This window comes from Salmo salar, chromosome ssa16 (genome assembly GCF_905237065.1).
Source record: "Salmo salar chromosome ssa16, Ssal_v3.1, whole genome shotgun sequence".
In the NCBI taxonomy this organism is placed as follows: Eukaryota; Metazoa; Chordata; class Actinopteri; order Salmoniformes; family Salmonidae; genus Salmo; species Salmo salar.
This window is the reverse complement of record NC_059457.1, coordinates 78,320,277-78,392,071: the sequence shown is the minus strand read 5'-3', so window position 1 is coordinate 78,392,071 and position 71,795 is coordinate 78,320,277. Positions and strand designations below refer to the sequence as shown.

General features: G+C 43.3%; 5 protein-coding genes across 7 annotated transcripts; 3 read left to right on the top strand and 2 right to left on the bottom strand.

The window, feature by feature from the left end:
- The first annotated feature begins 14,558 nt into the window (after positions 1-14,558).
- On the top strand, positions 14,559-20,086 carry cybb (cytochrome b-245, beta polypeptide). The gene is given in 13 exon segments (NM_001145419.1): positions 14,559-14,603; positions 14,700-14,792; positions 15,428-15,538; positions 15,643-15,727; positions 15,866-16,014; positions 16,829-17,010; positions 17,238-17,370; positions 17,460-17,552; positions 17,781-18,034; positions 18,437-18,599; positions 19,065-19,211; positions 19,688-19,812; positions 19,969-20,086. Coding segments are annotated over 13 exon segments (1,698 nt in total).
- Positions 20,087-21,081: 995 nt separating this feature from the next.
- Positions 21,082-24,002, bottom strand: dylt3 (Dynein light chain Tctex-type 3). Of its 2 annotated transcripts, none has more exons than XM_045696643.1 (5): positions 23,838-24,002; positions 23,460-23,501; positions 23,020-23,143; positions 22,771-22,848; positions 21,082-22,432 (listed from the first exon to the last, which is right to left on the bottom strand). In XM_045696643.1, the coding sequence occupies exons 1-5, from the start codon at positions 23,859-23,861 to the stop codon at positions 22,422-22,424; spliced, it is 279 nt and encodes a 92-aa protein (XP_045552599.1). In that variant the 5' UTR covers positions 23,862-24,002; the 3' UTR covers positions 21,082-22,421.
- Positions 24,003-24,107: 105 nt separating this feature from the next.
- LOC106574645 (X-linked retinitis pigmentosa GTPase regulator) lies at positions 24,108-36,800 on the bottom strand. 2 transcript variants are annotated; one of them, XM_014150638.2, is made up of 17 exons: positions 36,559-36,800; positions 35,276-35,401; positions 34,940-35,032; positions 34,448-34,510; positions 32,905-33,063; positions 32,554-32,703; positions 32,199-32,357; positions 31,733-31,888; positions 31,413-31,537; positions 30,168-30,365; positions 29,422-29,608; positions 29,071-29,183; positions 28,905-28,964; positions 25,355-25,528; positions 25,221-25,269; positions 24,963-25,124; positions 24,108-24,832 (listed from the first exon to the last, which is right to left on the bottom strand). In XM_014150638.2, exons 1-17 carry the CDS (start codon positions 36,587-36,589, stop codon positions 24,678-24,680), a joined length of 2,160 nt encoding a protein of 719 aa, XP_014006113.2. In that variant the 5' UTR covers positions 36,590-36,800; the 3' UTR covers positions 24,108-24,677. The 2 variants fall into 2 exon arrangements, with proteins under 2 accessions (XP_014006113.2, XP_014006112.2); XM_014150637.2 differs by having other exon boundaries at positions 24,963-25,087.
- A 1,037-nt stretch (positions 36,801-37,837) lies between these two features.
- Positions 37,838-67,236, top strand: LOC106574647 (tetraspanin-7). The gene is made up of 8 exons (XM_014150640.2): positions 37,838-38,119; positions 60,461-60,649; positions 61,388-61,462; positions 61,712-61,807; positions 62,026-62,181; positions 62,258-62,341; positions 63,482-63,563; positions 65,399-67,236. Exons 1-7 carry the CDS (start codon positions 38,039-38,041, stop codon positions 63,548-63,550), a joined length of 750 nt encoding a protein of 249 aa, XP_014006115.1. The 5' UTR covers positions 37,838-38,038; the 3' UTR covers positions 63,551-63,563; positions 65,399-67,236.
- Positions 67,237-68,046: 810 nt separating this feature from the next.
- LOC106592668 (mid1-interacting protein 1-B) lies at positions 68,047-69,852 on the top strand. Its single transcript, XM_014184007.2, has 2 exons — positions 68,047-68,368; positions 68,572-69,852. The coding sequence occupies exon 2, from the start codon at positions 68,899-68,901 to the stop codon at positions 69,370-69,372; it is 474 nt and encodes a 157-aa protein (XP_014039482.1). The 5' UTR covers positions 68,047-68,368; positions 68,572-68,898; the 3' UTR covers positions 69,373-69,852.
- The last annotated feature ends 1,943 nt before the right edge of the window (positions 69,853-71,795 follow it).

Here is a 71,795-nt window from a genome sequence, read left to right as displayed (position 1 = left end):
TCGTTACTGGTCAAAGCTCCCAGAGCTCCCAGAGAAGACTACATTAAGTACATTAAAGTACATTAAGTACTATTCCAGGTTCCACCACCTGTGTTATTGGTAATATTTGCACTGTGGTATGGTCATCTTGGTATGGTCATCTTGGTATGGTCATCTTGGTATGGTCACAGTGGTATGGTCATCTTGGTACGGTCACTGTGGTATTGTCATCTTGGTATTGTCACTGTGGTATTGTCATCTTGGTATGGTCACTGTGGTATGGTCATCTTTATATGGTCACTGTGGTATTGTCACTGTGGTATGGTCATCTTGGTATGGTCATCTTGGTATGGTCACTGTGGTATGGTCACTGTGGTATGGTCATCTTGGTATGGTCATCTTGGTATGGTCATCTTGGTATGGTCATCTTGGTATGGTCACATTGGTATTGTCACTGTGGTATGGTCATCGTGGTATGGTCATCTTGGTATGGTCATCCTGGTATGGTCACATTGGTATGGTCATCGTGGTATGGTCACTGTGGTATGGTCACTGTGGTATGGTCATCTTGGTATGGTCACTGTGGTATGGTCACTGTGGTATGGTCATCTTGGTATGGTCATCTTGGTATGGTCATCGTGGTATGGTCATCTTGGTATGGTCATCTTGGTATGGTCACATTGGTATGGTCACATTGGTATGGTCACATTGGTATGGTCACAGTGGTATGGTCATCCTGGTATGGTCACATTGGTATGGTCATCTTGGTATGGTCACATTGGTATGGTCACATTGGTATGGTCACATTGGTATGGTCATCTTGGTATGGTCATCGTGGTATGGTCATCTTGGTATGGTCATCTTGGTATGGTCATCTTGGTATGGTCATCTTGGTATGGCCACTGTGGTATGGTCATCCTGGTATGGTCACAGTGGTATGGTCATCTTGGTATGGTCATCGTGGTATGGTCATCTTGGTATGGTCATCTTGGTATGGTCATCTTGGTATGGTCACATTGGTATGGTCATCCTGGTATGGTCACAGTGGTATGGTCATCTTGGTATGGTCATCGTGGTATGGTCATCTTGGTATGGTCATCTTGGTATGGTCACTGTGGTATGGTCATCGTGGTATGGTCATCGTGGTATGGTCATCTTGGTATGGTCATCTTGGTATGGTCATCCTGGTATGGTCATCTTGGTATGGTCATCGTGGTATGGTCATCTTGGTATGGTCATCTTGGTATGGTCACATTGGTATGGTCATCTTGGTATGGTCATCTTGGTACGGTCACTGTGGTATGGTCATCCTGGTATGGTCATCTTGGTATGGTCATCTTGGTATGGTCATCGTGGTATGGTCATCTTGGTATGGTCATCTTGGTATGGTCATCTTGGTATGGTCACATTGGTATGGTCATATTGGTATGGTCACTGTGGTATGGTCATCCTGGTATGGTCATCTTGGTATGGTCATCGTGGTATGGTCATCTTGGTATGGTCATCTTGGTATGGTCATCTTGGTATGGTCATCTTGGTATGGTCACATTGGTATGGTCATCTTGGTATGGTCACTGTGGTATGGTCATATTGGTATGGTCACTGTGGTATGGTCATCCTGGTATGGTCATCTTGGTATGGTCATCGTGGTATGGTCATCTTGGTATGGTCACATTGGTATGGTCACTGTGGTATGGTCATCTTGGTATGGTCACTGTGGTATGGTCACTGTGGTATGGTCATCTTGGTATGGTCACATTGGTATGGTCATCTTGGTATGGTCACTGTGGTATGGTCATATTGGTATGGTCACTGTGGTATGGTCATCCTGGTATGGTCATCTTGGTATGGTCATCTTGGTATGGTCATCGTGGTATGGTCATCTTGGTATGGTCATCCTGGTATGGTCACTGTGGTATGGTCACCTTGGTATGGTCATCTTGGTATGGTCATATTGGTATGGTCATCTTGGTATGGTCATCGTGGTATGGTCATATTGGTATGGTCATCTTGGTATGGTCATCTTGGTATGGTCACATTGGTATGGTCATCCTGGTATGGTCATCCTGGTATGGTCATCTTGGTATGGTCATATTGGTATGGTCATCTTGGTATGGTCATATTGGTATGGTCATCTTGGTATGGTCATCTTGGTATGGTCATCCTGGTATGGTCATCATGGTATGGTCATCTTGGTATGGTCATCGTGGTATGGTCACCGTGGTACGGTCATCGTGGTATCAATCAATCAATCAAATGTATTTATAAAGCCCTTCTTACATCAGCTGAGTTCTGTACAGAAACCCAGCCTAAAACCCCAAACAGCAAGCAATGCAGATGTAGAAGCATGGTGGCTAGGAAAAACTCCATAGAAAGGCCAGAACCTAGGAAGAAACCTAGAGAGGAACCAGGCTATGAGGGGTGGCCAGTCCTCTTCTGGCTGTGCCGGGTGGAGATTATAACAGAACATGGCAAAGATGTTCAAATGATGACCAGCAGGGTCAAATAACAATAGTCACAGTGGTTGTCGAGGGTGCAACAGGTCATCACCTCAGGAGTAAATGTCAGTTTGCTTTTCATAGCCGATCATTCAGAGTATCTTATAGCTCCTGCTGTCTCTAGAGAGTTGAAAACAGCAGATCTGGGACAGGTAGCACGTCCGGTGAACAAGTCAGAGTTCCATAGCCACAGGCAGAACAGTTGAAACTGGAGCAGCAACACGGTCAGGTGGACTGGGGACAGCAAGGAGTCATCAGGCCAGGTAGTCCTGAGGCATGATCCTGGGGCGCAGGTCCTCCGAGAGAGAGATAGCAAGAAAGACAGAAAGAAAGAAAGAAAGAAAGAAAGAAAGAAAGAAAGAAAGAAAGAGAGAGAGAATTAGAGAGAACATACTTAAATTCACACAGGACACCGGATAAGACAGGAGAAATACTCCAGATACAACAGACTGACCCTAGCCCCCCGACACATAAACTACTGTAGCATAAATACTGGAGGCTGAGACAGGAGGGGTCGGGAGACACTGTGGCCCCGTCCGACGATACCCCCGGACAGGGCCAAACAGGCAGTATATAACCCCACCCACACAGCACAGCCCAAAAACTTCAACCACCAACTTACCATCCTGAGACAAGGCCGAGTATAGCCCACAAAGATCTCTGCCACGGCACAACCCAAGGGGGGGCGCCAACCCGGACAGGAAGATCACATTAGTGACTCAACCTACTCAAGTGACGCACCCCTCCTAGGGACGGCATGGAAGAGCACCAGTAAGCCAGTGACTCAGCCCCTGTAACAGGCTTAGAGGCAGAGAATTCCAGCGGAGAGAGAGGAACCGGCCAGGCAGAGACAGCAAGGGCGGTTCATTGCTCTAGTGCCTTTCCGTTCACCTTCAGACTTAAAGGTTAAGACCAAGTCTGCGTCTCTCACATGGGTATGCAGACCATTCCATAAAAATGGAGCTCTATAAGAGAAAGCCCTGCCTCCAGCTGTTTGCTTAGAAATTCTAGGGCCAGTAAGGAGGCCTGCGTCTTGTGACCGTAGCGTACGTGTAGGTATGTGCGACAGAACCAAATCGGAAAGATAAGTCATCGTGGTATGGTGTATGTGGTACAGTCACCATTGTCAGGTCATCGTGGTATGGTCTACGTGTAATTCGTTGAGGTTACGAGGACTCTTCCATACAATGTTTTTCCTACTCCTTTTCGCTTGCTAACTATTGTCTAAATGTGATGTCTAATGGCTAAATGACTAAAAACACAAAGTGAGCCCGTATTCAACTGGAGAACACTATTATCCAGAGCATGAGAGCACTTTGCAGGAAATCGCTTCATGTTGCTCTTTACACTTTCCCTGTATATACATCACCGCTGGGTTTTGGTTGGTTGGTTGGTCCTCAGAGGCTTCACCAATGAGCCCCAGAGCAGCTCCTGTGTGTCATCATCGTCATGTGCCGTCATCAGAGAGCAAGGCAAGACAACAACCATTACACTACAACCAACCAGTAGAAAAGCAGGAATTAACTAAGAGCCTTTGCTCAATAGTATTAGCAGACGATACATTGTGGCAAACATTGTTGAGGAGAAAAACAGTGATTTGAAATGCTGAGCTCACCTCTATGCACAGTGCAGCAACACAGAACACTACCTGAGAATTGTCAGAGCCAATCAACACCCTGGACATAGAATCTCCACAATAAATTCTAGATAGGCACTGCACCACACTATTTAGCCTGCATTAACTGTACTCAGCTCCATGATTAAACCCTCGCTGTCCCTGGGTAGGTGTCCTGGAACATACTCCAGTCTTAAAAGGTCTAGATCATCTTGGCTGGCTGGCTGGCTGGCTGGCTGGCAGGCAGGCTGGCAGGCAGGCAGGCAGGCAGGCAGGCAGGCAGGCAGGCAGGCAGGCAGGCAGGCAGGCAGGCAGGCAGGCAGGCAGGCAGGCAGGCAGGCAGGCAGGCAGAGAGAGATTGTGTAATTTGTATCATTTTCTAGACTGGTTCTGGGAGTAGCAGTGATCTTTATACAGTGGTTCCTCAAATACCCTTTTCAGAGGGGCTCCTCGAGGAACCTTTTTCAAACTGGAAAGGTTTCCCTTGTGTGGCAATTCCTTTCTAAGAGTGTAGCATATGTGATGATTGCACAGTACTGGTGCAATCATCACATTTGATATAATCCTAACCTGTCTTGTATTGCTCTGTGGCACTGTGTGATAGGCCAGTGACCCAGTACTAGTGGATGCACAACAGAAACACAATTGTTGAGTGTAATGAGCCAACATTAAAATAGAAAGTTCTGACAAGCAAAACTTGACCAGAGGTTAGGGAGGCACCGGAGTGGGACTTGATCAAGGCTCATGGGTACTGAGAGCAGTCCATGGGGTTATGAAGAGGCACAGGGGGGAAATACAACATAACAGAGAACAGAACGCAGGCTTTAGACTGGAGAAGGGTACCATTTGGGATGGAGCCAGAGGCAGCCTTTTAGCCATGCCAGGCTGATTTCTGGGTTGATGATTGCAGTCTGTAGAGTGGCTTCAGGTGAATTGGTTTGGAGCTATCGACAGATCAGCAAAAGTGGAGGGCCAAGTCCCCTGTAATGGTGATTGCAGAGTAGCCTCAGGAGGAATGGCTAGTTCAGAGAAACCGGAGGTAGACAGTGGTAAAGGACATGCCTGGTGCCACTGTCCAGTTTCCTGTCATGTGTAGAGGCCCGGAGGTGCTGAAGGGATAACTTCAGGGTGTGTTTCTCTGGACAGCGGGTACTACTAATACTAATGAGTCGTCAGGATAATAGTCATCATGTCCTAGAATGTTGCAGGGGCTCCGTGCAGTCAAAAAGGCAGAACCCGGTTTTAATAAATACCACCGGGGAAAAAAATCAAGGCATTTTCTCCCTAGAATGTGGAGACATACCAGGTCACAGAGAGTCATGTATTGAGCATCTTCTAAACACTCAATCACACCATGGATGCACTGTACTGTACAAACATCCAAGTTAACATAACATTTGAAAGGAGATAATATATATATATGAGACAATATGAGAAGAAACACTCAATATGTCTTCTAATCATGCATGCAGAGATGAGTTTCCCCCCGTGTTTATGAATTTTTAACATGCCAAGGAGTCCATTACATTCCAGTGCATCAAAGACATCAGCCAGTCATTAGTGACTGGACATGAAATATTTACAGGCCCTGTTCTGTCAGTCAGCTAATATACATTAGCAGGATCTTTCTTAGGAGCTGACCAGAGTTAATATTCATGACAATGAGGAACGTCAACATAACAAGGAAGGAGAGTTATGCGTCAAGTCAACTTTATTACTCTACCTCCATAAAATAAATTAAGAGCCAGATAATTCTGCACCAAACATTAATGAAATTGTAACTGTATAACTTTACTAGGGGAACATTAGGTCCAGTCATTTAGATTACATTTACATGTCAGCTTTTAGTGTTTAAGATCAAGGTTACAGCGTAGGTTGAATAAAGCTCCTCTTCAATCATTACAGCTTGTATGCAGAATGTAATGAATACTCAGGGAGAAAAAGGTGTAGATTCACGAGCCGAGCGCGGCAGGTGTTAATTTCGCCTTCATAGAAGGCAAGAATCGTGGTCACAGGCAGGCAATGGTCATACACAAGTAGGCAAACAGGCAGGTGAATCAAAATAAGGAGCTGATGAGACCAGGTGAGAAACGAACACAGGTGAAATCAATGAACAAAAATGAAAGACAGGGCTACGTTCCAGAACACAAAGAAACAGGGCTACGTTCCAGAACACAAAGAAACAGGGCTACGTTCAAGAACACAACGAAACAGGGCTACGTTCAAGAACACAACGAAACAGGGCTATGTTCCAGAACACAACGAAACAGAAGATAAGGTTGACTAAGAAAAGAAAATACAGAACCTTACACAGAATTAACATGTGATTACTGTGCACATGATTGATTTCAACACCCTTGGGATGTAATCTCTCATACCAGACTGATGTCAGCTCTCAAAAATAGCCTTATCTTTTTGACTGGGTATTGAGTTAAACTGAGGCAAATTAAAAACAAGGGTGACCTTTTACTGGGTGTCAGGAGCCAATAAGGACTTGGAACCACAGAGCTGTTGCATTAATATAGATTAGAGCTGCAACACATTCATGCATGACCACCTGATCACTTCAAAGGCTGTAGTCTCTGCTGTAGTCTCTACTCTGGCTTTGGTCATACAGGGAGTGTGTCTGAAATGGCACCCTATTCCCTGTAATGCTTTTGACTAGAGGCATGTGGGCCTTCATAGTGCACTATAAAGGAGATTAGGGGGCCATTTGGGACACAACCAGGGATTCAAACAGCATTAATGACACAGAGAAGAACCAGAGTTTTGTTACGGTAGGTGACCCGTGCTACATGTAATGTAATGTTGGTGATGTGCTGCTTTACCTCTGTCTATATGCACGCTGACATCCTGTATGACCGCTTTACCTCTGTCTACATGACGTCCTGTATGACCGCTTTACCTCTGTCTACATGACGTCCTGTATGACCGCTTTACCTCTGTCTACATGACGTCCTGTATGACCGCTTTACCTCTGTCTACATGACGTCCTGTATGACCGCTTTACCTCTGTCTACATGACGTCCTGTATGACATAATAAATCCCAGGGCTCTGGTCAAATGAAGTGCACTACATAGGGAATAGGATGCCATTTGGGACACATGCTGTGTGTCTCATGGAAGGCCCTGTCACTGAGCCCCGTGAGGCCCCAGGATGATGTCCATCACACGCTGGAATGTTGTAGGGGCAGCAGGTAGCCTAGTGGTTAAGAGCCTTGGGCCAGTAACTGAAAGGTCGCTGGTTTGAATCCCTGAGCCGAAGAGGTGAAACATGTGCCCTTGAGCAAGGGACTTAACCCTAATTGCTCCTGTAAGTTGCTCTTGATAAGAGGGTTTACATGTTTTAGGATCTGTGATGTTCACTCCTAATGAAGCTGAGAGCTGTAATCATAATACAGATCCTGGGTCAGTCAGTAAGGGTATCTCCAGGGTGGGGGTCTCCTTCCCCAGCTCCCCACTGGAATTGGTTTCATTGGATTAGCTGTGCTTATGCAGTAGGTTACACCAACACTACTGTATACCAGAACAACCCAGCTTTATCAGGACTATAGCTTGACCCAGACCTGAGCCTTGTAAAAATTGTCTACGTTTTCAACTACAGTCCTATTTCTCAATGACCCAGATGTTTTTAGTCAGATTCAGGAGGCACAGTCATAGAAATCTGGAAACACTGGACAGTTATTTTAGGGTATATAAAACTCCAATCTAATATCTTTACTGGTAAGCAGTAAGGCCAGAGAAGCAGTGAGTCACCGTAGTTCAATTAGTTGGCTGGCTCATTCACATCAAAGGTCATCCTGTGGCCAGGGAACTACAGTAACCTACATGCAGAGTTGACATTTGATATAGTTATTTTAAGAACTTTGAATTTAACAATCATTTTGGGAATTTCCCCGGCAAGCCATGACCCATCTCAGTATGACATGGAAATTACATTTTAAGTGCTTGTTAATCACTTATTTTTACTCTCACCATGACCAAGTTACCTAGTAAAACACATGGATATAAAAGCACTGTAGGCTTATACCAATGGAAAGAAATCAGTCACATGTGGGTACATTACATCACATAGTGTGAGATTTTTTTGGAGAAATGATTGAGACATTTCCAGGACTTTCTTCTCATAAATATCCCCCTGACCCTTCCCATATTCTGTGGCTCATATCTTAAGATGGCGCTAGGAAACGTTAAATAACTCATTGAATTCAGTGCAACTGTGCCCACGCCTTGCCCCAACATGGCTACATATTGAAAACCAGCTGATTAGCATGCCTTCTACAATATCTCTGGTACTCCTCATCACCTTGATCAAAACAGCCGGGTTACTACAGCAGGACCCCACTTATGACCAATCAGAATCCACTTCCACCAATCAGAGCAAATCAGGAACCAATTAGGACAGAGCACGGAGCACTTAATGTTAATTTGCTAAATGAATGCCTCCATGTTGCAGACTGAAGATAAGTCATTTAGCATTGATTGGGAAACTGACATTTGTACCCTCTTTAATCCAATTTAACTCAGAGCGTACAAGCCCTATTTGATTAAATCCAGTAACTGGGTTACTGAGATAAAGTTAGGACATTTTTAATGCAGGACTGCACATAGTGTACCAGAACCTAGTGGGTTATTGTTAAACTGATACTTTGACTCGTGACACATGGACATAAACACACACAATCTCTCTCACTCACACACAATCTCACACACATCACAGGGGTCAAGGGAAAAGAGCACAGTAATCTCTAGCTTTGGAAGTTGTCAGGTTAGACTGACTGGAAGGGAGATGGAGAGAGAGAGAGACATTAGTCTCATGTTGCTCCAGATGGGATGGCCTTTCTGCAGAGGCAAGATAAGCCTTGTTCACCTGAAAGTGAACTGCTGGAGGCCTAGATGATATGGCTCATAGACAGATGGAGCGTTGTCGTATCACGGCTACAACTGAGCCATCTATACAGGGAGAGACAACAGCATTCAGCTGCAGAACTTTAGTATATTGCTATAGTAGCATGGTTTAGATGGGGTGAGAGAGAGAGAGAGTGTGTGTGTGGCCTAAGAGTTAGGAGACAGCAGCAGTGTTGTTACACATCATGGACACACGTTACCATGGCAAAACATGTGAAGCAATCACAAGGCAGGATTAGTTTGACCTCTAAAACATACCTGCATTATGTATAGGCTCTGGGCAGTACATGTCCTTTAGATAGAATGGAGAGTTGAACGTAGACGGGGTTTCAGCCGCATGGCTCTTCAAGACAATCTCTCCCATTCAGACCACAGGAGGTTGGTGTCCCCTTACAGATTTTTTTCAATTGCTAACAAGTGTCGGTCAATACTGAAGCCACTTTTTCAAAACACTTCACACAGTCTACATTACCAACATGCAGCTTGGCCAAACAGTTAGTTATCTCACCACCAAAACACTTCATACATGTCTCAAAATAAGCTCGTTCGACCATAACACTGGCAACAATTCTCACTCAGAAAGCAGACATTGTCACTCATAACACATTGACCTAAAAAAGCACTAAGAACAGGGAGCATTACATACATTATGAACTTTTCTCTTTGAAGTTTGAATGATTTTTCACATAAATCAGTATTTCATTATAGAATAAGAATAACAGCTTTTCACTTTATTGACTGTACTAAAGTAATGTATATGTAACAACAATGAATCAGAAACACAGCCATTTGCTTCAATAGTCTTAATTTCTTGTATATCTTTGCATATAGTAATTTACTTGTAAAAAATGAAAAGTTGAAACAACAAATTCCTGAAATTCCAGGGCTGCAATAATAATTTAAAAAATAAAACCGTCATCAACATGTATAGTATAATCACTCATACTGTATAGTACTGTGAGGGTTCTAGTTCTCATCAACATGTATAGTATAATCACTCATACTGTACAGTACTGTGAGGGTTCTAGTTCTCATCGACATGTATAGTATAATCACTCATACTGTACAGTACTGTGAGGGTTCTAGTTCTCATCAACATGTATAGTATAATCACTCATACTGTATAGTACTGTGAGGGTTCTAGTTCTCATCAACATGTATAGTATAATCACTCATACTGTACAGTACTGTGAGGGTTCTAGTTCTCATCAACATATAATCACTCATACTGTATAGTACTGTGAGGGTTCTAGTTCTCATCAACATGTATAGTATAATCACTCATACTGTATAGTACTGTGAGGGTTCTAGTTCTCATCAACATGTATAGTATAATCACTCATACTGTACAGTACTGTGAGGGTTCTAGTTCTCATCAACATGATAGATAATCACTCATACTGTATAGTACTGTGAGGGTTCTAGTTCTCATCAACATGTATAGTATAATCACTCATACTGTATAGTACTGTGAGGGTTCTAGTTCTCATCAACATGTATAGTATAATCACTCATACTGTACAGTACTGTGAGGGTTCTAGTTCTCATCAACATGTATAGTATAATCACTCATACTGTACAGTACTGTGAGGGTTCTAGTTCTCATCAACATGTATAGTATAATCACTCATACTGTACAGTACTGTGAGGGTTCTAGTTCTCATCAACATGTATAGTATAATCACTCATACTGTATAGTACTGTGAGGGTTCTAGTTCTCATCAACATGTATAGTATAATCACTCATACTGTATAGTACTGTGAGGGTTCTAGTTCTCATCAACGTGTATAGTATAATCACTCATACTGTACAGTACTGTGAGGGTTGTAGTTCTCATCAACATGTATAGTATAATCACTCATACTGTATAGTACTGTGAGGGTTCTAGTTCTCCCTCTCTCCTGCATTTGGCCATAAGTTCTCATCAACATCACATCTTATGTCTTCTTTGGCGATGCATCTTGGAAAGTATCTTCTGGAATGTCTAATCCAACCCTGGCAGTCTTTAGGAGAAGTGTCTCCACACCCTGCATTCATGGCATCCAGTAAGGACATCTGGTCATGTGGATGGTGGTCATAAACCTTCCACCTCCATGCAGAGAAAAAGTATGGAGGCAGGAATAGTACTGACATCCTGGGATGTGCAGCAAACCAGTCTGACTGCAGCAGAGTGGTGGAATGCCACATTATCCCACACAACAACGAAGGTAGGGGAGTTTCTTGCCCCTCTCTCCTCCACTGGCACAAGTCAATTATGCAGGTCATCAAGAAAATAAATTAGTCTCTCTGTTGTAGGGGCCAATGAATGGTTTGTGTAACAGCGAACCATCATTGGATAGTGCTGCACACATTGTGATGTTAGCTCCTCTCTGGCCGGTGACAGCCACAGTTGCTCTCTGTCCAATCACATTTCTTCCCCTGCGGCGTGTTTTTGCCAGGTTGAATCCAGCTTCATCCACAAAGATGAATGTATGTGCAGTTTGCCTGGCTTCCATCTCCTTTACTCTCTAAAATACAGTGAATCCAGTTGTACAGTACTTTACATTATGCATAGCTGTGTATGTACCCTGTTTAGTTATTGAACAGACATCTTACCTGGACATATTGATACCGGAGTTCTTTCACACGTTCCCTGTTTCTCTCAAAGTGTACAGTGCTTCATCTTTATTTTATGTTTCTCCAGGACTCTGGCAATTGTCGTTGTGCTGACTGTATTCACATTTCCAAAATGGATAGTCTGCCAGCACTCTGTCCCGAATTTCCCGCAGTTTTATTGTATTGTTGCCAATTACCATGTCAACAATGGCAATTTCCTGCACCTCTGATGATATTCTGCCTCTCCCTCCTGTGGGAGGCAACCTTTGGATCCTACTGAAAAACAATCAATATATTTCAAAATGTCAGTACATGTACAAATGTGAACATACTGTATTGCACTGTAATATGTAGTTCAATTATCATTAAAAGATGCACATCTCACCTGTTGTTTTGCCAGAAAATGTGTACTATTGATGCAACTGTTGAACGCTGCAGATTTGGTTGCACCCTTAAACCGGCCTCTCTCAAAGAGAGACCATGGTTTACAACATGGTCAATAATTGTGGCCCTTATCTCATCAGAGACCACCGCTCTTGTTCTCCCTCTCCCTGCCACTTTTCTTTCCCCACCAACCTGTCTTCCTTCATCCATGTTTCCAAATGAAATCATTCCCAAGCCATCCTCTTTTGTCTGTTTGATAAGACTAAAAACAGGACACTTGGGTAGGCTTTCAGCTGAAATTGCAATCAGCTGTGTTTGGAATGAATAAATATTCTGCTGAGATGTTCTATATGTTTCAATCTGGTTACAGCAGAAATGCAAAACATTTGCCATCATTCTGTTTTGAATATGTTTTTAACAGTTTTGGAAACTGTGTGTTTGCATTTGAAAACATGTGCTGCAAATATATAGTTTTGCAGGTGGTGGAGTATGAATGAGAAAAGAATTCATGGATTTCGTGGTCATTTGTAATGATGTGCGCTGAGAGTCGGGAACCAAGTTCAGGGAGTGAGTGTTTTAATAAAATAAACACAACACAAAACAAAACCAACGCACAGACATGAAACTGAAACATTAACAATAACGCCTGGGGAAGGAACCAAAGGGAGTGACATATATAGGGAAGGTAATCAGGGAAGTGATGGAGTCCAGGTGAGTCTGATGATGCGCAGGTGCCTGTAACGATGGTGACAGGTGTGCGCCATAACGAGCAGCCTGGTGACCTAGAGGCCGGAGAGGGAGCACACATGACATCATTGAATGCATTTTGTGTGAAAGCAATGAAAAATGATTCACTGTTTGGTCCACATACATTTCTGTTTCGCTGACTGTGTGAAGAGTTTTGACAATGCATGCTAGCAATTGAGAAAAAAAAAATTGGGGAGGACCAGCTCGTGGTAATGGCTGGAGCGGAATCGGTGGAATAGTATCAAATACATCAAACAAACCAGGTGTTTGATGCCATTCCATTTTCTCCGTTCCAGCCATTATTATGAGCCGTCCTCCCCTCAGCAGCCTCCACTGATTCAGAGGCTGTATTGTTTTGTTGGGCATGCGTACAAAGTCAAATACTAGTGCTTTCACGTCATAGTCTTCGTAATGTTGAGCTGCAGCTGGAGTGAATGCTATCGCTATGGCAGACTAGTATAAGAATACAGTCAGATAACAACTCATAGAAGTACGGTTACTGTGAATGAGTCTAATGACAGTCTGTTATGTGACTCACAGTGTGACTGGCTCCAACTACATTGAGGTTTCAAAGACAAAGAGAATAGGAGAATAATGATTTTCTGTCCGTCCTCCATTTCCCTTTCATCAATCTGTAGAATCACATTAAGTCAATATACTATATCTTACTAGGACACACGCAGTGGACGATTCTACAGGGGTTTTGCTGAGAGAGATATACATTCACAGACATTGAATGATCTAATTTTGCATCAGTTAATCACACTTTTAAATTGTGAAATGAATTAGGTCTACTTTGACCATTCCTTTTTAACGTCTTGTCCAAATGAATCAAGAACATGTACTTGTAAGAGTAGGATAAGTCCATTGAAGAACTGATGTAGTATAGCGACCTCTTGTGGTCACAAGGGGCTCTCACAGGGTTGTTGTCTGCTTGAGTTAGATCAACGTCTCACCATTTGTGACCTACTTCTTTGGAATACTTAATATTTAATGATATTTTCACTTAGTCTGACTGAAAAAGCAATGCAATCAAACTAGTTTAGCATAATGAATAGACATCATTATCTGATATAGGTTTAGTTTGTCTTTCATATTTTAGATATTTACATTACATACACATTTAAATATATACTTGTTTTTTTTTTTATGAAAAACTACATACAACTTGATTAGAGATTTCACTTCTCCTGTGGAAATCCTTCACTTCTGCTGCATAAAAGTCACGGTGTCGCCATGGAGAGATGACTTCCTTTTGGAAGAGAAAGCGGTCCAGCCGATGCTCAAATAAAGAAATAAATAACTGTCATGGTGCAATACTTTGGGATGACAAAAGAGGTTGCTACATGTACTTCCCTAATGAAATAGCATGCAGTATGGATGCATCTCATACTGAAGTGGCTTCCTTTCCTCCTTTCCTTCATCCCTACTAGGCACACACTGGTTGAATCAACGCTGTTTCCACGTAATTCCAATGAAACAAAGTGGAATAGATGTTGAATTGACCTCTGTGCCCAGTGGGTCTGCACATATCTTGTTGGATAGAGTTGGACATGTTAAAGCAAACACCTGATAAAGGTAATCACCATGTTGCTTTCACCGTTGCTTTATTTTCAGATCAGCGCAGATGAGGAAGTTGAGAAGAAAAGAGGAAGCAGCGTTAGACTATTGAGATGCACCCTCACTCACAGGGCTAGTGGTGGAAACCACATGTCCTGGTCTCTAGTGCAGTAGTCTATATAACTCAGCACATCACTGTCCCCCTTCCACTTTTCACTCTCTCTCGTTCTCTCTCCCTCTCTCTCACACACACACTCAATCATCATTTCACATGGGCAACTTTGCTGCCAACGAGGGACTTTCGGTCTTTGTCATTGTAAGTCTGTCAAATTAAATTCTATAATTACTCTACATTTCTGTTTTGGGGTGTAATGTCCTATTGATCTAACCAGGTGAATTGGGTCTGTTTTAGCTGGTATGGCTGGGAATCAACGCTTACCTGTTTGTCCAGTTCTACATGAACTTCCTTACTGAGAGATGGTTCTACACACGGGTTCTTATTGGGGTAAGTTTGAGAACCAAAGTCCTTAGATTTTCTATTTAAGAAATTATTTAAGAAATGGAGGTCAGTTTAAGATTTCATACTCTGCTCTTAGTGTGTTAGACATCTTGGCAACCCAGAATCAAATCTGGAGTGTTGGCCTCTGGCCAACTGCTGTCATCTGTCAGCAGGGCCTGCTGTATTCCATATTTAGCATGTAGACCTTTATTCTTATTTTATTTTATATTTATACATGTATATTGTACAGTTAGTAGGTCATTCATATTGAATATGTGCAGTCCATATTATGCCTAACCCCTCTTGTCTGACAGAGATGGAAACAAAAAAGGAGTCACAAGTTGATGTGATATCTTTACTCTGTGGGTACAGCTGTGTTTACGGCTGACTACAGGTTCCTCACAGGAAGCCCAGGTGGCTAAACTAAAAGTAGCAATGACCAGAAGTGAAACTCAGTCTGCACTCTACTCTACGTCCCTCTCACTCCTGCTCAGTCCCTGAGGGCCCCTTTAAATTGAAACCAGTAACCAGAAGTTTAAAAAAAACAGATTCAAACTGTAAAAATGGTCTTGTTCGACTAATTATTCCTACTTCATCTCTCTCTCCCCCTCTCTATCTAACCCTACTATCACTCCCCTCAGGATGCCCTCTCCTGGGCCAGGGCTCCTGCAGCTTGCCTCAACTTTAACTGTATGCTTATTCTGCTGCCAGTCTGCCGGAACCTTCTGTCCTTCCTCCGTGGCTCCATTCAGGTAACACAGACACACCCCGACCCTATTTAATTCAAATGTGTATGGGTAGTCATCTATAAATAATAGTTGGATCACATTTTTTCAAACGTTTCCTACACGTTCAGTGTTGCAGTCGCACAGCTGCTCGACAACTGGACAGAAACATCACCTTTCACAAGCTGGTGGCTTACATGATAGCATTTCACACAGGTACCCTTCTCACTCACTTAGTTTGCTTTACATTGCCTTCGATCGTCTTCATTCGTTTTCGTTGTTCATCTTCATTGTTCATCAAACAGATGTCTCTGTACAGATTGTAATCTTTACTTTGCCTTTGTCCTTGCCTAGCGGTCCACATCATCGCCCACCTGTTTAACTTTGAGTGGTTCATGGGAGCCCAGCTGTACAGGAACAGCAGCTCTCTGCCCTTTGTGCTGTCCCAGATTGGCACCGGAGACAATGCCTCCTACCTAAACCCCATCAGGACTGACCAGACCGTGAGTATTCTATTAGCTACAGATTTTCATTGTTCATTATGTCTATGACTGCCTAGGACACTGTGTTCATTATGTCTATGACTGCCTAGGACACTGTGTTCATTATGTCTATGACTGCCTACGACACTGTGTTCATTATATTTATGACTGCCTAGGACACTGTGTTCATTATGTTTATAACTGCCTAGAACACTGTGTTCATTATGTCTATGACTGCCTACGACACTGTGTTCATTATATTTATGACTGCCTAGGACACTGTGTTCATTATGTTTATAACTGCCTAGAACTCTGTGTTCATTATGTCTATGACTGCCTAGGACACTGTGTTCATTATGTCTATGACTGCCTAGGACACTGTGTTCATTATGTCTATGACTGCCTAGGACCCATTCTAGTGTCTTATGTAGTGTTATAAAGGCTTTAGGAATGCATAAAGTGTTACAGAGTATTCTGTATTTAATGTAGCTATGTCAAGAGGTCAGTTCTAACCAAGGACAGAATGTTGACACTTGATAGCAGATTATGACAGAGAGGAATCCCCAGCATAGAAATAGAATGAATAGAATGATAATGTATTTCTATGTTCATCAGCTCATAACACACTATGACTCCTTCATTACTCATCGGCTGCCTCCTCTGAACAGAGAGATATAATATAGCTCATTATGATGAGTCAGAAGGAAGCATTTCTGAACATTACCGACTTCCCTAAATAGGTTGAGCAGATAGTCCCAAACACAGCCTCCACACTCCCTCCGAGGCAACAACATGACTGCATTACTCTGAAATCCCCCTTCTCTGATTGGGTCAGAACCCAACCATAGTGATGTTCACTACCATCGCGGGGTTAACGGGCGTGGTCATCACCTTGGCCCTCATCCTCATCATTACATCATCCATGGAGGTCATCCGCAGGTCATACTTCGAGGTTTTCTGGTACACCCATCACCTCTTCATCATCTTCTTCATCGGACTCGTTTTCCACGGCTTTGGGTGAGTCAGTTAAAACTCTCACAGAAATGTGTGCACATTCATTGTTTCTCCATAATACCCCTTTTGAGTCAGTTGAACATTTCCTACAGAGACATAACATATTATTAGCCTCATTTTAAGATATTAAAAGGGTTCATACATGCTTATAACAAGTAATAAAAGCATTATACCTGCAGGTAAAGCCCTACCGTTTTATGTTTAAATCTCTCTAAAACGGTTTGCCACAGGCGAATTGTCCGAGGGCAGACCGCTACAAGTCTCCTGGAGAACAAGCCATCGCAGTGTGCAGATCAGTTTGAGTCATGGGGAAAGAACGGGACCTTCTGCCCTAAGCCAGATTTTGCTGGGAACCCTCCTATGGTGAGCTATGACAGTTCGGTTTTTTACATGACTTAAGTGTGCTGCTTCTTTTTTGTAAAGAACATTTTCTCTGTCGGTTTCCTCTTCAGACATGGAAGTGGGTGGTGGGGCCTATGATCTTGTATGTGTGTGAGAGACTGGTCCGATTCTACCGCTCCCAGCAGAAGGTGGTCATCACCAAGGTCAGTACTGTCCTTCAAGCCAGTTTGTACACTCCCAACAGGCAATTTCTCTAACGGCCAATTTCTTTTAAATTCAAAACCAGTGTGATTGAGACAGTCGTCCTTGTTAGAAGGCAGCCCTGGCCAAGAACCAGAATCATGCACTATGCAGTTCACGTCTACTCATCCAACAGTTAGTTGTCTCTTTTGGCCTCCATCTTGTTTTTCTCCCATCCTTCTCCTCCCCAGGTGGTGATGCACCCGTCCAAGACCCTGGAGCTCCAGATGAAGAGGAAGGGCTTCAGGATGGAGGTCGGCCAGTACGTCTTCATGCAGTGTCCCTGCGTCTCCCAGCTGGAGTGGCATCCCTTCACCCTCACCTCCGCCCCCGAGGAGGATCACTTCAGCGTCCACATCCGTATCGTGGGCGACTGGACCCAGGGCCTGTACGAGGCCTGCGGGGGGGACAAGAACGAAACCCAGGAGGCATGGAAACTGCCCAAGTACGTGCTTGAATGCAGAGAGCGAACATTTTCTACGACCCCATCCCCTTAACTAATCTTCGGTTAAATATCCATTAGGTTGAATGTCAATTAGGTTTTTACACAGCTATTTCTGCACTTAATGTCCCTACTTGACATCATAGTGTCGTTAGTGGGCTGTCATTTAGAACGTGAGGATGGGGTAGTAGTGTTTTCTTTTTACTGTGAAATAACGGTGAGGGGAAGTGCCATAAGAGAGGAAACGTGGTTTTCAGGAGTAGTACATTTCAATAACGGCAACATTGTGTAATTGTTTAACCAGAAAGTATCCAGTATATTAGATTCTTTCATGTTTTTACCATATAAATGTAATTAGAAGACTATTAAACTGTTATATGACTGTAACTCTCTCCCTGTATGCAGAATGGCGATAGATGGCCCGTTTGGTACGGCCAGTGAGGACGTGTTCGGCTATGAGGTGGTGATGCTGGTGGGTGCTGGCATCGGGGTCACCCCCTTCGCCTCCGTCCTCAAGTCAGTGTGGTACAAACACATCCAGGAGAACCAGAACGTCTTCACCAAGAAGGTGAGAGAGGGGCTCTGTCTGTCTGGTTTATTGTCTTTCTAAATTGCAGTGTAGGATACTTCCCCATTTCATTCCACCAATGTTTCAGCTGAAATGTTCTTCATTGCATTGTGATTTGCTTTTCTATTTCATTTCATCAAGTGAGAGAAAATCTCACTGCTAGGAGTGCAATGTTCATTTATTTTCAACATTTGCATCGTTCCTTTAGTCTGCTCTTCACTCCTTGTTATATGTCCAATATGTGATTCAAATTTCAAAAGGGCACTCGCACATCTGAGCTATCTTTGTTGCAGGTGCACAGTAACTGTTGAATAAGATGAGGAAAAATAAGAAACCTGCATACTGCTCGTGATAGTATCACTGCTCTTTATTAAGCTTCACGTTGTGGCCTCAAGGCCTTCGTCAGAGCTTTGTTTTGTCCAATATGTGAAACGGACAATCTTTCTTCCATCTCCTCCATGCCAGATCTACTTCTATTGGCTGTGTCCTGAGACCCAGGCGTTTGAGTGGTTTGCTGACCTGCTGCAGTCTCTGGAGGGACAGATGACAGAGAAAGGCATGGTGGACTTCCTCAGCTACAACATCTACCTGACCCGTTGGAAAGAGACCGAGGTCAGCACACCACACTTTTCAGCAGGGGCGCAACTTTGGTTTTAGAAGTGGGGGGACATCTTTAAAAAAAATATATATAATATCCAGTCGGACAAAACACTCCAAACAGCCTACCCGACCGGTCGGAGATGTCCGCATGGTCCTAAAGCACACCTTCGCCTCATTTTGTATCACATTCCAATGATAAAACTGTGTGGGGACAAAAATGCAATTTCAGAATGTGGTCCTCCCCCGGTCCCCAGTGAAAGTTGTGCCCCTGCTTTTCAGAGTAATACGTAGTAATTTTCTTCAACTCAAAAGAAAAAACCGATGTACAGATACACAGCACTAACACACACATATTTATGTTGTATGTACAAGGATGAAAGCAAAAAAATCTGTGTTGTCTCAAACTGAATAACTATTTCCCATAGATGAGAGTGGGACAATGCATAATCACAAAATTAATCTCAAAAAGTGATTGTTTTTTACAAAAGGCTGCTCACTTCAGAGTTCACCATGAGGCAGAGAATGACCCGATCACAGGGCTGAAGCAGAAGACTCTGTATGGGAAACCTAACTGGGACAATGAGTTTACTACTATTGGGACAAAGCATCCAGAGTGAGTGCCTTTCATCCTCTTCTAATCCAAATTACAGCCAACAGAAATGGCATATTCCAGAGAGACATATGAGTTAGATGTACTCAAATTGTAAAATGTGTTACATGTACAGTTCACAACTTGTGGACTATTTGTAATTAATGTGTGTGTGTCCAGGAAAAAAGTAGGAGTGTTCCTGTGCGGTCCCACCCAGCTGGCTGACGTCTTGGAGAAGCAGTGCCTGTCTCACTCTGAGGCTGGCGTCAAGTTCATCTTCAACAAGGAAAACTTCTGAGACCCCAACACCCCTCCAAGAGCACCAATGAGGCAATAGCAATATTCCTACTTTGTTACCAAAGTTAGCTTTCAATATTGCTCTGACCCAGAGTATCCTCTGGCTTGTAAGCCGTTTCACATTCCTAAACTGTTGTTATCCCCAACATAAACAATCAATGGTTTTTAATATGGATTCTTTGGGTGAATCACATTTTTTTTAAACTTAAGTGCCCTTATCTCACACAACAGTTTATCAGATCATAGCACCAAAAATGGAAGTAAACTTCACTGTTCTAATGATCCTGACCTTCAACACCCCTCCTCCTCAGTGACATTTCACAATGTGTTTCTTGCACAAATCTGTGAAGAAATGACCAAACCTACCCGCATTTACCACAGAGGCAAGAACGTTACTCTTGTTCTGCAATACAACATGCAAAATCTAGTGTCAAAACTCTCTAGTTCCACTTCCTCCTGTTTCTGGTGTTGTATTTACAAGTTTGTATAAGCAAAATAGTATGCATAAAGCTTACTTAATTTAAAAAACATTTTCTTTTCACTGCACCAGGTATAGCCTACCAGACATTTTGCCTTTGCAGCTTTCTTCAGTGTGTAGGTACAGCAAAAGTATGTCTAAAATTAAAATGAGCAGCAACAAAAAGCTGTTTGGGATGTGATATTCTAGTAATCCCAGCTGCAGCTTCTCCTGCTGGACTCAATAGCAGCTGAGAGTTTCTGTAGGCTGGCCAAGTGAGTGACACATTTCAGTGACCAGTGAGCACACTGAGACATGTCAGTCCTGTGTGTACGTGAGTGAGTTCAGCGTCTCTTTTTACTGAGGTCAGAGTCAAATAAACCTAAAGTGCTGGTGAGGAAAAGTCTTGCAGCTTGTGGCTGATCAACTAGACTGCATAAAGTATTATAATAACGCTTGGCTAGTTGTTAAATACCTATGGATCTGCATGGTGTTGTATTTGTGCTGCTTGATATAAGTTATACACAGACATAAAAAGGTTTAATTTGAATGTTTAATGACATTGAGTTATGGGTCCTACAGTCTATCAATGGCATCTTCCACCCCACAAAATTACAGGCATATTATTATTACTATGGAAACTTGTTTTTTTATTCTTTATTTGTTTAAACAATGATTGCAACTTGAAATCGTGTCTGTATACAATATCCTGCGATCTGTTTACATTGCATTTCCTAAAGCAAGTTCATCTGTGAAGTAAAATAATGTGCATAATAAACACTGCTTTTCCTCACCCTATATCAAGGTAGTGGGACAACAGGACAAATATAAGCACCCAACAAAATAATTATTTATTCATTAAGTAAAGCCAACATTATAGTTGGAACATTGGTATCGTAAGGTAGCAGCTTTGAAGCCAAGCTGTCATAATAGGAACATTTCAACTGATGCATTTAAAGTCAATGAATAAAGTCTCTTCAGGGCAGACAGCATTTCAGCCCACCCAGAGCATTTCAATAGATGCAGTAAATAGGTCAATGGAACGCAGACCGTGGGGATAGAAGGACGCAGGATTGGTGCACATTCAACATATCTGATCTAACAAAGTAGATATGTCAAATCCGTCATGATTGATGTACTGTAATGGGCCCACAATGTGGTTACTAAAGTTCGATTTGGATATATCTGGCTGTTTTCACTGCATAACATTTAGAAGTAGTCCCTTTTCAGGTTTAGAAGAAGTGACTGCTAAATGCTAGCTCCCATTCCTATAAGCTGTTAGCATAGCTAGCATACAGAAGTCAGTGGTGGTCATCAGTCGGTTATTCTTCTTCTAGTATTACATTGTTCTTGATTATTGCATTGTTGGGTTTTCAGTTTGCAAGAAAGGCATTTCACTGTACTTGTGCACGTGACATTAAAAACGTGACTCTTGATGGCATGAACATGTCTTGTCAAATACACAAACAATAACCTTATTTTTCTGGAGGGCAATTAGGAGAGTCGGGATCTTTCCTACATGCATTTCCATTGTTTTGGTTGAGTTACATTGACCCTTTACCACATCTATAGCCGTCTCGCTGCTTGTCCCATTCAGCATAGAATATACAGTGAGCTACTGATTACTGAATACCTCCCCTGCAGGATGGGTGAAGCATTGCACCTTCTATAAGCAGTATCAGGGTTGGTCCTGGTCTAGGGGGTTAAGGCCACAGCAAACACACTGACCACACAGTACATGGTGCGGTTCTCCCACTTCACTGTGCAGCTCCCTGAGAGAAGGAAACAGTTTGTCAATTCGATAAGCAGTGTTTCCTAGGCAGCTGGGGAGGGCTGGTTTAGTGAAGAGACAGGTGGTTCCACCCCAAAGTGCCGCATGTCATGACACACCTGTTTTGTTGAATGAAAGAAGATTTGAAAGACAAGATGGCGGCATACACATTGACGATTACTTCATGGAGTAATTTAAAACAAATAAAATAATGGCGCATTTCTAAATTAAAACACCACCTGCCACTGGACATTTTATTATATAGATGTTTGGCTGAATCAAGAACGAAGTATTGCCAAGTTAAGGTTGGTCGAAAATTCTCTGTGCTACCAAACAGTACTTAACCTGTAACTCCCAGTAATAGATACCAAAAATACTTGGTTAAATATCATTATCTGGTGTAAGAATCTGTAGCTAGGAAACCCTTTGAACTGAGCAGTGGTGGATGTTATCTTACCATCAGTAACAGTGTCCCAGTAGCAGGAGTTAGCGGTGTGGAGACCAGCACCACTCTTCTGCATGACAGCACAGCTAACTGTAGAGAGGAACAGGCAAGGGTCAAATTATGATCATCGTTAACAAAATATCAGTAAGCAATTGTGTTTTGTCACATTTTTCACCATTGGCATCATACAATACGTTTGCATGCTGGATTTACAGTAAAATGAACAATTCTCTGTTCAATAGGAGATGACGGCAGCCATACCAATGTACTTGTATGACTTAGTCTGTTTGACCAGCAGGGTGAGGGCTTGCTCCACAATCTTGGCTGTCCACTGGTTCACAGTGTCCTGTCTGTAGCTCTCTTCTCCAATGATACTCTGAATACACTGCAAGACAGACAGTTTGGACACGGACACACACACATCTGAGAAGGCTGGCCCCTTTAGGCATGTGGGGAGCATGGGACCTGATGTGAACAGTGCTGTATTCAGAGTCACGTCTATACTGGGGATATGAGTGTTTGTCTTGAGTAATCAGGGGACAAACAGACTGCGAGGCTGGATACTGTTTCACGTGATACCTCACTGTCAACTTACACTAAGTATTAGCTAGCTAAATCTATATTTCAAAACCCATCTTAATATCCATATTCCCATTTGGTTATTCAAACGTATTGATGCTGAATCAATAGATAGTTGTTACCTCTTTCACGGAGTTACTGGCCTCTTCAGAGTTGAAAGAGCCCTAGAAACAATGACGAGTCAGATAGAGATGCCAGTGTAAGTCTTCAACTCATAACACCTTTCACTGCAGTTAGAATGGTCAAAACTCTAGGACTAAAACTGAAATGCAGTATTATCAAGGTAGTTAGGTAAATGCTGTAAAGCAGAGATTATATCTAGGTAGTTTAAACTTTAAACAATAGCTAGCTAGTTGTCTTTTCCACTGTAATTGTATGGCTATTTGGCTAGCTAAGAAGATACCTCGGCTAGCTAACAGGCGTTGTTGTGTTAGCTAGCTACATTTTGGATTTCATACTCAAGAGTATAGCAACGAAATAGTTGGTATCATATTCAGTACCTCGTCACCAGAAAATTCCTCCATTCTCGCCTTCTTAAAGTGATAGAAATAGCTGCTTTTCCAGTGAAAATCTGCTTGATAAATGTTTGAGAGATTTCCTGTTTGCCGTCACAGGTGGTTAACGAGTGGAGGGAAGCAGGTCACAGCCCCAAGAAATGAACTGAGAGTCTGTGAACACTGCCACCTAGCGAGCGAGCCTTAAATAACAGGATAAAAGAGGACGGCGCTTTCCAACAATCTCGTTGCATTAAAGTGAAAAATGATCAAAGCTTTTACATAAAGTTGTTTTATTAGTATCCAAATCATGAGATGATTGTCACACCAGAACCAAGATCAAACGGTTTATGAAACGATTAAAATAAAATATCAGAACACACACAAATGTCATATTTCCCTGAAAAACACACAATAAGGTTACATTTAAAGTGCAATTGTGCATTTGGGATATTTCAGTCAGCAATAAATAGTATATCCACACAGTTTATAACACACGACTACGTTATAAAAACACGATCAAAACACACTGTGGTTAATTAAATACATTTTTGTGCACATTAAATACAAGTATACACATTTATAATACATGTTTCGCATATGGGAAATTTGGGAACTGAATGTCAATAAATAGGTCACTTTGTGAGAAGTTAGCTAGTGTTCAAAGTGGAGTGGTTGTTTGTTGTGTACAGTCAATGTGCAACCTCTTCAAGGGTTTATTGGTTGTTGGCGCTGCCAGTCCAGTTCTCCAACCCCTGTGAGTGGTGTCACAGTAGGGTGCAGGTGGTAGAGCGGGCACCTCTACCACCAGGGTCCGAGGGTGCTCTCAGAGGGGGCTGGGCACCACTAGCGCTGGTCTCTGATGGATCTCTGTTCTCCAGCCCTGCAGAGGGACCCTTGGCACTGGCAGGCAGCTCCCCCATGCCGGTGCCCTCTGCCGGGGATTCCGCACTGTCCTCTGTCTGCTTGGCTTTGGAGGACAGGCGTTTGAACAGCAACAGCTGAGGGCAGTAGAGAGGAGAGAACACAGTGAGATCTGACCTACTCAATCACTGACGTTCACAGAGCTTTATGAAGTGGTTTTCTGTTGTTTAAATTCTACCTTGTTGTTCCAATGACTTTCTGTTATACCTTTCTGTTGGTCCTTGGTTGGTTCTTGGGTTTCTCCTCTGTTGTTTGATTCTGCAGCTGAGTGCTGGATGCAGAGCTCTCCTCTGTCGGAGCCAAAGGACTGGGCTGACCCGAGTCCTCTGCAACTATACACAACAGACACTTCATGATAATCCATCCACCCTTAGCACAGAAACAGTAAAGCATTAACCACATAAATAGTTCAAGACAAAGTTCACCTGTTTGTCAGACATTTCAGAAAATCTCTTTTATGCTCACCTTTCTGCACACCGTCTGGGAGAGTTTCTTCTTTCACACCCTCTGGTCCCTAGAAAGAGGGAATTCTGTTTTAGAAGTTAACAAACATACAGATCCTAGATCTGTAGATTAGGGTCATCTGTAGGGTAGCGTACCTGGAGGGGTTCTGCTGTGGACTGGCTCTGACCCTGTAATGATTGTCCCTCCATGTCCTCAGATTTCTCTTTCTCCTCTGCTTTGTTGTTCTCCTCCTCTTCTTCTTCTTCTTCCTCCTCCTCCTCTTCTTCTTCATCATCCTTATGTCCTTCCCCCTCTTCAGCTCTTAAATCCTGCAAAAAGGGATGAGAGTGAGTGGGGCAGACTGGTTAAAACAAGCGATAGTAAGTTAGGTAACAGATACAACTTAGTCACAGGGGAGAAACTGCACACTGGCACACACGAGGGAGAGTCAGCACTAAAGAGACTTGAGGAAGACTAGAGGTGGGTGCTTCACATTGGATATGGATAGTGGAGTCACAACAGGGAGCTAAGGGATTACAGACAGGGATAAAGGAAGGAAAGGGAACCCACCTGCCACTGGAAGGTTAATGCAAACAGCACTATGTATTCATGTGTAGAGAATGTGTTCAACACACATGATATGATATCATACGTGATGGGACTAGTTCTTGACACTGATTTGGATCATTTTAGAACAACAAATATTTATTTAAACATCAATAAAACTATTCTGTAATATTCATTATATCAAACAAATCATGATAAAGAAAAAGTTGTACAAAATCATTGGAGGGCATGCCTGGAAAATAGTAGCTACAGAAGAACAAAGTTGAAAAAGGGGATTTAAAAAAAAGCATTTTAGCATCAAATCTTAACTGCCATGTAAAATGGTAAAGGACTATACAAGGAGATTGAAAGACAAGGCTGTGGACATTCAATTGATAAAGTAAAACAAAATGGAAGTCGTGAATAAAAACAGTGAGACAGTAAAGTTGATATAAAGTAAAACAAAATGGAAGTCGTGAATAAAAACAGTGAGACAGTAAAGGCAGTTGATATAAAGTAAAATGGAAGTCGTGAATAAAAACAGTGAGACAGTAAATGCAGTTGATATAAAGTAAAACAAAATGGAAGTCATGAATAAAAACAGTAGGAGAAAAATCTAAAGTACACAAAAAGGTATAGGTTGTAAAAAGGCATTAAAATGCTCAATTAAGAGTGTTCCTGAGAGAAGTTGACAGACAGCACTGGTTTGGAACAGAACAGATAGGGCTATCATTTGAGATTGAGGTACTGAGGTAAAACATTGTCCCAGAACTCTTCCCCTTTCCCTGACCTCTGTTTGGACCCGTTACCTCTGGCCGCAGCATTCTGATGACTCTCCTGGCCTTTATTAGCTTTTCTTTTGTCAACCACCTCTTCTTCCTCCTCCTCCTCCTCATGTTTACTCTCCTCCTCCTCTCTGGCTTCATTTCCTTCTTTCTCCTCCTCTTTTCCTTCTTCCTCACCTTCACTCTCCTCCTCCTCTCCAGGTTCTTCTTCTTCCTCATCATCTTCACTCTCCTCCTCCTCTCCAGGTTCTTCTTCCTCATCATCTTCACTCTCCTCCTCTCCAGCTTCTTCCTCATCATCACTCTCCTCCTCCTCCTCTCCAGGTTCTTCTTCCTCATCATCTTCACTCTCCTCCTCTCCAGCTTCTTCCTCATCTTCACTCTCCTCCTCCTCTCTGGCTTCTTCTTCAGCCTCCTCCTCTTCACTCTTATCCTCTTCTTCCCTCTCCTCTGCAGTACTGCTCTCTTCCTCTCCTTCCTCCTCTGCCTCCGTTCCACTGTCTGCCTCATTCTCATCTTCCTCCTCTACAGATCCTACACTCTCATCCTCTTCCTCACCTTCTTCTTCATCCTCCTCTTCATAATTGGATTCCTTACTCTTGCTCTCAGTGTCACTATGCGATACTTCCCCACTCTCTTCCTCCTCCTTGCTCTCTCCCTCCCCTTCTTCTTCCTCCTCCTCCTCCTCTCCCACACTCTCTCCCTCTCCTCCCACTGGGCTACTCGTCCCGTCACCCTCCTCCTCTTCCTCCAGTCCACTATCCTCTTTCTCTGCATCCTCTAACTCACTTTCTTCTCCCTGATCTGTTTCAGTCTTACATTGCTCATCTCCTCCCTCGCTCTCCTCCTCTAATTCAGAGATCCCTCTATCCTCCTCCTCCTCACGGTCTTCCTCATCCGTCACCTCATCACGGCTCTTGGCCACTTCTTTTCCACCCCCACTTTCTACCCTCCTCGTTCCAACCCCTCCCTCACTCTCTTCCTCCTCACCCTCACTCTCCTGCTTGGCCGGTGTCTGATCGTCGCTGCTCCCTGTCTCGTCTCCACTCTCTTCCCCTCTCCTCTCCTCCTGTCCTCTGTTGTCTGGGGGACCAGAGTAGGACCTGCATTGCTCCTCCTCCACCCCCTGATCAGAGTTCCCCGGGGCGGGGATGATGTTGATGCGGACTGCTGTTCTCTTGCCTCCTGGTTCGGAGGCCATGGATGCAGACGACTGGCTCCAGGAAGACTGGGCGTCCTCAGCACTCTGTCTGCTGAACCTCTGGGCCCTGCTCTGACTCCGGACTGACTCACTGTCTGAGGGAGAACCAAACTGTCTGGCTGCCACTAGCCCCACACCTGACCCCAGAGAGGACACTCCGGTCAGTAAGCTGCGCAGCGGTGTCCGTTCAGATGGTTCAGTCTTTGGTTTGCTCTTTCCTCTTTCTGTGTTTTCATTCGTCGTTTTTTGTGGCACTTCAGACACCAGGTCTGGTTCAGCGGTCTTGTCCACAGGCAGTGCATCAGTTAGCTTAAGGCCTTGTGAATGTCTGTCACTCTTTCTATCTGGTGTGCTCCTAACAGCTACATGTTGACTTTTCACCTTTGTAGATATAAGTTTGACCTCTAAGAGAGTCTTTTTGACCTCTGCACTTTGACCTTTGGCTGCGCCCTTTATTTGGATTGCCTTAGAATCCACGACAAATCTCTCCCTCACTTTTCTCTCAACTGCTAACAGTTGTTTTTTCTGTGCGGACGGACAGGGTTTGGACTTGGCCTTGCTAATGTCCCCTATGCTGGAGGGCTTGGCAGGGCCAGCCTTCGGCTCAGCAGGCTTTATCGCCTCCAGAGCCACAACGAGGTTCTCCTTGCCACTGCCTTTGCCCTGGGCAGCCCTGTGGCGCGGTCTCTTCTCTACCACCAGAGACCTGTCACTGGAGCTCCTCAGCAGCTCTGTGGGCAGTGCCCCCCGCGGGGTGGGTTCCACCCTCCTAGGGGTACAGAGTTCTGGCTGTTCCCCAGCCTTACCATGCCCTTTCACAAGCTTACCCTTCCTCTATCACCAGCGCCAGGATGCAGAGGATGAAGAAAATATGAAAGAGTTAGAGGAAAATAGTAAAGATGCATAGAAAACAGAGTGAAGAACACAACAGAGCTCAACGCTGAAAGAAAAACACAGTCAGATGGTAGATAGTCACTGTAAATGGTACAGGGAAGCAGAATGGCTAGCGTGACATAAATTAAAGTGTATGCCCTGAGTTCCTCAGTCAGACCGTCCCTTGTTCAGGAAGACTTATTGATCATGCTGAGTAATTTTGCAAGGAGCTTGCTGGTCGGTGCGCAGAAGCTAGAAGAAAAATCTGTAGTTGACAGTTATGCTGTGTGTGGGTCTTACCTTCTGTACAGGGGACAACGTCAACGTCTTGTCACTGGGGTCCATTTTCATCACATGAGTCTGCCACAAAGAAGAAGAGATTTTTGTTCAGAACTTTTGTGATAACTTCTGTATGAAAGCGCCACAGAATGTACAGGACAGAATTGGGTCAGAGTTGGTGACTCGCCATGTTGAGGAAGTCCGTGGTGTCTCCCAGATCTTTAACACTCTCGTTGTCCATCACGTTCTCCACAGCGCTGCAGTCTCCCTCATCTCTTCCCTTCTCAGCTGACCTCTTTTCTGCCATCAACAAAATATCACAAGAATCTTTTGACTTCTAAAAAGGAATATATAGGCTCAAGAAAAGTTAGTAGAAATGTGAACAGTTGCAATGTGACGTGTTAATGAAAAAGGGATTATGCTAGCTGTTGAAAATGCAATGCTTCACCAAGGAATATGCGTGTTTTCTAAATAGTTCAACATTCAAAACAGATATGCCTGCAGTGTAATGTAATGCAATGTAGTTCAGTGTAGATACCCTTCTTGTTAGACCCAGTGCTCCTGTGTTGGTGAATGCCGTTGTGCACCTTTCTGTTGGTTAGCTCCTTGGGCTGCAGGCTGGAGGGGATGGTCTGGCTGGACACGGGCGCGGAGGTATTGAGGTGTCCGGACATCAGGGGGGGCAGGGTCCGGAACATGAGCCCAAACTGCTCCGGGGAACGCTCCTGAAACACAGAACACAGGGTTAGTTAGCTGTGTTAGCTTAGCTAGCTTACTTATATCCACTACCTGTTAGGCCCATGATTAGGCTCCATGTTGTTACTTATATCCACTACCTGTTAGGCCCATGATTAGGCTCCATGTTGTTACTTATATCCACTACCTGTTAGGCCCATAATTAGGAGCCATGTTGTTACTTATATCCACTACCTGTTAGGCCCATAATTAGGAGCCATGTTGTTACTTATATCCACTACTTGTTAGGCCCATGTTGTTATTTATATCCACTACCTGTTAGGCCAATGTTGTTATTCATCTCCACTACCTGTTAGGCCCATGATTAGGCTCCTTGACAGTGCTAAAAGGTGGAGGATGTCTAGTTAGGGATTTCCTTAGAGAACCAGGCCGCTAACATTAAAACAAACACTGACTCAATAGTTTCAGACAACTATCTGAGGAACTAGACCACAACATCCCAGGGACCTGTGGTGGTTCAGGGACTGGATGCTGAGACTCCCAACACTTTCACATGTGTGGACCCCCAGGCCAGTACCCAGTACCCACCCTCTCTCTCCTCCTGACCCGGGCAGAGAGGCTACTGTTCAGGGTAGCAGGGGTGGAGGTGAGGGTGTCCCCTAAGAGCTCTGTGTAGGACTTCTCCAGGTAGTCCTCTGTGACATCATTCTCCTCCAGAGTCACTTCCTGATAGCTCTTGTCTCTGGGCTTGGCTAGAACCAGCATGTGGCAACCTCCGCATGTCACCTGGAACAAATACTAAATGTAATTGACCTGAATCTTGCACTATACAAAATATGAGAAGACTGGATGTCCAACTATTGTCACTTTTTTACACTTTCAGGGAAAAATCTAAACTTGAGATAAATATGCAAAACTTTTAAATTTGGCATCAGTGAAATTCTCAAATTACAATTCAGCCTTCAGTTGAAAACATGAGGTACAGTTGAAGTCGGAAGTTTACATACACGTAGGTTGGAGTCCTCTGGTCTGTTGAAACAAAAATAGAACTGTTTGGACATAATGACCATTGTTATGTTTGGAGGAAAAAGGGGGAGGCTTGCAAGCCGAAGAACACCATCCCAACCGTGAAGCACGGGGGTGGCAGCATCATGTTGTGGGGGTGCTTTGCTGCAGGAGGGACTGGTGCACTTCACAAAATAGATGGCATCATGAGAAAGGAAAATGATGTGGATATATTGAAGCAACATCTCAAGACATCAGTCAGGAAGTTAAAGCTTGGTCGCAAATGGGTCTTCCAAATGGACAATGACCCCAAGCACACTTCCAAAGTTGTGGCAAAATGGCTTAAGGACAACAAAGTCAAGGTATTGGAGTAGCCATCACAAAGCCTTGACCTCAATCCTATAGAAAATTTGTGGGCAGAACTGAAAAAGCATGTGCAAGCAAGGAGGCCTACAAACCGGACTCAGTTACACCAGCTCTGTCAGGAGGAATGGGCCAAAATTCACCCAACTTATTGTGGGAAGCTTGTGGAAGGCTACCCGAAAAGTTTGACCCAAGTTAAACAATTTAAAGGCAATGCTACCAAATACTAATTGAGTGTATGTAAACTTCTGACCCACTGGAAATGTGATGAAAAAAATAAAAGCTGAAATAAATCATTATCTCTACTATTATTCTGACATTTCACATTCTTAAAATAAAGTGGTGATCCTAACTGACCTAAGACAGGGAATTTTTACTATGATTAAATGTCAGGAATTGTGAAAAACATAGTTTAAATGTATTTGGATAAGGTGTATGTAAACTTCCGACTTCAACTGTACATACCGCTTGGACGTTGTATTTGAGGAAGCGTGGACAGAGAGTGGGCTTGAATTGATTGGTGAAGTTCTCCTCTCCCAGACCCAGCTTCCCATGTCTCCCGTCCCCAAAGGTATAGAGAAGACCATTGTCTGAAACCATGACAACTACATGTCAGTCAACTTAATAGACACAAGCAATGATATCATGGCAAATGGCAATGGAGTTTATTCATAAAATGCTAATACCACTGTTGTATAAAAGTTTGCACATTTACAATGTCTTTGTAACATTTTCTGAATTATAACTGTTTTGGGGTGAAGATTGTGTCAGCTAAGCCTGTTTACCTGTGATGACAGCAGTGTGGTTCTCCCCACACATCACCTGTCGTACTCGGCCCTTCCTGAAGTGATCCACCGCTCTGGGCAGCCTCGCCTCAAAGATGAAGGTCCCCTGGCCCAGCTGACCAAACTGACCCAGGCCAAAGGTGTACAGGTCCTCCTCTAGAGTCAAATCAAACCCAGCACTACATGGTTAACCCACTATCTCCTGATGCTTTGTGCCATAGAGAAAACCCCCAGACAGTTTCATAACGCATATAAAACATAAAAGTAGTACACAACCACAAACAGGTACAACAAAATCTTATACCAATGTGCATTTAGACTTTACACGACCTAACTTCACTATTTGGATAAATACGAGCATTTTAAGGACACTTTCAAAGTGGGACCCAAACTTGTTCATGGGACATGCTGAAAGCCACAGCCTTGTGAGAGTCAACTGTCCATTGGTTGACACCAAGCTGCCTACCTGTCACAGCCACGGTGTGCCCGCCTCCACATGCCACCTGGGTCACCTGGTCTGTGATGCCCTTCACCAGCTGGGGCACGCAGTGTCCATCCAGCTGACCCGTGGCCAGGCCCAGTTTGCCGCTGTCGCGCTCCCCAAATGTGTACAGGCCCCCATCAACTGTGACAAAAGAGATTCTCTGTTGATTAATCGTATTAACATATTTTTATATCTATACCTAGACATTATTCTACCAACCCAAGAAAAATGACATGTTCATACACGATGGGGTAACTCCCTATTCCTACAAAGTTGTGGAATCATGTGACCTGCCACACTGACAGTGCTAAAGTAGGCTATAACGTTGTCCTCTCACCAGTGACGAAGGCAGAGTGGTAGTACCCACAGGACACCCAGGCCACTGGCCGACCCACAGTGACCTCCTGGGGGGACAGGGCACTGCTCTCCTTCCCCAGGCCGATCTGACCCTCAGTGTTGTCCCCCCACATGAACAGCGTCCCACTCTCTACAACAAGGACATCATCACCGTGATTATTTCCAGCAAAAACCAGGTGAGGAGGAGCAACAGAAATATAGACAGTGGATAGTAAATTAGTGCAACTCTGGCCCATGAAGTAATTTAAAAAAAATGTTTGTCAATAATATGAACCAGAAGACACTCATAGTTGTAACTCAGAGGTTGTGACTTATAACGGGAGAGTCTTACCTGTGAGGGCAGCAGAGGTGTTGGAGCCGGCAGCAAGCATTTTGATTGGTCCATGTGAACTGAAGAAGTCCACCAATTGGAAGGCTGTCCTCTCCTCACAGTCTCCCAGACCTAGCTGACCTTCGTTGTTTCCACCGGTAGAGTACACGCTTCCCCGAGCTGTGGACAGGACACATACATGAATCAGTCTCAGCTCTACTACAACAAGGACTATAATATAAAATGTTAAAGGCAAAAACTTCACTTTCCCGTGTTTATTACACAGACATATACATATATATACATATATACATATATATATACACATACATACATACATACATACATACATACATACATACATACATACATACATACATACATACATACATACATACATACATACATATACACACACACATACACGGTCAAAAGTTTTAGAACACCTATGCATTCAAGGGTTTTTCTTTATTTTACTATTTTCTACATTGGAAAATAATAGTGAAGACATCAAAACTATGAAATAACACATATGGAATCATGTAGTAGCCAAAAAAGTGTTAAAGAAAATCAAAATATATTTTCTATTTTAGATTCTTCAAAGTAGCCACCAGTTGCCTTGATGAAAGCTTTGCACACTCTTGGCATTCTCTCAACCAGCTTCATGAGGTAGTCACCTGGAATGCATTTCAATTAACAGATGTGCCTTGTTAAAAGTTCATTTGTGGAATATCTTTCCTTCTTAATGCGTTTGAGCCAATTAGTTGCTTTGTGACAAGGTATGGGTGGTATACAGAAGATGGCCCTATTTTGTAAAAGACAAAGTCCATATTGAGGCAAAAACAGCTCAAATATGCAAAGAGAAAGTCCATCATCACTTTAAGACATGAAAGTCAGTCAATACAGAAAATGTCAAGAACTTTGGAAGTTACTTCAAGTGCAGTCGCAATGAGTAGGTGTGTCCAAACTTTTGACTGGTACTGTATGTATGTTATGTATGTACACTACCGTTCAAAAGTTTGGGGTCACTTAGAAATGTTCTTGTTTTTGAAACAAAAGCAAAAAAATGTGTCCATTAAAATAACATCAAATTGATCAGAAATACAGTGTAGACATTGTTAATGTTGTAAATGACTATTGTAGCTGGAAATTGATTATTTTTTATGGAATATCTACAGAGGCCCATTATCAGCAACCATCACTCCTGTGTTCCAATGGCACGTTGTGTTAGCTAATCCAAGTTTATCATTTTAAAAGGCTAACTGATCATTAGAAAACCCTTTTGCAATTATGTTAGCACCGCTGAAAACTGTTGTTCTAATTAAAGAAACAATAAAACTGCCCTTCTTTAGACTAGTTGTGTATCTGGAGCAGCAACATATGTGGGTTCGATTACAGGCTCAAAATGGCCAGAAACAAATAACAATAACAAAAACTCGGTAAAAGGCCTACTTAAAGGCCTACTCCTTGCAGGACACAAAGAGTCAACTTTCACTATTATATGATCATAATTTGGTACATGTCATCATTTATATTGTACCTGTGGTCATAACTGTGTACTTACAAGTGTAAACTATAGTGTGATTTCTTCCACAGGCTGCAAGCCGCACCTTTTCAGACTTCAAAGCTTAGAGAAAGACAAGAACGAGAAAGACACCCATTTTCAGATTGCAATCAGCCACAATAGCAGGCCAACCCTCTCTTTCTCTCCTCTGCTGCCCTCCCGCTCAGGAGATTAGATTATTCCAGATTACAGACCCCTCCAGATTGGGATTACAGCAGTGACAAATCTCTCTTTGTCTCCTGCTACTAGTATACCCATTCACAATTTACAAAACAACAGCATCAACACTTAGTTTAAGACACAAAAAATCCAACTAATTTTGTGGGGGAAAAACATCATGGGACATTTGATTTCAGTGGCTATATTGTCTGTCGTCGTCCCCCACTCCCTCTTGTCTAGTACATTCAAGGGGAGATAAGCAGCTGTGTATGACAGCAATACAAGAGAGTACTGCTTTTGAACCAAAACAAAGGGAGAGCAATTTAGACCCACCTTTCACACAAGTGGGCTTGTTCACCATGGTCTTTGATCCCAAACCTAGCTGACCCCAGTTGTTACTGCCAAACATGAAAAGCTTGCCATTCTCTGTTGAAAAATAAATAAATAAAACCACTTTAGAAAGCTACAGGAACAGTGACATTAATACTAATAGCAGCTGCAGTTGAGCAGCATATCATTTGCATAAAAATGTATTTGAAATGTGTGATAGGGTGTGTTAGCAAATTATTTTATCTTACTTCAGATGTTGCATGTTCTTCAGAATTGCAGGCCTATTTTCATATGGCTCTGATCACTACTATCAATTTGAAAACGTAATCAGTCACTGACCTGTTATCAATGCTGTGTGCTCATCCCCACAGGCAATTTTCCGAGGTACATCATTTTTCAGCCAAAATTTACTGGGGACGTTATCTGCAAATTTGCTTTTTCCAAAAGTGAAGACTGCTCCCGTTTCTGTTAGAACACAAACAACATCGATCACATCTCAAATAGCTAGCTGGCTAATAATACACAGTCATGGCTAGATGGGATACAAATTGACGTCAAATGATGCATTTTAGCTAACCCTAACTCAACCTTTTATTTTATTTTTTATTTAACTAGGCAAGTCAGTTAACTACAAATTCTTATTTTCAATGACCGCATACCCCAGCCAAAACCGGACGACGCTGGGCCAATTGTGCGCTGCCCTATGGGACTCCCAATAACGGCCGGCTGTGATAGAGCCTGGATTCGAACCAGTGACTGTAGTGACGCCTCTTGCATTAAGATGCATTGCGTTAGGCCGCTCCGAAAAGTTCCAATACAGCCATTTTGTTTTTAGCTCAATATCAAATAATTTCTGGGTAACAATGAAGTACCTTAATGTGATTGTTTTCAATTGAAATAGCCAAAATAAACAAAAATAGTTAGCAAATTCTAGCAATTTCTCAAACTATTTTACTAGGACTGTTGGTGTGGTTTGAATGGGGAGGGGAAAACTAGCTGTTATTGGCAGAGGTTTGGAACTCTTTCTTGTTGGTCTTTTAACTAATTTACCCCAAAACTCCATCCCACCAAAGCAGGCTGAAATTACAAGTGTACTTTTTCAAACAGCTAAAATGGCATAGTCATAATTTCCACCATTTCACAGTATTATTGCAACATCATATATATATATATATATATAAAAAAACACTGGGAAATCACGTTGTTGGCTGCACTGGCCCTTTAACCCAATTCTCATAACCTGCTACTCAAAGTCTACTCTGATATAAACTGTATCCCATCTAGTCCAAACAATAATACACCACTAGAAGCTAATTTAGCTAGCTTACTACCTGTTAACCACACTATCAATGATACTGATAACTTTTTCTTGTGACATTATTCTCCGTGACAGACGTAAACAACGGCACACATGGAGGTTGTCCCTTGTTGCCAGCTAGTTAGCTAATTTTCACTGGTATTATCTTGCCTGGCTACTTTGCTCATGCGTGATAGTTTATGTTAGCTAGCACACTAGCTAGCTAACGTTAGCAAGCGATATATTTCATGTTCATTCCGAAACATTTTCAAACGGGTGAATAATGTTAACTAGCTAACGTTAGCTATATAGCGAGCTATCTTACCAGGTATCTCGTCTTCTGTCTCCCCTGCCATCGTAGTGTCAAATCGGCTTAGCAACTACACTACACAGAGTTAGCTGCTTCTATGCTTGTTGTGTGTTGTTTTCGTCCGAAACAACCCGGATGTAAACAAAATTTCACCTGTAGCAACCAAGGCTACGTTTCATTTTGATTCGAGTCGCACCCTCCCCTGTGTCATTTGTTCAGTCCCCCTCGCACATCTGGGGCGTCTGTTGAAAGCAAATGGCAGAAATAATGTTTACCTTTTGCTTACATTCATCCAGTGGTCTCAGATCTGAAGGGGAATGAGGCAGGGCAGAGGGGATAAAACAATTTTAAACTGAAACCCAGCCCAGGGATCAACTTATATTGTGCAGCCATACGTTACGTTCCCTTACTCAACGAATGGTTGCGTGCAACGTCATCAACTGACAGATTGCTATAGCATTATGATGTGGTTAGCTGATATGTTAAATATCTATCCAGGCGTTGTAAGATGTGGCAGGCGCAAGGAACGCCTGGGCAGAGGAACGTGCCGACAGAGGAGGGTTAGGTAGTTACCGGTATATTTTGTGCGGTCAGTGCCAGGGGTGTATTCATTAGTCGGATACCGTTTACTCCAAACGTAAAACCAATAGTTTTTATTGGACAAATTCAGTTAGGCCCCTCCCCGTTTCGTTCAAACCGGTTTTGCAACAGACAATCAAGTGAATCAATGAATGATACACCCATGGTTAAAGATGGTTTTTAACTCTGTTGCTACGTTTCCCTTAGTCTGGCTATAACGCCTAACTCTCGAAGTCCTCCTGACTTCACAGTTAGCCTGGACGAGGTTAACTGGCCTATTAGACTATGTTTGTGGAGCCTATGCCCCCTTTGGTTGCTAAGATCTTTCCCCTGCGGGTTCACTATAAGTTGCAATCTCAAGCATCTCACATGTAACACCAGCCTGTAAATTCTGTTACCAGTCTGTGAACTCTTTTCACACCTTGTCAGATGATCACATGAACTTTAGTCACTCTCCAAATGGCAATACCTCCTCCGCAGCCAACCATCTTGCTTTAACATTGAGCAAAATACTTGTGGCTTCATTTGTGGCTTCATTTCTTTCCAATAGTTGTACCCCTAATAGTTTTTAAAAAAATTAAGTGCAATAAATAGGCTTTGTCTTTAAACCAGTATTATGTTTTGTAACGACTTTCACATATTTTAAAATGATTAATTGACTTTGTAACACCTGTTATATACACCCCATAATAATCATTGATCAGGGTTTTCACAGTAACCCGTGAACCCCGCCAGACGGCGCATGGAGAGGTCTGAGGCCTGTAGAACCACCTGCAGCTCATTCATTTACGGCCAGTGAGGAGATAGCGACTGCGCTGTGAAAGACTGCGGGTGGATCAACTGAACCAACGAAGCCCAGAGGAGAATCACAGCAACGCAGTCCCGCTGAAAACCCAGCGCCCCATTTTACTGGAGAATGGCATCAAGAAGAATGGAGACCAAACCAGTGATAACCTGCCTCAAAACGCTCCTCGTCGTCTATTCCTTCGTGTTTTGGGTAAGCAGACATGACAAAGCGATAGTTTATTGTCGTCCTAAATGTCATATGTAGGTAATAATCTAGTTTGTAAACGGTATGATTGAATAGTTTACGTTGAAAAAAAACGGATGTTGTGCCGTGCGCACAAGCTGCTGCCTTGGAACAAGTGCATGTGTATTAGTGGGCGCGCTGTGTGGACCGTTATCTTTATTATAGGATAGCATTATTATAACGTTTGATGAGTTTTTCTTCTTCTGTAGGCTAGGAAATATATTTGTATCAAGTGGGCTATAAATATTGAAACAAATATTGATTATGTGAAATGGCGTTAATATTTTTTCGCTAATGCTGAGGAAGCCATCATTTTTTTTTTTTTTTTTTTTTACATACCTTCATTTTCCTGTGATTTTGTAAGTGGACACTGACATTCGCATGCTATTGTAAGAATGTTAAGAATAGTCCAACAGGTAACCTAATCAACATCTGGTCACACTTTATTTGGATAGTCTGGATTTTCCATCTGTAGATGCTCTACAGATGGTCATACTATCAACAATCTATCTGTTGATAAGCAACTGCTTCATAAGGTTAGGGTTATGTTTAGAATAAGGGTTAGGGTTAGGCTTAGAATAAGGGTTAGGGTTAGGGTTAGGATAAGGTTTAGGGCTAGGGCTAAGGTTAGGGTTAGGTGATAGTTAGTTGATATGTTACTGATAGCCTGTAGATAATCTGTAGAGCATCTACAGATGGACTATCCAAATAATGTGATACCCAACATCTAATGGTGGCAGGTTCTCAAAGTACCATGATGGACACTGTGCACATTAAAGCAAATGCGCAAACTCTCCTGTAGCACCACCCCAATTGGTTGAATTATGTGTGTGAGACAGACAGAGTACTGTTTGGGTGTTATGCCTCTTATTTATTGAGATAGCCTATAATTGTCTCACTGTATTGGATGAATGATCTTATTGCTTTACAGGAAGGAAAGGGGTAAGTAAGTTACCCAGGTTGTAATCAAAGGCCAGTAGTCTACAGCTATTTTAGCACAGGGCTGGGCATGCCCTCTCTCTGCATTTACATACATGGGTCCATATGGAATATATGCTTGTGACGGATGAGAGTAGGCGTGGCTCAGTCAGTCCCATAAGTTAGAGGGGCTGGAGTCCCTTACACAAGGCATAGCAGCAGCGGTGGAAAAAGTACTCAATTGACATACTTGAGTAAAAGTAAAGATACCCTAATAGAAAATGTCTCAAGTAAAGTGAAAGTCACTCAGTAAAAAATATACTTAAGTATTACAAGTAAATGGAATTGCTAAAATGTACTTAAGTATCAAAAGTAAAAGTATAAACCGTTTCAAATTCCTTATTTTAAGCAAACCAGACTGATAGCCAGGGGCAAACTCCAACACTCAGACATAATTTACAAATGAAGCATTTGTGTTTAGTGAGTCCACCAGATTAGAGGCGGTAGGGATGACCAGGGTTGTTCTCCTGATAAGTGTGTGAATTGGTGCATTTTCCTGTCAAAATAAGTTATTTTGGGTGTAGGAAAATGTATGGAGTAAAAAGTACATTATTTTCTTTAGGAATGTAGTGAAGTAAAAGTAAAAGTTGCCAAAAATATAAATATTAAAGTAAAGCACAAAACCCCCAAAAACGACTTGAGTAGTACTTTAAAGTATTTTAACCCTAACCTCAACGAGCTCCTGAGTGGGGCAGCGATCTAATGCACTGCATCGCAGTGCTAGAGGCGTCACTACAAACCAGGGTTTGATCCCAGGCTGTATTACAACCGGCCGTGATCGGGAGTCCCACAGGGCGGCGCACAAATTGGCCCAGCATCGTAAGGGTTAGGGGAGGGTTTGGCCGGGGGGGGCTTTACAAGTAGGCCATTATTGTAAATAATAATTTGTTTTTAACAGACTTGCCTAGTTAAATAAATGCCTAGTTATATAAATGCCTAGTTAAATAAATGCCTAGTTAAATAAATGGCTAGTTAAATAAATACCTAGTTAAATAAATGCCTAGTTAAATAAATGCCTAGTTAAATAATGGTTAAATTTAAAAAAGGTGCTACCGTACTTATTGGAGCATCAGTAAGGCAGTTAGGCAGAACCCACACCTCCCATCAGCGAACACATATTTCCAGCTCTAATCTCATCCATCCATCCATCCATCCATCCATCCATCCATCCATCCATCCATCCATCCATCCATCCATCCATCCATCCATCCATCCATCCATCCCATCAATTATGTCTGTGACCCACATTCTCTGTGTCTGCGTCCCAAATGGCACCCTATTCCCATATATAGTGCACTACTTTTAACCAGAACCAGTGTCCCTCAATCCCTTCTCTATCTGTGGCCATGGGGGGTCTGACTAATACCTTGCCACCCTCTGTGCAGTCCATATTTGCACAGAGCGTGGCAAAGGGGACATACAGAAGAAATAGGCTTTCACGTCATCTCACAAGATTACAGCATGTGTCGTCACAGGATCGATCATGATTTCTCAGGATGAGGTTTTTGTCACGTCCTATGTAGTGAATGAAAGGATGGTGATGGTGGTGGTGGTTAGGGGAGAGGGGATTTGACAGACGCCTCACAAGTCCTCAACTGGCAGCTTCATTAAATAGTACCCTCAAAACACCAGTCTCAATGTCAACAGTGAAGAGGCAACTCCGGGATGCTGGCCTTCCAGGTAGAGTTGCAAAGAAAAAGCCATCTCTCAGACTGGCCAATAAAAAGAAAAGATTAAGATTGGCCAAAGAACACAGACACTGGACAGAGGAACTCTGCCTAGAAGGCCAGCATCCCGGAATCACCTCTTCATTGTTGACACTGAGACTAGTGTTTTGCGGTACTATTTAATGAAGCTACCAGTTGAGGACTTATGAGGCGTCTGTTTCTCGAACTAGACACTCTAATGTACTTGTCCTCTTGCTCAGTTGTGCACCGGGGCCTCCCACTCTTCTTTATATTCTGGTTAGAGCCAGTTTGCACTGTTCTGTGAAGGGAGTAGTATACAGTGTTGTACGAGATCTTCAGTTTCTTGGCAATTTCTCACATGGAATAGCCTTCCTTTCGCAGAACAAGAATAAACTGACGAGTTTCAGAAGAAAGTTCTTTGTTTCTGGCCATTTTGAGCCTGTAATCGAACCCACAAACGCTGATGCTCCAGATACTCAACTAGTCTAAAGAAGGCCAGTTTTATTGCTTCTTCAATCAGCACAACAATTTTCAGCGGTGCTAACAATTACAAAAGGGTTTTCTAATGATCAATTAGCCTTTTAAAATGATCAACTTGGATTAGCAAACACAACTTGCTATTGGAACACAGGAGTGATGGTTGCTCAAAATAAGCCTCTGTACGCCTATGTAGATATTCCATTAAAAATCAGCCATTTCCAGCTACAATAGTCATTTACAAGATTAACAATGTCTACACTGTATTTCTGATCAATTTGATGTTATTTTAATGGACAAAAAATGTGCTTTTGTTTAAAAACAAGGACATTTCTAAGTGACCCCAAACTTTTGAACTGTAGTGTATTCATACTTGGGTTATCACTTTTCAACAGAAAAATATAAAAAAATCACTGGAGGAGTCTTTAAGGAGTACATCGACTACAGGGCATTACCACTGAGACTGTGATTAAACAGAAAGACCCACTCCAATGAGATTAATTGCTCAGATTATATGTAGTGGACTGGTATTGTGTTCACTCTGGGATGCAACATTACAATACAAGAATGTGGAGGGAGTCGGATACAAATAAAATTGGCTCGTTCATCATGACACAATAGGACCTGTAATCGTAGTTCTGATCACATTTTCTCCCCATTCAATTTTGACATTTTATTCTCTGTGTTTATTGGCTTCTTGAAGTTGGGTTGGGCTTTGGAGGGATGTTTGATGTTATAGGTCCTATGCACAGCGCAACAGCAACAACCTACGTATGTATCTTATTGAATATTATAAACCGGGTGGTTTGAGCCCTGAATGCTGATTGTCTGAAACACCGTAAACCATGGGTATGACAAAAAAAGTACATTTTACTGTTCTAATTAAGTTGGTAACCAGCTTATAATAGCAATAAGGCACCTCTGGGGTTTGTGGTATATGGCCAATATACCACGGCTAACGGCTGTATCCAGAACAGCCCTTACCCGTGGTATAATGGCCATATAACACACCCCATTGTGCCTTATTGCTTAAACAACCATACCAGACCCACCCACCTTGACCCAGCCAGCCACCCTGACCCATCCGCCATGACCCATCCGCCCTGACCCATCCACCCTGACCCACCCTGACCCACCCACCAAACTTGACCCACACTGACACACCCGCCCTGACCCACCCGCCCTGACCGAACCGCCCTGACCCACCTGCCCTGATCCACCCACCCTGACCCATCCACCCTGGCCCAACCAATGACCCATCCACCCAGCCAGCCAGCCACCTGCTGCAGCTATACTTGTATTAAAATCGGCCCGTTCTTTCTCCAACAAGCAGACTTCATTGATGTTGACCAGAGGGCCACTTACACGAAGAAAGCCATATGGCCTGCTTAACTAAACATATTAGAGGCTGTTTTCCTCCCCAGCCAGACAGACAGATGTACGAGGATGGACTGCAGAGAGAGATAGATAAACAGAGACAGGAGGAGACAGGATGAGACAGAGTGCCACTGCTCTGCTGTCTTACTTGTTTTGAGAGCTTACCAGGGGGAGGTTGTTTGAGAGCTTACCAGGGGGAGGTTGTTTGAGAGCTTGGCAGGGGGAGGTTGTTTGAGGCAGCTCAGCTGTCATTCTACTCTGGGTGCCTACTCTTTTTGTCTCTAACTTCTATGCCAAGAGCTCCAACCCCAACAATGGTACACTCTTAGAAAAAAGTGTTCCAAAGGCGTTTTGTGGTTGTCCCCATAGGATAACCCTTTTTGGTTCCAGGTAGAACCCATTTTGGTTCCAGGTAGAACTATTTTGGGTTCCATGTAGAACCCTCTGTGGAAAGGGTTCTACATGGAACCTAAAAGGGTTCTACCTGGAACCAAAAGGGGTTCATCAAAAGGTTCTCTTACGGGGATAGCCGAATAACCTTTTTTGTTCTAGATAACACCTTTATTTCTAAGAGTGTACCTAGAGCCTGGCTATCAATCTGTTATTTACTGCTGTTGCCTGGACCAGTACCAGAAAGGTTCTTTGCATGATTACTGTGAGAGTATCTGACAAATTTGGCATAATTACTCAGCACTTCTCACTCCGTTTGTCACATTGTAATAAACCAAGGGCTTAGCATTGTGTAACGTACACGCCGGGAGTCAGCAAACAGGTGAAGGTGATTTTAATAAAGAACCGAAGCAAACGAACAAACATGAGGAGCGGACATAACGTGAGAGAAAACAATAACACCTAGTGACTGGAGACAACTGAGGGATAAATAAAGGGGGAGCAATCAAGGAGAAAACGATCAGCAGGTGTGCACAATGTGGGTTGCCAGGACCGGTGGTTAGTAGGCCGGTGACGTCGCCCGGCGGAGGGAGGGCATGACACATTGTTAGATTTACTACTGTTATTTTGGAGAAATATCGTTTTGGGTACAAGACTGTCAGTGTCAAGACAACAAATAACTTTTATTTTGAAATAATGTTTTGCACAAGCACCTTTTAACCGTCTAATTAACCTGATAATATCGTGTAACTCTGCTCTCTAACATGGTAGCTGGTTCATAGGTTTTATTTAGTGCCAGGCTGCCTGTCATTTCCTCAATTAAGATTTCTGCAGGGACTGAAGATTGACCTAGTTGGTATTAGGCTTCTCTGTGTAGTAGGAACGGCAGCTTGTTCAGTAGGCTAAGAACAGACAGACGCCCTAAGACTTGGCCTAATTCATGCTGTGGATGCATATTATTAATGCCCAGATGGGAATTAGAAGCATAATGTATTGTGTGTTTTGTGTTCCCTTTGTAGTAGGCTTTTGTTGGGGCTTATTCCTCTGAGAATGTGATTGTGCGTCTTATTGTACAGCATTTAAATGACTGAGCTCAGCTAAAGTTATTTCTAAATAATCATAGGAAATTGGCTAGGCTGCCATCTGAGCAAAGACATCAGATCAATATTCAATTTTGGCTCATATCATTATCAACAAACGTGAATTAAACTTAAAATAAATACTTTAAAAAACTAATGTTGATTCTGTGTTAAAATGTCATCAAAACAAGTTGAAAAACAAGGAGTTAATGTCAACGTTGTGTGTGTAGGTGGCAGGGAAGTCAGGCGCAGGAGAAACCAACTTGGTATAACTGGAGTAATTTAATAAAGACATTAAAAAAAAACTCCAAAACCAACGTACATCAATAAAATAACATGGGTAAAAATAACCCGTGGCACACCAATACAAAATACACGAGCACATACATACATACATACATACATACATACATACATACATACATACATACATACATACATACATACATACATACCAACCAACCAACCAACCAATCTCTGACAAGGACATGAGGGGAAACAGAGGGTTAAATACACAACATGTAATTAATGGGATTGGAACCAGGTGTGTAGGAAGACAAGACAAAACCAATGGAAAATGAAAAATGGATCAATGATGGCTAGAAGACCGGTGACGTCGAACGCCGAGCACCACCCGAACAAGGAGGGGCATCAACTTCGGCAGAAGTTGTGACAGTTAAAACCTTTACCCATCTACTTTAGCCAGCTAGAAGGATGGTTAACAGAGACAAACAGTTGCACCAGCCCAGCACACATCTCCCAGGCAACCATATCAGTAGTCGCCTCCTTGTCCACTCTGTTAGTGCCGCTCATACAGATGTGGGATCTTCATTTGAGCCAGTTTGATACAGCAGGAAAATAATCCTGCAGCAACAGGAAATGTGAATTATTATGTGGATTACAATTAATGGACATTTTTGTAGGGGTTAATAATACATTTTTTTTCTTGCGGGAAAATTGGAAAAGTGGAAATTACAAACTTCAGAAGCCTTTTTAAACCTGAAATTGGTGTCCTGCAACAGGTTGATCAAATTAAGATCCTACATTCATCTGTTTCTCAGTATTCATTACAAATCCCCCTCAACGCTATCATCATCTCCACCGTCTGGTGGACTCCCTCCTCAGACCGACATTAGCCTAGCTAGCTCACCTCTGTCTGAATCCCATTACTGAAGGCCTCAAGAGGAAGAGGAAGCAACCTCTGGTCTCCAGGCTGAAAGCTAGTCCTTAGAAGCTCCAGCTAAAGCTTACAATGTGTAAGGCTTAGCCGCGGCTGTGTTAGCGAACGGGTACTGCATTCAATCTGTCTGATAGGAGCTGCCTGGATCTGATCTGGATCTGGCCTGGCACCGCTTTGTTACATTGGTTGCTTGGCGACAGCATTTACACTGGTCCAAAGGTCACTTATTTTCTTCTCAGAAAGGGAAAACAACGTAAATGGGGCAATTTGCAGTTGCAACACAAAAAAAAATTCAACTCGTAAATTAATGATATGTACCCATTGATTTGTGAAGAATATAACTTATAAAAGCCTCATGAGGTTCGTTCAACTGTCGTACCCCGTCAGAACTCGCAATAAAACCTTGTTTTACTCCAATGTTTGTAAACAAAGTAAATGTAAACAAACACTGTAAAGCCTCAAAACATGGTTAAAATTATACTTTGATATGAGTCATTTTGCATATATAGCTCTGTCTATTAATTTGAGAGTGGTTACATTTCTCCAGCACTACCCCTCAGCTTTTTACCAAAACAGTGGCGGGGTGGACACTTTGTTATTGTTTCAACTGCGGATTGACCCTTTTAAAGGGTAAAACACTGGGAGAGTGAAGGTTACAGGGGAATTGAATGAATAAGACCTCGCCTCCCTTGCAGAAGAGATGATTAATAAAAGAGCCTAAGGCCTACAGTATCACTACACAAGAGACTGAAGAAAGTAAGGGATTTAGAGTGATGAACTTCTGGTCTCGGTGCGTATAGATCTCTCCAGGCAGCCGGCAAACTGCCCATCACTGAGGCAGCTAGAAAATATCTCATTAAGAACTTCCCTTCAGACTTCCAACCGAGTGGGGTTCAAAGGTGAAATAGCCACAGAGGTCATCCAGTCCTGGCCATCCAACCAATTAGTCTGTGATTGAGGAATTCCAAGGTGGCTGAAAATTCCAGTAATTGTGTGGTGTGTTAGATTTAGAACCAATAGATGTTGAACAAACAGTGTCTCTGACTCTTAGTCAGGGCTTTACATGTTGCCGGTAATGAAATATGGCCTAAAATTAGCCTGCAGCCAGGGAGGAGGTGCTGAATGCTTTGGATTGACTTTGATCGCTCTCCATAATTCCCTATGTGTGAATGAACACGGTAGAGTGAGTAGGCAGATGTTAGCATCTCAGCTATGTTCAGCATGTGGTGATTTGGAAGCTCACCCAACAAACGCATTCTCAATGTCTAGGTCATTTGACTCTTTCACATCGCTACTGATTGTCATTATGAGAAATGTACAGTAGTTTAACAGTTCGCTTGTCACAAATCAACACTCTGGATGAGCATTATATTGTAGACTAGTGATCACCTGTATAGATTCAGCTGTAGACCTACTGACAATATGCACTGCAGTGTTGTTGTAGCATATGTCCTCCATTGTTGACGATTTAAAGCCATATATCCAAATCTGTATTGCTTTGAAAGCAGACCTTTAAACCTCTTGCACCTGGCCTTTAATCCTTTGTTTTGCCTCTTAATCTTTTAAAACATGATGTGTTCCTTGTAGTAGATACACTATATTTTCATGAATTTAGATCCATTTCAGAGATTGGGTTGTTTTTTGTCATACTCGACCAACTCCCAGAACTAGCCTCTAAGGCAAACTCAGAAGGCCATAGCTAATGCATGGCTGTGTGAAGTTAGGCAAGTGGCCGGCCAGGGGCAAGGCTAGCTATGGCTGGGGGTTACTTGATCCCCCAATAAGCGATGTGGCATTCATAGGGGATCTTGCTATTCCCTGGTCTAGTAGGAAGGCTATATCCGACAGGAAGACATTAAACATGAGTCATTGTTGACCCGTGGACCAATGACTGTGAGCCGCTGGATCAGGGGGAATATTAAGTGCACTGATGTCTGTTTGCCTGTCTGATGGCGTGAGAGTGTTACCATGCTTCACGTCTTTAACATGCATGTAGTGCTCAGCTCACACATTAAGTTTGGCTTTCCTGCAAAGCCATCAGGTGACTGTAATATGTCATATGTAATATACCGTATGACTAATAATAATTGCAACAAATGAGTCAATAAAGACTATAGGATGAATCACTATGGTGCCCTTCAAAAGACTTTTAAACAAGACGATATCCTCCTCCAGATAGCCTACTGTCGTTCCAATGTTCTCGCCCAGTCCCTGAAAGCAAGAACCTCAGAAATGTCCAGTATGCTGTTTGTAAACTTCTAGTACACGTCTAGACGTTTCACTTCGCTCCCTGAAAGTGAGACCCTCCAGAATGTCCATTATGTTTGTAAACACATAGGCCTGCAGAACCCAGAATGTGCTTCTGAGACCCTGTGTCAGCAAGGCCACTGTGGTATGGGCTACGGCACCTCCACTGTGGTATGGGCTACGGCACCTCCACTGTGGTATGGGCTACGGCACCTCCACTGTGGTATGGGCTACGGCACCTCCACTGTGGTATGGGCTACGGCACCTCCACTGTGGTATGGGCTACGACACCTCCACTGTGGTATGGGCTACGGCACCTCCACTGTGGTATGGGCTACGGCACCTCCACTGTGGTATGGGCTACGGCACCTCCACTGTGAATTGTGTGCCAATAAAATGTCTCAGGGCCAACCGTTTGGGGGTCACACTGACAGCCACCTGACTCAGCAGGTGGAGGGGAACAGGCTCCTCACTGGCTAGCTTGTCACCTGTTGGGAAACATTTGTGTCGGGTTTGTGCTAGCTAGCAACTCACAAGGCCTAATGTCACGCTGGACTCCAGGTCAATTAAAAACAGGCTTATTTCCATACACCATGCCTCCACTGGAGATATGTAAACAATATGAAGTATATCTTATCTATCCCATACCAGGAAGTCTCACAGGGCACAGGCAGAGGAGAAAATGGATGCTGCTAATACCTAAGTGGGACTGGAGAGCCAGGCAGTGCATAACCCAAACAATGCTGCTGCCTGTTATTACACCTATCCAATGACAACGCTGCTGCCTGCCAGGCTGCCTGTTATTACACCTATCCAATGACAACACTGCTGCCTGTTATTACACCTATCCAATAACAACACTGCTGCCTGTTATTACACCTATCCAATAACAACACTGCTGCCTGTTATTACACCTATCCAATGACCACACTGCTGCCTGTTATTACACCTATCCAATAACAACACTGCTGCCTGTTATTACACCTATCCAATAACAACACTGCTGCCTGTTATTACACCTATCCAATGACCACACTGCTGCCTGTTATTACACCTATCCAATAACAACACTGCTGCCTGTTATTACACCTATCCAATAACAACACTGCTGCCTGCCAGGCTGACTATTATTACACCTATCCAATGACCACACTGCTGCCTGTTATTACACCTATCCAATGACCACACTGCTGCCTGTTATTACACCTATCCAATGACCACACTGCTGCCTGTTATTACACCTATCCAATAACAACACTGCTGCCTGTTATTACACCTATCCAATAACAACACTGCTGCCTGTTATTACACCTATCCAATAACAACACTGCTGCCTGCCAGGCTGACTATTATTACACCTATCCAATAACAACACTGCTGCCTGCCAGGCTGACTATTATTACACCTATCCAATAACAACACTGCTGCCTGTTATTACACCTATCCAATAACAACACTGCTGCCTGCCAGGCTGACTATTATTACACCTATCCAATGACAACACTGCTGCCTGTTATAACACCTATCCAATAACAACACTGCTGCCTGCCAGGCGCCGTTATTACACCTATCCAATAACAACACTGCTGCCTGTTATTACACCTATCCAATGACAACACTGCTGCCTGTTATTACACCTATCCAATAACAACACTGCTGCCTGTTATTACACCTATCCAATAACAACACTGCTGCCTGTTATTACACCTATCCAATAACAACACTGCTGCCTGTTATTACACCTATCCAATGACAACACTGCTGCCTGTTATTACACCTATCCAATGACAACACTGCTGCCTGCCAGGCTGCCTGTTATTACACCTATCCAATAACAACACTGCTGCCTGTTATTACACCTATCCAATAACAACACTGCTGCCTGTTATTACACCTATCCAATAACAACACTGCTGCCTGTTATTACACCTATCCAATAACAACACTGCTGCCTGCTGCCTGTTATTACACCTATCCAATAACAACACTGCTGCCTGTTATTACACCTATCCAATAACAACACTGCTGCCTGTTATTACACCTATCCAATAACCACACTGCTGCCTGTTATTACACCTATCCAATAACAACACTGCTGCCTGTTATTACACCTATCCAATGACCACACTGCTGCCTGTTATTACACCTATCCAATAACAACACTGCTGCCTGTTATTACACCTATCCAATAACAACACTGCTGCCTGCCAGGCTGACTATTATTACACCTATCCAATGACAACACTGCTGCCTGTTATTACACCTATCCAATAACAACACTGCTGCCTGTTATTACACCTATCCAATAACAACACTGCTGCCTGCCAGGCTGACTATTATTACACCTATCCAATGACAACACTGCTGCCTGTTATTACACCTATCCAATAACAACACTGCTGCCTGTTATTACACCTATCCAATAACAACACTGCTGCCTGTTATTACACCTATCCAATAACAACACTGCTGCCTGCCTGCCTGTTATTACACCTATCCAATAACAACACTGCTGCCTGTTATTACACCTATCCAATAACAACACTGCTGCCTGTTATTACACCTATCCAATAACAACACTGCTGCCTGTTATTACACCTATCCAATAACAACACTGCTGCCTGCCAGGCTGACTATTATTACACCTATCCAATGACAACACTGCTGCCTGCCAGGCTGCCTGTTATTACACCTATCCAATGACAACGCTGCTGCCTGCCAGGCTGACTATTATTACACCTATCCAATAACAACACTGCTGCCTGTTATTACACCTATCCAATAACAACACTGCTGCCTGTTATTACACCTATCCAATGACAACACTGCTGCCTGCCAGGCTGCCTGTTATTACACCTATCCAATAACAACACTGCTGCCTGCCAGGCTGCCTGTTATAACACCTATCCAATAACAACACTGCTGCCTGCCAGGCTGACTATTATTACACCTATCCAATAACAACACTGCTGCCTGCCAGGCTGACTATTATTACACCTATCCAATAACAACACTGCTGCCTGCCAGGCTGACTATTATTACACCTATCCAATGACAACACTGCTGCCTGTTATTACACCTATCCAATGACAACACTGCTGCCTGCCAGGCTGCCTGTTATTACACCTATCCAATGACAACACTGCTGCCTGTTATTACACCTATCCAATAACAACACTGCTGCCTGCCAGGCTGCCTGTTATTACACCTATCCAATAACAACACTGCTGCCTGTTATTACACCTATCCAATAACAACACTGCTGCCTGTTATTACACCTATCCAATAACAACACTGCTGCCTGCCAGGCTGACTATTATTACACCTATCCAATGACAACACTGCTGCCTGCCAGGCTGCCTGTTATTACACCTATCCAATGACAACGCTGCTGCCTGCCAGGCTGACTATTATTACACCTATCCAATAACAACACTGCTGCCTGTTATTACACCTATCCAATAACAACACTGCTGCCTGTTATTACACCTATCCAATGACAACACTGCTGCCTGCCAGGCTGCCTGTTATTACACCTATCCAATAACAACACTGCTGCCTGTTATTACACCTATCCAATAACAACACTGCTGCCTGTTATTACACCTATCCAATAACAACACTGCTGCCTGTTATTACACCTATCCAATAACAACACTGCTGCCTGCCAGGCTGACTATTATTACACCTATCCAATGACAACACTGCTGCCTGCCAGGCTGACTATTATTACACCTATCCAATGACAACACTGCTGCCTGCCAGGCTGACTATTATTACACCTATCCAATAACAACACTGCTGCCTGTTATTACACCTATCCAATAACAACACTGCTGCCTGTTATTACACCTATCCAATAACAACACTGCTGCCTGCCAGGCTGCCTGTTATTACACCTATCCAATAACAACATGGCACAGAAGAAAAGTATTGGGTGTGAAAACGGGGACAATGGCAGGTTATAGTGAGACCAACACAGCACAATAGTAACTCTCATGGCCACGCAGGCTGGCTGGCAGGCAGGCGGGCTGCTGAGACTGCCGTTGCCATGGAGATGAACTCCCCCGTTGGTTCTGTGTACTGCCTGGTTTCGTTTGGTTCCTTCACTGTAGAATGGACCCACAGCTTTTCTGAGAGAGCAAGGGAGCCTTGTTGAGCTTATAGTTTCATTCCCAAACATCGTACTTTACTTGGCACCATTTTGAGCCTTTAATGAGCTAATGATCAGTCCAACTCAGAAACCCTGCCAGCACCAGTGAATGATGTCAATCCCCCTCTTTCTCTCTATCCCCCTCGTTCTGCCTTCTCCGATTGTTTCTCTTTCACATTTTCTCTCCCTCTCTGTCTCTCTCTCCCTCTCTCTTTGTCTCTCTCTCCCTCTCCTTCCCTCTCATTAATCAAAAGTGAACAGACATTTACATATAAACCATGGTTAAGAGGTACCCTTACCTTCAGTCTCTGCTAGCCGTTTCAGCTACTACTGTATAGCTCAGAGTAGTCAACCCTAATGTACAGTATAAATGCAATCATTTCCATTGTCCTTTTCCACTTCGGAAGCACAGTCAATCCCTCTGGGTCTGAAGAGTAGTGCAGAGAAGGAGGCCTGTGGTGTGCTCAGCCAAGGATGCACAATATGGCTGTCGCTTTAAGGACCATTTTAGGATGTCATTATCCACCTTGACGAGCACAACACTTCCCGTCTTGTCTTCTTTATCTGTGTTCATTACCTCCAATGATGTAGAGAATTCTGTCGTTGACCCCCATCAACTTGCATTACAGAGTCATCTTGGAGTTCTATCATTGTTGTAGTTCCAGCAGGTTACATTAGAAGCACAGATTCACTCTAGAAACACCAAAGTCCTCTGGAGTAGAATGTTTGTATTTCAGAGGTGAATGTTATTGATCACTCACTACACAGACTAAGTGAATTTAATGGCCCGCAACAAAGCAATCATTGTAATACTGTTAGGGCTGCCATCAAGCGACATCAAACTTTCTGATCCATGCTGTCATGCACGCACACATTAATTACTGTAGTGTTTTTGCAGACATTACTGTAGTATATACTGTAGTGTTTTTGCAGACATTACTGTAGTATTTACTATAGTGTTTTTGCAGACTTTGCTGTAGTATTTGCTATAGTGTTTTTGTTTTATTATATTTTATTATCCTACTGGACAAATTGTAAAAGAGTTGATTTTCCATAACCTGTAGGTAGGTAGGACTGGAGTCTGAATGGATAGTTGAGAGCTTCAGTTCTTTTCTATAACACAATATATGGTCTATACTGTACTTGGCATGTAGGTTTCTCACTTATGGCTGGCACAAATTGGGATATGGAGGAGGGGACTACGGCAGGTTATATGCAAATTAAATACTGTATTGTTACTATAGTTAAAAAACTGTCGTGTTTTTACGGACTGTAGTGTTTTTGCGGACATTGTGTTTTTTGGGGGGATAATACTATAGTATTTACAATAGTATTCTACAGTGTACTACACAATTCTATAGCAAGTACTACACATGATTGAGGGATACTACAGTGTGTAGTATAGTATTCTACAGTATACTACAGAATTCTATAGTAAGCATTTCTTCATGTGGGCTGTCAGTTATGCAACACAACATTTCTTGAACACCACATTGGAGTTTCAATAAATACATTTCTGTAACAAAATTCAGATTGGGGTTTCGTTTTCACTCTGATTCTAGTCCCCCTTCAACCCCCCCATCCTAAAGTAAACAAATAAATAACAAAAGAAAAAATATTTTTATTTGAACGAGATTGAACTATAAGAGCCTGGCTTTGAGAGCCCATAGAACAACAGTGCCTTTGATCATGTCTGTGCTAAGGGGAGAAGGAGGGATGCGCTTCCCCTTTGAAATCTAAAGTGCTCTTTTCATTTCTACATCACCCTCCCTGCCATTTCTCCCGCTCTGCCATCCACTGAGCGACTGTTCTGGGGACACACTGAGTCCCTGTATCTCCCACAGATTCTTTTGTCTGTCTGGTTTGATTGTAGCCGTGTTGTTGTTAAAGGAAAAAGCTGGATGAGACGGTGTGAGCCAGATGAGCGGCTTGTTGAAGGTGTCTGTTCTGTTGTTGTTGGTGGTTTCCTCCAGGCATCATTAATGTGCTGTGTTTAATCTGTCAGGAAGTGGCTCAGTGTTGTTTAGCTGGCTCCCAGGGGAGGATGGAGTGTGACTGTAGTCCATCTGTGAGTGGCTGGAATCCTATAGGGAACATAAGGGTGTGGCTCCCCCTGCTTCCCTGCTCCAGGAACATCAGGATCCAAAGAAACAGAGCAGAACCAAACAGAGCAGGACAGAGCAGAACCGAGCAGAAAAGAACAGAACTGGGCACAACAGAGCTGAACATAACAGAACAGAACAGGGCTGAACAGAGCAGAACAGAACAGAGCAGCAATTCCTGTTGATGCAACACCAAAGCAAACACAAGTGCCTTGCTTGGCTTTCAGATACAGAATAATAATGATCCAAGGGGGTCTCCTACCTAAATGCCTTGCATGTGTGTCTTTTCATCATGTTCCCCTTACTGTATTTCTACCGAAGCTAAAGCTCTAGCTCAAAGGCTCTTCCTGCAGCTCACAGTGGCACAGCATAAAGGTGCGATGTCGTCTCATGTTTGCATGAGCGTCAGTGCACCTGCCAGGGCAGATGGTCAGACCATTAGTCAGGCCTCGTCCCCAGCCGTCTCATTTATACATAGAGGCACCTCCAATCACAGTCCCTGCCCAGTGGTGGTGGATGACGTGTGTTTCCTCTTACACAATGTGAAGCGTCTAGTCTGAGCATCTGGAAAAGCTCTCTAAATCGAATCAATTATTCATTATTGTTTGGTGACAAATCTCTTCCTGTTAGTGTTTTTCTGTGGATTGTTCCTGGTATCACGGGGCCACTCTTTTGAGGAGAGTCAGGAGAGTGCTTGAAGAGAGCAATAAGTAAGACAATCAAAACAGGTTGAACCGTTGTTGCTGTCGGCCCAGTACCTCAGCTCTAGGACAGGATTCTGACACCTCTACGTGTCACACTGTGAGATGTGAAAGTGAAATCACACTAGAGTACATATCGTGCCACCTCAGTTCTTGGAAGTCTCGTCTTGTCTAGAAAAGTTTGGGGTGAGCTGTGGATCTTTTTAATCTAGCTCAGCCAAATAGGGCGCTACATTACATTTCATCTACATCAAAGTGTCTCTGGATATGAGCAATCCTGACATCAAAAAAACATTTAGAGCTCAACCTTCAGTGGCAACTCTGCTTGGAACAACGTCATGACATAAAAGTCCCCCACGGTTCATCCTAATCCTCTGAGTGGTGACAGTGGTGACCCCATGCTGTCCTGGCGTCTGCCTTACTCTGTTGTCACAGAAAACAACATGAATCTGCCCATCAGGACGGAACCTGTTCAAAGTCTGAGGAGTTGTCATGGTGCTCTTATTTCTAGTTCCTTTCTCGTTCTGTATATTAACAGCCACAAATGGTTTGCCATCGACCAGATGTATTGGGACTGCACACGGGTGCTGGTAGCTTGCCAAGAAATATTACCTCGAACCCATCGTCAGTAAAAAACAGCATGTGGTTGTACCACTATCTTCCCAAACCTCATTTTGTATTTCTGCGAGGCCAGCAGCTGCAGTGATAGACGGATGAGGAGAATGTCCGGAGGGAAATTGCCATAGCTGACGAATTCCATTACCTCTGTCAGGCTGTGTGAAGACTCCAATCTGGTGTTGAAATGAAACTAGCTCCTGTGCACCATCCGCGACGGACTCTGATAAAAGTGGCTCACTTTAACAGACTGGGAACTTCAGCGTTTATAGGTAAAATGGCTGACTTACCTATTCCTACTCTGCAAGCCCTAGTTCAAACAAAATCAACATAGGCTACATACAGTACATCACAGTGTAAAGGGACTTCGCCATCTAGGATTGTGTATACATTTGTGTTTCAGATGTTGAATTTATTTTTACTGTAACCGAAACACGTGCAGTGTAACTGGCAATAAAGGGTTGAAACCCTATGACCATGTCTCATGACTGTGGTGTAACGTCCCAGCTGAGATAATATACAGTACACATAAATACTTAAACACATAGCGCTGCTGAGTTAACTGAGGCCAATATGGCCGCCGACTGCAACACACCCCACCGGGCCTCTGCTTCATTTTAGCGGGGCTCTTTTTGTCAGTCCCCTCACACACACACACACACACACACACATACACACACACACACACACACACACACACACACACACACACACACACACACACACACCCTCTCCCCTTAATCCCTCCTACCTAGGACGGTACCCCCTGCTGATGGAGCATGTAGGGGAGGGAAGCCCCTCGCTTGCTACAGCAGATGGCTCCATGAATCATTCATAGTGTCACGTTGAATAAGACATGAACACTGTAGAGGAGAGGAAACTGAGGACAGGGGAACAGTCCATTACAGGGAAATGAACCTACCGCTGCTCCCAGACATTACTAGAGAAGGGACAGTGGATGGGCATGAGATGGGGACAGAGAGAACTCACTCATATGCTATCTCTCAGATGTGTTCAACAGCGCTGTCTAAGTGTCATGCTACATGTCGGGCAGTGACTCATCTCTCGCTCTCTTTAATCTCTCTCTCTTCTATCTCGCACTAAATACACTCTCTCTTCCCTCCCTTTGTCTTCCTCTCTTTCGTGCTCTGTTTCTCACTCTACCTTTCTCTCCATGTCTCTCTCTCTATATATCTCCCCCATCTCCCTATCTCTCTCTCTCTCTCTCTCTCTCTCTCTCTCTCTCAGTGTCTGACTCACTCCATCTGTGAGAGTGTTGCTGTTCCTTCTCATGCTGTGTTCTTGGGTAATCAGGCAGACAGACAGGGACTGAGACAGACAGACAGACAGACAGACAGACAGACAGACAGACAGACAGACAGACAGACAGACAGACAGACAGACAGACAGACAGACAGACAGACAGACAGACAGACAGACAGACAGACAGACAGACAGACAGGGAGGGAGACAGGGAGGGAGCCAGGGAGGGAGGGAGAATGGCAGACAGGGAGGGAGGGAGAATGGCAGACAGGGAGGGGGCAGGGAGGGAGGCAGGCAGACAGTGAAGGGGGAAGGCAGGCTGCTCTGTATGTGTCAGCGGGCCTCTGACGCACGGCCAGCGCCAGACATGCTCAGAATCACAACAACATTTTCCAACGCATGGTGGCTACAGGGAGGTGACGCTTCCCAAATGGCACCCTATTCCCTATATAGTGCACTACTTTTGACCAGAGCCCTATGGGAAGTGCACTATGTAGGGAATAGGGTGCCATTTGGGATGCAGACGCTGTGCCACTGCTCGAGGTAGATGTTGCCCTTTACCACAGATCTAGGATCAGATCTCTCTAACTCCTATCCTAAACTTAACCATCAGGGGAATGACAAAATATCTGACCTTGTATCAGTGGTTAGGTAACCTTTTTCCATGTGCTTCCTCTCTGCCGTGTTCGTTGTCATGTTAACCATGAGGCATAGCAATGATAAGAGAATTTCTTAGCTGTGCCACTACTACCATGCACTCCTTCCTGGTCTGAAACTGTGGTGATGAAACATGCTGCTGAATCTGTGCCTCAGCAGCATGCAGCTCTGGTATCTGTGTCACACAGTCATTAGCATGGCCATGAGACACACCGATCTGGGGGGGGGGGGGACTTTTTTCTGGTTCATGTACAGTCAATGAACTAAGCAGACCAGACCCAGCTGCTAATGCATTGGGGCCAATGGGAGAGCTACCCCTTAAGCAGACCAGAAATATGACAATTTCTTTCAATGGTAAACAGCCTGAGTGGGACCTCTTTATTTATCCACCATCTTTGATATAGATCTCTCCGATAAAGTCTTCCTCTGGTGCTGTTCAGTGTGGGTCAGACACATATTGGTTTGGGGCGGCAGGTAGACTGGTGGTTAGAGTGTTGGGCCAGTAACCGAAAGGTTGCTAGATCAAATCCCTGAGCTGACAAGGTAAAAATCTGTTGTTCTGCCCCTGAACAAGGCAGTTAACCCACTGTTCCTAGGCCGTCATTGTAAATAATAATTTATTCTTAACTGACTTGCCTGGTTAAATAAAATATTGAATAGGCTGATATTTATGGCAGAGCACTGCGTTCACATTTCACACCAGCTGAGCCAACGCCTTCTGGCTTGTTTAAGGAAGGAGTGAGCTTCTACCAGAGAAGCTATAAGGTGAGATAAGATAAGCATATTTAGTTATGGTTGAGGGCAGGGGTGATAGTTTCTTCAGTGATGTCATTGCTATGCTAGTAAGGGACGACTAGCCGCCTTAACAATGAAGAAAACCTTGACCCAACCCTGCGACCTGCTAACTGGTTTTACAAAGAAAGGAACTCCAGTTATTGTCATTTTAGATGTAATCCTGATTCCTGATCTTCCCTACCACACATATGCTGTTAAATAATGACTGAAATATGCATATATTAATAATAATGGAGAGATATAGAGAGGAACTCCATGGAGAACCCAGTCCTTGAGTGGAACCCCTGCTTTGAATAAGGACCCCAAATCCCCAAAGTGAATACATTAACCCACTTTTCAATCCACATTAATTTAATGATATGTAGGAGGAGATTCATATCTGTCATGTTTTTTGTGTATATGTAGGGCTCCCGAGTGGCGCAGCGGTCTAAGGCACTGCATCTCAGTGCTAGAGGTGTCACTACAGACCCTGGTTCAATTCCAGGCTGTATCACCATAGGCTGTGATTGGGAGTCCCATAGGACGGTGCACAATTGGCCCAGCGTCGTTAGGGTTTGGCCAGGGTTGGCCGTCATTGTAAATAAGAATCTGTTCTTAACTGACTTGCCTAGTTAAATAAAGGTTAAAGAAAAATAATAATTTACCATAATTTACACGTTGAGGTTAGGTTACCAGTAGTAGCCTTCCTTTCTAGACCCACAATCTCACACTGTTCAGAACAGTTTTTATGATTTTTTTCCTCATCAAAGGGAATGGGATCTTCTCCTCTGGACAGGTGGACGTGCCACTGCTGAGCTGTTCTTGTCTAATGATGTTCTGTATTATGTTATTCTGTATTATGTTTCATGTTTTGTGTGGACCCCAGGAAGAGTAGCTGCTGCTTTTGCAACAGCTAATGGGGATACTAATAAAATACCAAATTCCAGTCTTTACCAATAACCACAGCACCATCTGCTGGTTCAAGAACACACTACTAGAGGGCTCTACACAGAATAGTCTGGGCACACAATTATTTATTTATACACTAGATGACTGATAGGGGGCGCTGTTGTAAAACATATTTTCGAAGCAATAGAAATGCATGTATTAATGTGTACATTTGTTTTTGCCTCGTTTATTCTGTTAGACACATTAATGCATACTATGCATATTATGTGAGCTAAACATAAAATAACAATTTATGAAAACATTTTCCTTAAAGTATAATTTGTTTTATTACTAATGTTACTTCAACAAAAAAAATACTTAAATACATGTTCTTGAAACATTTAACTGAAATACAGTAGCATCCCATGTATTCCTATGGAGACTGGTCCTACTGGGGAGTGCCAATATGGTCGACAGGTGGCTTCAAAGCCTCACAATGGATAATACATAGAATTCACAATCCAGGGTTTATATACATCATTGGGTGCACATAATAAGCACTAGTAGAAACACACAAATATAACAACAACATAAAAGAATGGGAAGATGGTTTTGTATGATGCACTGACAAAATGCATCATAACCTAGGGTTAGAGCCAAGATGGAGGTGCGGTTGCTTCAACACAGCGTCACCTATTAGTCATCTAGTGTATATATCATAGAGAGAGCAAAGCGTTCAGTCAACATCGACTACTGCATGCTGGTGTTGGGTGGGCTTTTGGAAGGCCTGCATTCACTCAGTCACTCTTTTCACGCCACTTCAATACAAAGTGATTTTCATAGTAGGTTAGGAGAGCATTTTCGCTAAACCTAACCCATTTCCTAACCTTAACCTCAGTCTCCTAACCTGCTGCATTAATTATCCTAACCTGTGGTGTAAGTTCTACTAACCTTCTACGAATTTTTTTTTTTCGCCTTATGAATATGGAGTTTTTCCTGGTCACGATACATGGTCAGGAATCAGTCATCATTCATGAGTAGGGCCAAAGACGGTGGAAAAATCAAGATATCCCATAAAGGCTGTTTGCCATTGAAATAAATGTTCACAGTTCCCATCTACTTAATGGAATTTGTATTTGTTTCATTGACCCATTATTGACATTGTCCCAAAATGTTTTGTTCGTCGGCACTCAAGTTTTCAAGATATGTAACTTTCAAAATACAGAAATCGTCATACGGTATGATTTCTGTATTTTGAAAGTGAAATATCTTGAAAACTTGACAGCAGCTGGGTCTGGTCTACTTAGTAAGTATTAGTTATTTTTAACCAGAAAAAAGGAGCCTATAAAATGTCTCGCTTTCTCTTCTGTCTCATGAGCCATGCAGTGAGGATTCAGATTCTTTCATTGGGTGGCAGCAAAGAGCTATCTCCAGTGCCACTAACAGCATTATAGTAGATCGGCAGTGTATCATTTACTGTGTAATCAATGGTTTATTACACAGAGAATTTGACTGGTTTTATGGACAACTGCTTAAACAGACCACTGACATTTCATATCATATGTAACGTGTCATTTAGCATGAAGCTGTGATGGTTGTGTTACAGTTGTGCCACCTATCATCTCTATGGGTCTGAAACCTCCAGGGATGCCCTTGATGACTTTTTAGTGACAGGGCTCTAATGCTGTCTTTCACCTTCTCTCGTCTCTCTCTCTCTCTCTCTCTCTCTCTCTCTCCAGATCACGGGGGCGATCCTCTTAGCTGTGGGACTATGGGGGAAGTTTATGCTGGGTGCGTACATATCTATCATCGCTGACAGCTCCACCAACGCTCCTTATGTTCTCATTGGCACCGGAACATGCATCATCGTGTTCGGACTGTTTGGATGCTTCGCTACCTGCCGCGGGAGCCCATGGATGCTCAAGCTGGTGAGAGCTAGGAGAAGTTGGTGAGAGCTAGGAGAAGTTGATGAGAGCTAGGAGAAGTTGGCGGGAGCTAGGAGAAGTTGGCGAGAGCTAGGAGAAGTTGGTGAGATCTAGGAAAAGTTGATGAGAGCTAGAAGTTGATGAGCTAGGAGAAGTTGGCGAGATCTAGGAGAAGTTGGTGAGAGCTAGGAGAAGTTGGTGAGAGCTAGGAGAAGTTGGTGAGAGCTAGGAGAAGTTGGTGAGAGCCAGGAGAAGTTGGTGAGAGCTAGGAGAAGTTGGTGAGAGCTAGGAGAAGTTGGTGAGAGCTAGGAGAAGTTGGTGAGAGCCAGGAGAAGTTGGTGAGAGCTAGGAGAAGTTGGTGAGAGCTAGGAGAAGTTGGTGAGAGCTAGGATAAGTTGGTGAGAGCTAGGAGAAGTTGGTGAGAGCTAGGAGAAGTTGTAGAGCTAGGAGAAGTTGTCATCCGAGTAACTCAAATCTATTCCACATTGGTTCAAAGTATTATCATTGAAATGACGTGGAAACAACGTTAATTCAACCAGTGTGTGCCCAGTGGGTTTGTTTCTGTCTTTGTTTCGTTTTTGATTTCTTTCCTTCTAAAAATGTCTTCCTTTCCTACTGTCATTCAACGTTCCTTGCAGTGTTTCGAGGATCTTATTGTGAGCAAAGGGTGAGAAAGTCTGCGAACTATACACAGTAACTCATTGGCCGTTTTGTGGCGCCCTGTGTGCTCTCTCTCTGCAGTATGCCATGTTCCTGTCCCTGATCTTCCTGGCAGAGCTTGTGGCTGGCATCTCCGGCTTTGTCTTTCGTCATGAGGTAGGTGGCCCTGCCATACCTGCCTCTGGCACTCACCCACAGGATCATGAGTACCCACCCACTGTGCACAAATGTCAATTCAACGTCTATTCCACGTTAGTTAAACGTAATTTTGTTGAACTGACATGGAAACAATGTTGATTCAACTAGTGTGTGCCCAGTGGGCAGAATTCATCGGTCAGAGTGTCCATCTGTTTCACAACAGGAGAAGCTATGAACACAATAAGAACTGTGTGTTTGTGTTCCCAGATAAAGGGAACCTTCCAGAGGACCTTCAGTGAGGCAGTGAAGAACTACAATTCCCAGGACGAGAGGAGCCTGGCTGTGGACAATGTGCAGCGCAGTGTGAGTGACGGTCATTTTGACAGCCAAATTAGGATTGTGATTAAAAACGGATTGTGATAAATCTCTCTCTCCAACCCCCCTCTCTCTCTATCTCTCTTGCTCTCTCCATCCCTCTCTCTCTCTCCATCCCTCTCTCTCCCCTCCCTCTCCATCCCTCTCTCGCTCTCTCTTGCTCTCTCTCCCTCTCCATCTCTCTCCATCCCCCTCTCTCCCTCCAGTTGAAATGCTGTGGTGTGTTGAACTACACCAGCTGGTTGTCCAGTATCTGGTTCCCTAACAACGGCATCCCACCCAGCTGCTGTGCCAGCATCTCTGACTGTAACTCTTCTGACCTGCGAAATGTCACCATAGCCCCCAGCAAGGTCCACCAGCAGGTCAGACACACACACGGACAGACAGACACACACCGTACACACTGACAAACACACTCACTTGTCTTGTCTTCTACAGGGCTGTTATGAGCTGGTGACTGACTTCATTGAGACTAACATGGGGATCATTGCTGGAGTGACATTTGGAATAGCTGTCTCACAAGTAAGTAACAGTATGGGCCAGTTGTTCTTCCACTCTCCTTCTGTGTGTGTGTGTGTGTGTGTGTGTGAGCGTGCGCCCAGTGCAGGTTATTAATGATTACACACGGCTGGGGCGATGTTCACCGCTGCTCCTTCAGACCCAATCAGCTAGTCCGCCACTCAGAGTCTGTTCCATCACACACATACCATTCAGGCGCGCCTCGGGAACTATTATGCAGACCAGAGTACAAGAGCACACACACACGCTCTCCATCCCTCTCGCTTTTCCACATACGCATACAGACACACACACTCTCGCTCTCCCCTACCTCCTTCCTTCTCCAGCTCCCTCTCTCCATTCCTCTTCTCTCTCCATTTCTCCTCTCTCTCCCTCCTTCGCTCTCTCCTCCTTTCTCCTCTCTCTCTCTCTTTCTCTCTCTCTACTCTGCGCGAGTGTGGTCGTTACTTCCTGCTCGGGCTGACATGCTCGATTAGCCCCACAGCGCCGCTCGTCGTCACAGCGACCCCCCTCCATTACCCTTAATGGGCCTGGGGGAGGTAGGTAGAGAGAGTGAGAGTGTGTGTGTGTCTCCGTGGATGCTGTGACCTGCGACGGCCTGCTCTTCTGCAGTCCCGAGCCCATTAATTGCACCGTAAACGTTATGGAGGGAAGCGGCGAGGGGAGAAGGAGGGGTGGCAGAGAGAGATCAATGACACCTCTTAGAGGAGCAGCCACCCCTTTAATGCATCTTATCCCTATCCCTTCTCTCTTCCTTCCCTGATCCCTCCTCTCCTCCTTCCCTGATCCCTCCTTGGCCCTCCATCCCCCGGCAATGAGGATGGATGGAAGAGGGTGGAGGGAAGAGGGGGAGGATGGAGGGAAGAGGGGGAGGGTGGAGGGAAGAGGGGGAGGATGGAGGGAAGAGGGGAAAGGTGGAGGGAAGAGGGGGAGGATGGAGGGAAGACTGAGGACCTCTAAGAGAGATGATTTATTGTGTTCTGTTGGAACTGACTCATTTTCATCACCACCCCTCTCTCTCGCTTTCTTTCTCTCCCTCTCTTTTTCTCTCTCTCTCCCACTCTCTCCTCTCTCACTCTCTCTCTCTTTCTCCCACTCTCTCTTTCTCTCTCTTTTTTTCACTCTCTCTCTCTTTCTCTCCAGTCAATTGGTATGCTGTTGGCATGCTGTCTGTCGCGGCTTATCACTGCCAACCAATATGAGATGGTGTAGCAGTGAGGTGCAGGTGAGTCTGACACACACACAAATACTTTATTTGAATCCACCAATCAAATTTACAAAAAAAGGATCCAAACAGTTCAAAGGTCCATGTATGCATGGCACTCAAGGGTACAGAAAGCACATCCTTCTCCAAACAGCTAGGCTGCCACCAGCTTGCACCTCCACCCCAGGCTGTCCCAGCATGCCACGAGGGGCTGGTATTTAAGCAGCTTCTCAGCAAAGGCCTGCTCCATGTAGCCGTCCAATGAGCAGCCCACTTCCAAAACGAACACCTCCCCCTGGCCTCCCCGCACAACAACAACATCTGGCACACAGGAAAACCCACCGTTATCAATATCAAACGAGCTTCCCTCACACAAGAATGTTTATGCATGCGTGCTGTTGGTGAGACCACTTGTCCCACCTTGCTGGCTATTTATCACGGTTGTCGTAGGATGAAGCGGACCAAAGTGCAGCGTGATTATCGTTCCACATATTTTATTGAACTGTGAAACTATGCAATACATACAAAATAAACTGAATAAACAAAAACAACAAACCGTGACGAAGAGTTAACATACACGTACTGAAAAACAATCTCCCACAAACCCAGGTGGGAAAAACACCTACTTAAGTATGATCTCCAATTAGAGACAACGATGACCAGCTGCCTCTAATTGGAGATCATCCCAAACAAAACCTAACATAGAAATACAAAAACTAGAACATGACAACATAGAAAATCTAAACTAGAAAAACCCCTGTCACGCCCTGACCTACTCTACCATAGAAAATAACAGCTTTCTATGGTCAGGACATGACACTATCAGGTCAACAAGGCGGTCATGTCTAGCAATGTATAAATCCTTGTATGATCAGCAGCCATTCATAACATGGGCAATGGACTCCATTTCATTTGACTCATGTAGAATACAAAATGGGTCATTATCTGCAGGGTACCAGAGTGCTACACACACACACACACACACTTGTGTAGTGCTATTTGTCTCTGTGACTAAGCAGTGTAATAAGGGGTTGTGTCACAGACCTCCATGGCTGGAACCCCTACAGCCCCCTGCAAGTCGCAGTCAAACACACACACACACACAAACGTGATCTCACTATGCAAGGTGGTTATCGCTAGCTCACACCTTCCCAGCAGGCCCCTCTAATTGGCCGTCCCTGACTGTGCTGCTGTGGATTATAACTAAAGCTGTTTGGCTCGCAATTAAACACTCTGATTTATACCGTGTTGGCAGGGCTGTGTGGCGTGATTATGCCTTAAAGAGTTAGAATCCCCCACTTCTCCCCCCTATGACACACTGGCTTAACCTCATAGGGTTTAGCCTCATAGGGTTTAGCCTGCTAGCGGTTAGCATGGCCGAGCTTCACCAGAGCGTCATTGTCAATTCGAAGCTTGCAGAAACTGTTACTGGCTCCTATCCACCAGACACTGGTTGGCTGTTTCGTCACTTCAGAAGCCTCAGGGCTCTAAATAGACCTGAAGCCTGGCACGGGAGGGTTAACAGACAGACTGCGTTCCACAGGTGCAGAGAGAGAGAGTGGCATTTAGGCTTCTTACACACGTCACAGTCCAAAGGCTCCGCTCATTACAGCAGACAAATGGCTATCCCTCTGGCTGTGTGGCGGCCCTGCAGAGACTTCTCAGGGAGATCTGTCTTCCAAAAGCTTCAGGTGACAAGTTCCAAAAGAGAGGATCCCCTCGTCGTCACTGATTATGGGGGGTGGTGATGGTGTTTTCAGGGAATGTAGACACACATGCGCAGACACACACGTTCACACACAATCATGTTGAGTCTCTCTGTGATTGTCGGCACCTTTGTTCTTGTTTCCTTTCAGGGAGACCAGGAGGAGGAGAAAGTACACGTCACCTTGGAAACTGGGGAGGAACACACCCAAACGCTGGCACACTCCATTCTTACTTTTCCACTCCTTATCTTTCTTACTTTATCGCTCTCTTTCATCTCTTTGAACACATTCCTTAATATGCCATCATGCCATGATTAAAAATGTTACCTTTCAAGACTATGAATGGTTGTCGATTAGCACCTGCCTCAGCCATATGCTCCGATCCAGGCATGCCATGCCTAATTGAAATAGTACCAATCTTCACTTACACAAGTTGACAATATTCCTAAGAAATTGCCTTGATGCAACATAGCTCCTCGTTCGACGGCTATCTTCCCCAGTCTAAATTTCCTGGAAATAATTTGAGAGATGCCATCAGAATTTCCAATATGAGGTCTTTGAAAGAAACTTGAGCCCACTCAGAAGGGACTGAGTTTCTCTAACTGACACACACACACTCTCTCTCACACACACGCACACAGCATCTGCTTTTTGCTGCTACATGGACAACAGTAAACCTACATCCTGCTTCTAATGATTATCACTCTAAATGACCTTGTACAAGTTGCTCTCTGTGGATGTGTATTTATGATGCGTTTAGATCCTCTGTATTCAGTTGAGTCCTGTACTTGGTGATCTCTGCCACTCCCTCCCCTGTGCCTTCTGTCATCAGTTAGTTAGTCATAATGTTGTTTTGTTGTTGTAATATTTTATTTCATTTTAAAAGTCTTAACTAGTCATGCGTGTTTCTATAACAGTAGTCTGAGAGATAGCCATTTTTCTGGTTTAAACCCCAGTTTTGGTGTTCAAATGTTTTTACACGTTCACCTTCTGCTTGAGATCCCACTCTATTTTACTATCCTTGTCCGTTCTCCAGCACATCCAGTTCTCTCTCTCTCTCTCCACCGCCACACCCCAGTACATTCGGTTCCAACTCCCTTCCCCCTGACGAGAGAGAGAGAACTGGATGTGCTGGAGAATGGACAAGGATAGTAAAATAGAGTGGGATCGCTGCACAAACTAGAGTTTCACTGAGTCAGCACTGCTTTCTGATGATGAGAGAAGACTATTCTACTTCTGGTCTTTTGTTGTTGCTGTTTGCTTCTCACTATATGGGATTGGTAGACAGAGAGAGAGCCCACTGGGCACACACTGGTTGAATCAACGTTGTTTCCACATCATTTCAATGAAATGATGTGGAATAGACGATGAATTGATGTCTGTGTCCAGTGAAAGAAAGAGAGAGCGAGAGAGATAGAGAGAGTCATTCTCAGTGGTAGGACTTGAGGTGTTCGAGCTCGATTCGGTCTGTCATTGCTCTGGCTTGGAACAATCAAATGAAATACCACTTTCTGAAGATTTGCCACTTTTGTGTATTACTTAAATGGAGAATCAGTAATATGACAGCAACCTCTTAGGTGGTAATGACTGTAGGAATACTAAGCTTTAGTGGGGGCCTGGGGGTAGAATGGAGTGGGGCAGACCACCGAGGTCACTGACACTGTTACTGGTTTAATTCAACTGTCATGTGAGTACAGCAAGCTGGTTCCAAGATTCTATTTCTGTAATTACTAGGATTATTTTAGTTTTTTTGTTTTGGGGTTTTGACGCATTCTGAAGTTGCTCTGTGTTTTCAGTGGATCAGTATAAAACCAATGTACATGATCAATTAATCTCTCAATCCAAAATTGGACAGATGAAATAAGACTTTGTATAAAAAAAAGAAAGCGTTTTAAAATGCATCACCAGCTAGCATGCCAACAAATGTATGTTGATATTGTGAACAATTGTGATCTTGAATCTATTAATAAAATGTTCATTACATCGTTTCAGTTGTGAGCTTCTGTTGTGAGATATTTACTCTCTCTTTTGTTTCTAGAACCGAGTATTTTTTGTTGTTGATAATAAGGTGGGTAGTTAATCATCATTAATTAATTCTGCCCCTGATAGATCCAATATAATTTACAGGTAGCAATAATATTTTTTACCCCACGGTGTCACTATCACATCTATGAAAAACGTATTCGCGATCCCGTCTAGAAAGGGTGTTCGTGAGGCAGGCTTGACCATAGAATTAGCAATTAGAATAATTTCATAGGATCTTTATGGGCTTAACTGTAAAAAATAAAATAAAAAAACAATTACGAACAAGAACAACATCCAATGAAATCCTTACCGTTTGTTATAATGTAACGTATTCACAATGGACATCCGTATTCGTGATCATGAATCTGTTAGAGCATCAGAAACTATACTATGTTGACACAGCATAAAAAACGAACTACTTTGTTGATAGTGTATACATTGTTAAAATTGTCACTAGTACATCTACTACTTAAAGTGTTTTTGTGGGCAGGAATGACGCAACCCCAGCCTGAATTAAACTCCTGCTTCAACACGTCGCTAGTTTCCTCAGACGAGCCTGCTCTATTTCACCACTCAAATTGCATAATTATGATTCCTTCCTCGCCTCCGTATTTCTTTGAAAGGATGTCATTTGAGACGCTCATATTCAAATGTACACGAGCGCTGGTTTTACTAAAACTGTGAAAGCAAGTTTTTCACAGTACACATTTGAGTCATCAGTATTGAAGTGACATTATGTTATTTTCTTCATAATCTCTCCAAAAGAGGAAGTATGGAAGGAAGGTAAAGATAAGTGTTTTTGTTTTTTGGAGGAAGTAAACATGTTCTAACCGGGATCTGACTTGGCAGAAAATCAGCCGGGTTGGTGAGAAACCGGCTAAAATCTGATTGGCTGAAAACGGAGTTACGGTTTGTGGGCTGATGCAAGTACGCCACTCCTTCACATCACCGTCCTCCTGCTGGTGCTGAGGATTTATTCAACTAGTAAACTGTTATCGCTCACAACAAGCTGTCAAATTAAGACTTTATGCCTTCCACAGAAGTTTAACAAGTTAAGTGGTTATTCGGGAAAATACCAGGGACAATAACATCACGGTGAGTTTGTACTGCTTGAGCTCAATTTATTCTCCAAATATGGCTAGCTAGCTAATGTTAACTGTTCATTCAGTTAGTTGAGAACGGAAGCATCTATTGGCTAGTGTAAGGATTTCTTCATTTTTGCTAGGCCTACTATGCAACTAATGATACTGAAATAACGTTACCTGAAGTAACTAACCGTATGGTGTCTCTTATTTCAGGTCGTTCATCCTGTTACTTTGGCCTGAGGGGGAAAACATTCGACTGAGACAGATCCGGGAACGCCCTTAGAAAAAAGCCACTTGTTAGTCAATTAGTGAGTAACGTTAGGTAGTACAGTTCTCACAAGGCAGGCAAGACGTTTGAGACGTCTGGACGTTTCCTCGGACTGAGTAAGCTTTTGCAGCAGCTAAATTTGTAATTGTAATCCGATAAAGAGCATTAGCTAGTTAGCTTGCTAAGGTTGATTTCAGACTGAGTAAAACTGCATTATCATCGGTGACGTGAGGTAACTAGATTGTCTGCACGCGGTCAGATTTCTCGCAAAAATGATGCAAATTTCGGATTCGTACAATCAAAAGAATTCATTGTTCAATGCAATGAACCGCTTTATTGGTGCCGTAAATAACATGGATCAGACGGTGATGGTTCCTAGTCTGCTAAGAGACGTGCCTCTAGACGAGGAAGAAGAGGTGAAAACGATATCACCGATTAGGACCGCCAGCAATGGGTCAGCCACCTATTTCCAGGACGGGGACATGTACAATTACTATGTGCTGTTAAAATCGATCAGGAATGACATCGAATGGGGGGTCCTACAAGCCGACGACAGGCGGAAAGAAAAAATGGGGGTGACCGCGTTGGACATATCCAGAATAGAATCCGATGATGATGACTTGGAGAAACAATTTCATTATCATTTGACCGGACTGCACACTGTTCTGTCCAAGCTTACCCGGAAAGCAAACACCCTCACGAACAGGTACAATCAGGAGATTGGAATAAGGGGCTGTGGACTGTGACTACTATAAAGTTGAGTGTGTCGGACGATAACATCAAAAGTCATTGGTGAACAGTGGAATGGGATGGGGGATGGGGGGGGTGTCCTAGTGGTATCGTTTGTATTTATTCCCACAGTGGGAATGTAACCTACTAGACGTTTCATATGCATTGTTAAACATTTTCCATCAACTGTTTGAATGATTGTTTGCACTAAGTCTTGTGTATTAATGGCTTGTTGTATGGATGGTCTATCCACGTTAAGATTTTGTTGTTGATTGGGCCACATTGCATAATGCCTACTGACAGTGATTTCATATGGTAGCAATGAGTCATTGCCATTAACTAAATCATATGCTTGATAATCTATGAACTGGAATCAAATGATAATTATTTAGAATTTGAGAGATTCCAAGAGATTAACACCAACTGTAAACCTTATTTAAGCACCATTTTATTTTTCTATAGAAACGACGCCTCAGCGATTAAACATCTTCTCGTTATGTTGTGATCAGTTTATTTGACACAGTCACTGGTTTATTGAGAGGTACACAACTTCGGCATAATAGTTTTGTGACTTGATTGATTAAACTGTAAGATTGTGATTAGTCTGAACTGATGCCTACAGTGGGTATAGGAAGTCACCACCCCCTTTCAAAATGTTCACCTTTTGTTGCCTTACAGCCTGAAATGAAAACACATACATTTAGACTTTTTTCAGCTTTATTTACACACCATAACCCACAATATCCAAGTGAATTTTTGTCTTCAAAACTCAAAGTAAAACAGTAAAATACCCTATTTGGATAAGTGAACACCCCCCTTAGAATTAAACTTGCTGAGGTATAACCAACCACCTTCCAGATCACAAGTCAAGCTAATTGTTTTCCATCTGTGATCCATTTTAGGACTTTGATTAGTTCAGAATAAAAGCAGTTGTTCATAGAGGACTCCACTGCTTAATAGTGCAATTCAAAGCAAAGAATCCACTATGGTAGGAAAGGTACTGTCAAAAGATCTACGAGATAAAGTCGGGATGGATATAAAAAGATTTCAAAGGCTTTGTCCCTCGGAGCACAAGACCATTATTAACAAGTGGTTAAGGCATATGGTACCACCCAGACCCCGCATAGAGCAGGCCGTCCCTCCAAACTGGATGCCTGGGCAAGGAGGAGACTGATCAGAGAGGCTACCAAGAAGCCATTGGCGACTTTGAAGGAGTTTCATGCCTTTATGGCAAAGACTGGTCAATGTGTGCATGTGCCCACTATCACAAGTGCTCCACAAATCTGGCCTCTATGGGAGGGTGGCAAGAAGGAAAAAAAAACACATAAAGTCTCGTTTGAGCTTTGCCAAAAAGCACATTGTAGATTCCGAGACCAAGTGGCAAAAGATGCTGTGGTCAGATGACACTAAAATTGAACTTTTTGGTCTGAATGCAAAACGATATGTCTGGAGAAAACCCAATACATCTTTCCACCCAAAGAACACCATGCCTACAATAAAGAACACCATGTCTACCTTAAAACACAGTGGTGGCAGCATCCTATTGTGGAGGTGTTTCTCTTCAGCAGGGTCAGGATAGTAGGGAAAATGGACAGTGCAAAATACCGACAGATTCTTGAGGAGAACCGGCTGCCCTCTGCCAGGAAGTTGAAAATGGGATGATGGTTCACTTTTCAACATGACAATGACCCAAAGCACACTGCCAAAGCAACCGTACAGTGGCTGAAAGACAAGAAGGTGAATGTCCTTAAGTGCCTAGTCAGAGCCCTGATTTAAATCCCATTGAGAATCTGTGGAATGACTTGGAAGAGTGCAGTCCATAAGCGGTCACCATGCAATTTGACTGAGCTTCACTAATTCTGCAGGGGAATGGGCAAATATTGCACAGTCTAGATGTGCAAAGTTAGTAGAGACGTATTCAAAAAGACTCATGACTGTAATTCAAGCAAAAGGTGGTTCAACCAAGTGTTAACTAGGGGGTGTTCACTTATCCAAATAGGGTATTTTGCAGTTTTAATTTGAATACATTTTTTGTAAGAATTATTTATAAAAAAAAATGTACTTGGATATTCTGGGTTACTGTGTGTAAATATAGCTGAAAAAGTCATTTTATGTGTTTTCATTTCAGGCTGTAACAACATGCCCAAAACGGACGCGTGCGTGTGCCATCGTGCAAAAATTGAGTTTGTCCCCCACACCAAACGCGATCACAACACGCAGGTTGAAATATCAAAACACTCAGAACCAATTATTATCTTAATTTGGGGACAGGTCGAAGAGCATTAAACATTTATGGCAATTTAGCTACCTAGCTTGCAGTTGCTAGCTAATTTGGCCTACTTAGCTAGCTTGCTGTTGATAGCTAATTTGTCTTGGGATATAAACATTGGGTTGTTATTTTACCTGACATGTACAAGGTCCTCTACTCCTACAATTAATT

Bases quoted from the DNA above. Each gene is read 5' to 3' on its own strand.
- LOC106574647 (XM_014150640.2), top strand. From the start codon at position 38,039: ATGGCATCAAGAAGAATGGAGACCAAACCAGTGATAACCTGCCTCAAA. The intron at 60,650-61,387 runs GTGAGAGCTAGG...CTCTCTCTGCAG, and splicing joins GCCCATGGATGCTCAAGCTG to TATGCCATGTTCCTGTCCCT. The intron at 61,808-62,025 runs GTGAGTGACGGT...CTCTCCCTCCAG, and splicing joins TGGACAATGTGCAGCGCAGT to TTGAAATGCTGTGGTGTGTT.
- LOC106592668 (XM_014184007.2), top strand. From the start codon at position 68,899: ATGATGCAAATTTCGGATTCGTACAATCAAAAGAATTCATTGTTCAAT.
- dylt3 (XM_045696643.1), bottom strand. From the start codon at position 23,861: ATGGAGGAATTTTCTGGTGACGAG. The intron at 23,502-23,837 runs GTACTGAATATG...CATTGTTTCTAG, and splicing joins AGGAATTTTCTGGTGACGAG to GGCTCTTTCAACTCTGAAGA. The intron at 22,849-23,019 runs GTATGGCTGCCG...TCCTCTCTACAG, and splicing joins TAAGTCATACAAGTACATTG to TTAGCTGTGCTGTCATGCAG.
- LOC106574645 (XM_014150637.2), bottom strand. From the start codon at position 36,589: ATGGCAGGGGAGACAGAAGACGAGATACCTG. The intron at 35,402-36,558 runs GTAAGATAGCTC...GTGTTCTAACAG, and splicing joins GACAGAAGACGAGATACCTG to AAACGGGAGCAGTCTTCACT. The intron at 32,704-32,904 runs GTAAGACTCTCC...TCCTTGTTGTAG, and splicing joins CACCTCTGCTGCCCTCACAG to AGAGTGGGACGCTGTTCATG.